Here is a 72089-nt window from a genome sequence, read left to right as displayed (position 1 = left end):
AATATGTTGCTTACTTTGATTGTAGCCTATCGCACAAACTACAAATCAAACATTACGATTTTATCTTTTTATGTGCTCTACCCTTGTTCGACGACATTGCCGAAGTCATAAATACGCTTGTTTCTTAGAAGATGCTGAAGCCCAAATTTAATTATTTTTGATTTGATTCTTTTTGATACATGTTGTATTCCCATAATCATAACAAAATTGCTCGATTATTTATTTCACAACGCCTTATCGTACCTTAGATTCTTGTAAGTATATTCACTTATATTTATCTCGTAGAGCGTCGATACAATATAATACAACACCTGTCATGCTACATACATAACGTGTTTTGTCAGCACCACGGTGTAATGAATTCTAGGTCATTGATTTTCGTTATGAGTTCATAGCGTCCCTACAATGAAGAATGAGAGGTACTTCAAGCGGTCCCATCATTGCTAAAAATCATTATACGTTTCACATATTTGTGTAATCGGTTGTAACCGTCAAATTATGCCAATTTACTGTCATTCAACCTATTTAGACAAATATAGATGAGTTTATATCGGACAGAAAACAAAGTATCCTGGTTCATTTTCATTTTTTTGCGCAAAACTTATAAACTTTACAGCTATTCTACGTCATTTTGATGTCTCATGGCACTTTGTTATTTATGAGATGAACAATACTTTGAATAAGACACAAAGCATTCCTGATTATTGCGGCAAACTCTTGAATTATGTAAAATCGTAATGATGAATTCCTCTAAAGGTGCGATATAGATTATCTGCAACACGTTGGCAGTATATTTAGCTCTGGGAGTACTATGAGCAACTGTCCAAATAAAACGACATCTACGATATGTTAGTATGCTAAAGACCAACGTTGCGTACAGGAGTAATGTAGAAATGCACATAATACCTTGGCGATATTACAAGTCAGGTTACATCATTAGGCTATATGAAAAAAATATGTTTTATGGTCCAATTAATTTGATATTGAAAAGGCCAGAAGTAAAGTACTAAACTTCGGAGCATAACCGTAGGATTTAGAGCAGGGGTGTCCAACCTTTTTGGCCAAAGGGCCACATGTAGTTTACGAATGGTTGCGCGGGCCACTTGAGTATTTACTGCTAATTTGTAATCTTAAAAATGACTGTCTGATAATTTCTAATTAAAACCCTCACACCTAAATTCTAATCTTAGAAATGTGTTTGTACATTTTATGGGTTATATAAGAAGAGTGAAGTTGGTTTTAAAGTGGTTTAAGGTTTTTAGTTGAAAGCAAGCCAGCATTAAAGCGTAAAAAATGTCAAATTGGCAATTGACCCTTCTGACGTTGCCGGAACAGCGGAGTTGCGCGTCCGTAATGTATTGTCCGGCTTTCCCTAGGTTCATCCACGAAAAACTTGCTCGCAAAAGTAAGGGCTGCCGAATAATGATGTCACGAAAACTGCCAATCTATGAATCTTCTGATCGTTTTCTTAAAAAACAATTTTTTTTTGTAAAATTCCAGCAATAGAAAGTTTTGAATTTCTCTCGCTAAACGCAAGAAATATTGCTGATTGGCTGACTCTTGAAGCACCAGTACTATTGTGTGGAAAAGGGTGGACGTAACAATGTGGAAAATGTGATGCGTAACAATGTGCATTGTGATACAATAAAATTAACTTGAACAGTTGCGCATCCCATGCACTAGGGATTATAGAGTACTGTAATAGAGAAAGAAAGCAAACAATAAATGCCAATTTATCGGAATGTGAGTTCGCCATAAATTACGTTGGCGATTGAGTTGATTATATAATATATGTCATTTCGAAACATATCACGTGGGCCACTCAGAACCTTCTCGCGGGCCACATGTGGCCCGCGGGCCACAGGTTGGACGCCCCTGATTTAGAGGAAATTCGGACTACGAATATCAAAGCTAACACATTAGCGAACATTTTTTTCAAACGTTTCGAAAACTGCTGTTTTCATCGTCAGTCAAAAGTAAGAATGAAGCTATGTTTTTACAATAGCAAAATCAAGCGAAAATTGCGATACAGTAGTTGAGTCACCTCGGCTATCAAAATCAGTCACTCAACAACGATTCAACATCTGCCAACGTTGCCTGACCAGGAAGAGGAGCGAATGTCGGTGGTTGTTGGCCAAAGAAGTAGAGTGAAAGTTGTTTGGAGTACCAAGCAACCATCAATAAGAGGAAGACAAAACTCTGCTAATGTGGTGCACAATTTACCAGGAGTAAAGCGCGATTATCAATATGCAACGACGTCGTATAATGCATGGCATTTCTTATTTACAGCAGAGTTGATCTACATCATTGTTTCAAGCACCAGCACATGTATACGAGAGAGGCTATCGCGAATATCGGAGGCTCAACGAACATCTTGGCATGCTTCACATGTTCAGCAAACTGATGCCACGGAACTAGAAGCATTCATTGGATTGTGGTATATTAGAGGACTACTCATTACTTAAGCGAACATTTCACCGAATTAACATTGCTTTTCCCATTTATATGGACATCCTATATTTAGTGCGACAATGTCGTTGAGCTGATTCAAATTTCTGTCTGCAAATATTCGTTTTGATGATAAAAGCACAAGGGCCAATCGCTGGCAAAGTGACCGATTTACAGCAATCAGAGAACTTTTCCAATATTTTACTGGAAAATGTGAAAAGATTTTAATACCAGAAGATTCCTTTCACTGGATGAGACTTTGTTTCCATCCCGCGTTGGTGTGTCCTTCAGGCAATAAGCTTCAGGCAAAAAATAAGCCTGCTAAATATGATTTGTTGCTAAGAAGCATAAATAGTGCGCGTATGTCATTCACCTATACCGCCATAGCTTATGCGAGTAAGCCAGTAGGTGTACCAGGACCACACTATCTGACTTCCACTATGGAATATGTGGAAACGTTGGTAAACAATTTGGACAGAGTTTCTTCGCTTCAAGGACGAAACATATCCCTTGATCGCTTTTACACTTCACTTGATTAGGCAGAATGGCTTTAGAACAAAAAATAACTTTAGTTGGTAAATGGCAAAGCAATAGAAAAGGGGTTAGCGAGTTAAAATCTCTCACTGATTGGGAAGCCTTCAGTACCAAAATTTACTAGGAGGAGTCGAGAAACCACATTACCGTTACGTCGTACGCAGAAAAACCAAAATCTACCGGTAAACGCAATGTTCTGGTCTTATCAATCATGCAGTCGATCCTTGGAGTAACCAAAGATGACGGAAAGAAAAAACCCTGCAATAATCAAGCTCTACGATTTTACCAAGGGTGGGACTGATGTCGTCGACCAGAAGATGGCATATTATAGCGTCAAGTCGAAGTCAGCAAAATGGACTGTGTCTGCATTTTCTTACATTTTAGAGTTAGACGTTGCGCGGGTCAATGCGATGATCATTAGTTACTTGAACCGCGAGTTGTCCTTTTCACAAGCCAAGGGAGACGAAAGTTTTGTGGAGGGGTGGCAGCTAGCCATGTCTTTAGTCAAACCACACATGTATAGACGATTGGATGATGTACCTATTCTAAGTGGGTCACTCCGCCATACAATGTCAACATTTTTGGGACGAAACCATAGATTAACAGCAAACTCAAATTTGCTATTACCAGTGGCTTTCATAATGAAATAGCGGGCTATCATAAGATTTGTTCTTATCATGTTATCGTTGATTATGGGAATAGATATTTTAATCACAGTATTTGGTCATCACCGTTTTATTCAAAAGCGTGGTATTTTTCTATCTATAAATTGATCGAAATATTACTTATAAAGCTGCGCGGTTCAATTTCATTACCATTATACTTGACGATGCTAATTTACTACACTTGCAATACGGTCTGTTTTGTACAATATTTCGCACAAGTCATATTTTTTTTGTGACTGGAATTTCTTGTCTTCGAAGAATTTGATAAGTCAGTTTTTCTCAATGCAATGACGAGCTGCATGTCTTCATTTTCAATAAACAGTGCCTGGATGACATTATGTGTTTCCATTTTCGCTGATAGACATTACTTTCACAGATCAATTGTTTGTACTGTTTCAACGTCTGACGACGGTGAACCGCTGTAAAGCGGCCAATATTTCCTGCGAAAGTTTTGCGTAACAAAAAAACATTCATTCAAGAGGAATGCAATTTGAAACAAACGCATGACTTTCTTAGGTTGTATCGCAACACCGCCGAACGTTGTATCGACATAAGCAAAGTATCTATAAGCTGTTAGCACTCGCAATGACACGATAGGACATATCAAGCTGTGCTTATTTCTCTACGATGAGAATTGGGTCAGGACAAGAGCGGTAAACCAGAGTTGACCTTTCGCTGCTTGATATTTGAGCAAACAAATTATATGGTAGATTATAAATATTAGTGCAGTTTCTTTGTAATGTAAAAACGCCCAAAAATGCCTTATATTTATGAGGAAAAGTAAATTTTTGTTTAGTTTAGCATTACTCCATGTTATAATCCAAAAATATGCGTTCGAACCGTCAATTTTGAAGCTATTTTCGGGAAATTAGAATAAAAACCGACTTTCTATCGTTTTTTCATCTCAAACACTTTATTTCAATAATTTTGTTGGGTAAAAATTTAATTTCTATACGCACAATACACATGGCTATTATCTTGCAAAATATTTTGGCTCTGTGATTTTCATAGCTCCCGTTATTAGCGATTAATTAGCACGGAGCTAAAATAGCCCGTGTCGAACTTTCCGCGTACGAAAACAGCTCGTATTAAGATAGGGTTTTAAAGCAATAAAATGTTTACAACAATTTTTTAAAATTTATCGGCGATAATCAAATATTGCCTTTGGCGATAACGATAAACGATAACTGAAAAAATAATTGAGCGATAACGATAGGCGATAAAAATTTATCGCCGATGATTATCGCCGGTAAATTATCGCCAATAATGCCCATCATTGCTTGCAGATTACAAATACGCACACCTTGTAATCACGTAAAACTCTTTGCCTCAAAAGAACTGAATTGTACATGCAGATTAACGTTATATTACGTTACGTTCTTTCAATTAGCTCGGTCATGAGCTCGAAGTTTTTTCGCAGTGTTTTCAGCTCTTTGACTGTGTTTCTGAATGATTCCTAGTTTTGTGTGGCTGAAGAATGGTCGATCAGCATCATTTTCTAGTTCAAGTTTGGTTCTAGTTTAGTTCTAGTTTAGTTCTAGTTTAGTTCCTAGTTTAGTTCCTAGTTTAGTTCCTAGTTTAGTTCCTAGTTTAGTTCCTAGTTTAGTTCCTAGTTTAGTTCCTAGTTTAGTTCCTAGTTTAGTTCCTAGTTTAGTTCCTAGTTTAGTTCCTAGTTTAGTTCCTAGTTTAGTTCCTAGTTTAGTTCCTAGTTTAGTTCCTAGTTTAGTTCCTAGTTTAGTTCCTAGTTTAGTTCCTAGCTTAATACGCCTCAAGAACGGTGTTCCCCAGGGATCTGTTCTGGCTCCACTTCTTTTTAATGTTTACATCCATGAACTTCCACCAACAACATCTAAGCTGTATGCCTATGCTGACGATCTGGCTATGGTGCATAACGCTTCGGAATGGTCTCCACTGAAAATGACCCTAACTCAAGATATGGCTAAGATGTCCGACTACCTCCACAAGTGAAGACTCAAGCTCAGTAAATCTAAAAGGGTGTCGACTGCTTTGCATCTAAACAATAAGGAAGCAAAGCGTGAGCTGACCATCAACATCGATGGAAACATTCTGCCCTTTAACCCCACACCAGTCTATCTTGGTGTTAGTTTGGACAGGACTCTCACGTACCGACACCACTTGGAATCACTTCACAAGAAAGTAACATCACGCGTTGCCCTTATTCGTCGACTGGCAGGTACGAGCTGGGGTGCGACACCAACAATTACTCTGCGCACCACTACCCTGGCTCTTGTCCATTCCACCGCGGAGTACTGCGCCCCTGTATGGTGTCGTAGTGCTCATACTCACTTGCTCGACATACCCATCAACGACGCCTTGCGTATTGTATCGGGATGCCTGAAACCTACACCTACTGATTTTTTACCAGTTCTTTCAGGCATCGCCCCTGCTGAGCTTCGCTGCAAAGCTGCCACACTCTCCCTGGCTCGCCGGTTACTGGAGCCACACCACGCGCTCCACAGCTACATCACCAGATCGGTAATAAAGAAACGCCTCAAATCGAGAAGCCCCTTTGTCGCTCAAGCACAACCCTTGCTGGAGCACAATCCTTGCTGGAGCACAACACCAGTGCCTCATCCTGGATCGCCAATACCTGGCAAGAGGAGTGGACAGACAACACCTCCAGACTCCACACCTTTGTTCCCGACGCTGGACCCATGCCACCAGGAAAGGAGCTCAGCCGACCTGCCTGGGTACGGTTGAATCGCCTCCGCACTAGTGTTTGGCGTTTCGATTCCTTGATGCACAAATGGGGCCTATCAACATCTGCGGCATGCAACTGTGGTGTAGAGGAACAGACAGCAGATCACATCCTCTACCACTGCCCGACTTTTACTCCTCCAAGGGCAGTTGGCCTGTCAACGCTGGAGGACTCTACAATCAAGTGGCTGCTCGAAGAATGCCCGTACATTTGATCCAATGAAATGTAGTCCAAAAAACAACCTCTCATACGAAAGAAGAAAAAGATTTCCTAGTTGCGTTCAGCCACAGACGGTCGTTAGACTCCTGCTCTGGCTTTTCTTATGAGAATGTTCGACCTTTCCTGTTTTGTTTGATGATGGAATAATTGCACCTTGGCAGTCCTAGCCCGGATGTCCTGCATTAGGTAGACCCAGCTATAGCATGTTGTGTTGCCTTTATTTTCTAAAACTTTACAGCCTTTTTCACCCTTTCTGGAGAATCATCAGAAGGTAGTTTAGAATGAAGTAACTATATTTGATATAATCTGTTCTGCTTGGCTTTTTTGCTTGGTATTGAACACTTTTGTAGCATTAATAACATTTATTGTTTATAGATTTTTATTTATTGCAATTCCTTCAAACCAAAACTTTTCGAAACAAAAATAAACTCTGCAAGATTTCTCTATTGTTAGTTTTAAATGTGTTTTATCCATATGACTTATCTTACTTTCATTCAAATCAAAATCGTTTTGAAATGTGCTAGGCTACCATAAACCAACAATTTCATGAAAGTATTGTCATCTAAACTTGACAAAACAGTTGCTGTTCAGCATTTTTAAAAATTTGTTTTTGTTTGCAAACTAATTTGAAAACTTTTGCACTTTATTTATTCACCTAAATTCTTCAAAATTATCTAAAAATCTAGGCTGCCACTAACAACTAGGTAACGTCACAGACACGATCATCATACAGTTCAAACAATTTATTTGATTTCATTTTTGAAATACCCTGACACAAGTTGAGATCTCAAAAGAAAAGATGTCAAGTAAACATTCCGTTGAATTATCTTTGCGTACCTTCTGATGTCTTTTTCTGCAAAATGAAACACAACCTAGCTTATAATTACAACTAATACTATTTTATTCTATCGATCAAAGAAAGACATAATTTATAATTATCTTTCCCATTGCATGTTCAAGTTAAACATTTCAATGGAATGAAACAATTCCCAGATTGTGGTGAGATTGCTTGTGGCTGCTTTTAAATAAATAGCCAAAGTTGTTTTTCAAACGTTGAGGTTATTCCAATACTTGTACATGGTAGATCTAAACTCAAAAGCTAAATGCTTAAAGGAATGATAAATTTGAATGTGCAATTGTGCATATTATAAACGATACTTACTAGTAGCAGTAGGTGAATTTGTAGCTGGAAGCACAGGGGGCTCTGTAGACCCAACTGTAAAAGCTGCCACAATAATACGCAGGAGCGCATGTGGCTTTCACTTTGCAAGTGTAACCACAAGCGAAGTTCTGGACAAGCTTGGGAATAAGAACATTCCAGTGGTTATCGAAGTCAGCCTCGTAGCTCTTGCATCGTCTAACAAGAAGGTCGACGTAGCAATTGGCCATGCGTGGGGCCCAGCTTCTATCAGTGGCGTATGTGCCGAAGTAAAACTCGAGCATTTTGTAGTATTGCTCGATATGGAAAAGTTTGGCCTAAAAAATAAAATCAGAAACGTAAATAACATGCATTCAAATACAAAAAGTAAATATATCTTGGTAGGCTAATGTTTTTAATCAATCTCACATTTTACAAAAGTGCCACAAAAGCACAACTTATTTGCTCATGCCATCATTATTTATGATTCCACATTTCAATTATAGTAAAGAATTTTTATTGGCAAATAATCAATAAAAAAATACTTACAGCAGTTACTTTTTTGACAAAGTAAGCTCGCTTCTGGGCAACAGAATCTCTGAGTTTCTTCTCATAATCAGCGATAGCAGCCTTTCTCTTGGCAATGCAAGCATCAAACATGGCTTGGATCGTGGCGATGTAAGCTTTGAATGCCTTTTCGTAAGCATCTTGTGACTTTTGGTGCTTCGTGTAACAATCGGAAATTCGTTGATTGAGTTGTTGCCAGTACTTTGAGCAAGCTTCCTCTCGAACTTGTTCAAGTTCTTTTTTCACTCTAGCAAGTTCAGCAATTTGATAAGCAGTAAGAGTGCTGGAGCTGAAACAAGCAACTTATGAAAAAGTGTTGGCAAGTAAATAAAATAATCATTTTAATTTTTATCGAAACGATAACAACATTTAATTCCGCATTTAATTTCCGGATATTTTCCATTTTCAATTGAATTATATTCCACAAGCAGAGAAACGCCCCAACTGGATTATGATTTGAATTAAAAGTAAAGTTGTGATTGTATTTAAAAAAAGAAAATTGCTGAAATCAAATAAAACACAAAAAAGCGTAGCCTAGGCTTACAATAAGATGAGACAAAATTTAATGGATCAAAAAGGAACTTTGAATATATTCCCGATAATGTACAGTGAATTAATGTTGTTCTTGCATTTCGATTAAATGTAAATAAAATTACGAAAAATAGCTTCTCTCAATTTTATGCTTTTCATTTTGTTGGCTTGGATGAAAAAATGTGATGCATGTTGTCACTTACCAGTAAAGGAATCGTCGCCTCAAACTTTCGAGGTAAGCGGCATGTCTATCCTTGACGCATTGTTCAAAAGCAAGCTTGTATTGAACGTGGTAATCGATCCACTTGTTCTTCCAGGTGTAAAACTGGGTGTTACGTTCCTTGAGAGCATCCTCCATCTTCTTAGTCAATTCAGCGATGAGTGGAGCAACACTTCCGGCGGCGGCATCTGGAAAGCAAAGTCTTTGTATTTTACAAAATGACAAGTTAAAGGCAATACTTCAGTTTTTAGATGATTTCTTTTTGTTGTAACAATTTCTTTTAGATCATTTTTGTAACCACAAATGAGTTGACTTAGCAATGTTCTCTACCAATGTCCTACTACGAGACATTTATTTAAAATGCCTGTTTAGTGTGGAAATTAATTTGATATTCGAAGCTATATCCTGAGTTTTATGACTTTTTTTCACTTCCTCTTTCTTTTATTCGAACTCGCACTCTCTTTCCTATATCTTATGTTTGGCACGGTCACAACAAAGTGTTACTATCGTGCCAAATCTTTGCATTCAGTAAATCATTCGGTTTTGAGCACGCTTTGAAATTGCTTTTACTGTCGTTATTTACTTTTTTCAGACCCCTGCTTTGTTACGACAAGTACGAATTTTTGCTTCGATGGTTGGAATAAAACATAATAGTGAAGTCGGATGAAAAATATTCTATTATTATAATTAAGTGATATCTTTCATGCTTAATCAATAAACTATGCAAGGGTATGACAACATTGTTATATTTTGTTGCAATCTTTGACACTTTTGTAACTTACTGACGTCACAAGTTTTCAAGTTCTTGTAAGTGACAAACTTGTACTTATAAACGAATGGAGCAAGATAGTATTGCTTGCAAGCATAAGTGCTCTTGTAAGTGTACCAGCATCCGAGAGATTTGCTAAAAAACAAGGAAATGGAGTGAAATAGATTTAACCGCTATTTGCTAAACTTTTTGCGTTTTTGGTTTTACATGAAGCATGTCATAATAAATGTATTTACAAGATAACTAATAACTTTGTAACAAGCTTGCTCACCAGCTACTGTAATAAGATTTTTTGTAGAATCTGAGACTAGCATTGGACATGTAACATCGGTATGCGCAGGTGTAGTAGTTGATGAGCTTGTTCTTGTATTCGTTAAGCTTGATTCTGTATGCACTGACAAAAGCTTGAACTTTCTTGTTTTCGAGATAGTGGTAATCGTTAACAGAATAGTAAGCTTTGGTCCCAAGCCACCAGTCGGCTTCGCCACCTGCAAAATAATCACATGTGAGATGTGCTTAACAAAGCCTACGATATTTGGGTAGCTGGTTGCATTTGCAATGATTTAGAGGTTTGTTTGCTATAAAATGATAAACCCAAATAAAGCTAAATGAAAAAACTTATAAACAAACCAGAAACACCATCTTTACTTTTAACAGTTTAGAATCAGAGCCAGAATAGTTTTTGTGGTGTACAGTATCGAAACAAAATTTTGAAGCATTATTCTTTGACACTGGGCTTGATTGAATAACGAGAGAAGCCTGCATGGGTGAAAATATGTTAGTTTGTTAGATTTTGATTGTGCTATTTTGTAAATATGAATTTTGCTACGTAATAAAATAATATATTACTGAAAAGAGAAGCCAAAAGCTTGCGAAGGCCTTCCTTGTTCTTGAGTAGGATTGAATAAAGGTAAGTGTCGTATTTTGAGACGTAATCGTTGATCTTCGTTTCAAGAGCCTTCTTGTATTCAGCGATCTTTGCAAGTCGAGTCTTCAAGCAATCTTCAGCGCTGCAATGTTTCGCTGTTAGAATCGATGTCATACCACAGTGCGCCTTACTTTTTACCAGCTTCTTAATAAGTTTAATAATATCGCCTCGTAGCCAAGCTACAGTAATATCATTATTGTTTTTATAATCAAACATTGCTCATTGTAATTATCACTGCATTCATCATTTCCTTGTAGTTTTTTAGCAATAGTCTACATATTATTCCACAATTAGGTTCAGAGTAGGCCTGAAGTGAAAACTTTTAAAGAAAATGTTACTCACGCCTTGACAATCTTAGCATGGTACTCGGTAAGAGTCTTAATCTTGGAAGCAATGAGAGAGTTGTAACTGGCAAAAATTGCAGCTCGTTTTTCATCAAGCTTCTTGTTGTAGGCAGCGATCTTGGCATCTCTATCATTGATGTAGATCAAACCACCACAACTGAAATAGAAAACGTCTGATTGGTGACAAAGTCTCTGTCTTAAGGTTATAGATTATGAGCAATGATGTGTAATCAACAAACTCACGTTCTGTAAGCGTAGTACATGGTCAAGTACTTCTTGTAGTATTCCTTGTATTCAGCATGGATAGCATCAATCTTCTTCATGAATTCGTCTCTCTTGGTGTACATAGCTGCACTCATTTTAGTGAGGGAGGTTGCCAAGCAGTTCCTGACTTCACTAGTGACGTCAGCAACGCTCTTTTCTGAAATGTCAAGAGCCAATGGTTTTGCTGTAGATATAGCGAGATCGACTTTATTTTGAATCAGAAATAGAAACTCATTTTGTCATAATATACGTAGGTCTATCTACTAAACGTCGATCACAAGAATGCTCAACAGTTTTACTTACCGGACCATCCAGCCTTTCCGCAATCTTCACCGGGGTAAACCTTCAAGATGGGGGAGTAGTAGCTTGCAGAGCACCAAGTGCTTGGGAAGTAGAAAGTGTATCTGTAACATGATGTTGTAGGATAGACGTAGAAATTGTGGCTACAGTAGTAGCTATAGGTGTAAGCTGCGTTTGAGGCCTGAAACATGTCAACATATTCTCAATGGTTAGCTGAAATTTTCACAATACGTTAACTTTTATATTCGATTGAATCAATAAATATTTGTGGTTAGATTTTAGTAGCTACGAAACATTTTCCAACGCAAATATTAAAATCAATTTTAAATGATCTCGTATAGCCTACAACAGGGGTCACCAACCTTTTTTGCATGCGGGCCACTTTGGCACTAAGGAGAGCTGTGGCGGGCCGCACTAATAAAATTTTAGGTAGGTTGACTCTTATGCTAGAAATGGACGCATTTCGTACCCAGTATCCAGCGTTACATGTTGTTACTATTTATCTTAGAATACCGCAGCAACCAAGCAAGAGTGATGTTGTCACTTTGCTTCGCAAAAGATATCTTGCAATTAACAGTTTCAGTAACCAAAGAAATGTTTGACACATCGCAATACAGGCAACAACAGTGACCTGCTATGCTGCTAACATATCAGCGAAAAATAGGCTCCAATAACAGGGAGAAACAAACTAGGCACCATGAAACAAACGCTTGTAGAAATCACCGAAAAAAACGTTTCTATCGTAACTCATGAAAGGTGTTCCTTCTAAAAAAAGCAATGAGTTGGTTTTTCATCTTTTTGTGAGAGTCTATAAAACCATATTTCTTGATTATTAGACAACTGTCACTTGCGGTGCTTATCAGCATGGCAAGAATTGTTGATTAACAACATTTTGCAGTACCAAACTAAATATTTTCATAATACAACCAGAAGTTGTCTCATGAAAATACAACCAGAAGTAATTCAACCAACACCTGTCAGAAGATATTTCATTTTCTTGATACAACCAGAAAAGTCTTTAAATTTATATATAATATTTTGCCAATTTATTATAAATTGAGTTGGCACACCGGCCTATTTTGCTAACAAAAACTTGCTTGAAGGGAACTCTGCTCGTGAAACACAATAACGGTGAAACGCACACTAGTGTTTACATGACACTTACAAACTTAAAATAAGCAACCCTATGCTCACAGACAATTTCGAAATTCGAAAACGGACGTTTTAGTCAACCACTGGGACAGTGTGGCTGGACATCGCATTGGAATAACGTTAAACGACCCCCACTTAGAACTATACAATCTGAATGGTCGGTCGGTGGAATCGTATGCAAAGCAAAAATATGCTTCTCGGAAAGTATTTTTGGTTACACTTGTACGCTGATACCTCCGCGGGCCGCAGCGATACAGCGTGACGGGCCGCATGCGGCCCGCGGGCCGCCATTTGGTGACCCCTGGCCTACAACATTCTAATGGATTACGAATATGCTATAAATTCAGACTTACGGCAATGCACGCCAAAAGAACCAACAAAAGTCTCATCTCGGTGTGTGTTCTTTGCTGTCGAAAAAACTCGATAATCTTTCGTTGAACGCTCACCTTTTTATAAGAAATTCGCTCCATGCAACACCACTCAAAACTCCATTAGCTCCAGGATGTATGTTTTGTTGAGCGAGCGCAAGCTAAGTTGAAGTATCATCATTGTGGAAGGGTTTGAGATAATGGCCTTAATTAACATATCCTAGAGATATCATGCAAACATACAATGTTGTGGAAAATGTTCTATAACCTGTTGCTATGAAGCTTTGGCTTGTGCACCTTCAGCAGATTAAGCTAATGATGATTGCGAAGGATATTCTAGTTTTATTTTCATTTGTTTCGACGTTCGAAAGACCGTCGTTCGATACAGCTCGAGAGTGTGTGACTATATGTCTTTGGCAAGACACTTAAAGGCATGCCGTCTATATTGCGGAGTGATGGCGCTCTTCGACTATAGTCCTTGATGTCTCATGTTAATGAGTAACACTACCGTATGCCGCTCTAGAAAGAAATGTTTACGGCTCTTCTTGGGGTTATGGGCTGCTGAACTGAACATACGTTGTATGAACTTTCCACCGTGAAAGCCTAGAAACAAGGAGGTAGACATTTTAATAGCCTTAGGACCGAAGGCTTAGATCGATGGTATTGGTCTAATATGGTAGGCTACATGTTTAGCAATGGTACCAATTTCATGGGTTCTGCCACCGATGCCACAAACGATCATTAATTGTTTATCGCTCGATTTTCTATCAATTTGTTTGAAACTCATTCAAACCAATGTTTCCTTTATGTTGTTGAAGAAACCAGAACCTTTGTCCACAGCTGAATAATAAAAAATCATCTTTAGTTTGTGACTTAATAATGCATCAGCAAAGAAGCCAATGTTTGTGTCGACCATCAAGCACGGTATCATCTGTCATGGTAACTGGACAACAGTCTCTTGCTCTTGGGCAGATATCAAACCGGCATTCATACTCGCTTTGTGTGAGCGATCTCAGATTAAGTTACGCAGCGTGAGATTTTTCAAAACAATGCTTCATATAGTAGCCTAGTTCGTCATAATCAAGTACAGTACTTGACCAATTTCACGACTATTCCGCATTGTCCTTTACTGCAATCATGAATCCATTGATGAACTTAACAAGTTACAAGAAGTTTACACAAAGCACCACATCTCCGCTTTATGTTTTTTTTTACCAGGTGCTTTGCAGTCAATAGCTTAGTTTTTGAAGGACTTCGATGCTTAACAGAAGGTTTAAGTGCAGTGCGAAATTGCCACAGAGAACTCGCAGCATCAGCTAAAACAGATCGTTAAAATCTGCTCTGTGAAGAACGCAAGTCACTTTATTTATCCGTAAGCTGCGAAAATTTATCTCTTCAACATGAAGAAAAGTTGAAATAATATGAGACAAGACAGAAATGGAATGGCAAATACAACGATATGTTTTCAACAGAGTTTACTGTTTTGTAACATTTTGATTTACTATTCCATCATTTTCCCTCTGCTTTACGTTTGTTTTCTTCCCCATAATTTATTTAATGCAGAGCAACAAGAGTATTTCCAAAAGTTTTACTTCAGTCGCATGTACTAACAGGCATTGAAGTAGGCCAATTTGAACTTGACAATTTGAATTGAATACCGGTAAACTTGAAAATTTTAATTTTTATGTTATACTACAGCCTCTTATTTGTTGCTTCTGAATGCCTACCTAGAGTATCTGGAGAAACATGAAGTAGCCTATTTTATTTTTTTATTTTAGAGTTTTCTTTAACAAATTATCAAGGGTTTCATTGCAATGTGAAATAACATGGTTTTCAAAAAAACCCCCTATTTGTTTAATCAAGAAATTTCAATGCAAAAAAAAAACACTTTAATAATGACAGTAATCATGGCTCAAGCCAACTCAGCCAAAAATGTAATGCCAAAACCAGGTCAAATGACAAAATACGCATCAATTTGCAAAATGCAACTGAGAGCACATATCACAAATCAATGTTCAAATAGTTCGAAATGTAATCGTAAAGACAGCTCACCAGTTCAATACACCCCTTCCAGCTTCTGTCTTAGGCCATGTAACCTATATGTTTACATTTTACCATTTCTTTACAGAGTGAACATCAAAAACAAATAACTACAGCTGCCTGCTGTAAAACGCATTATGTATTCTATGTAAGAATTGGAATGTTTTGCTTGAAGTCAAAACACAGACACTTCGTATCTATGTTTCCAGTGCATTTTTATCTTCTAGTGTAGCATAGAATAATTTGGCTTATCGTTTGTAGCCTAGCCTATATGTTGAGTTTGACTTTTATTGCTCTTTTAGCATTAGTGGTTTTTTGAGTATTTTTTCACGCACTGCGCATAGCCTATGTCTGTTCTTGATCTTCGAGACTACACTAAAAAACCAACATGGCAAACAGATATTAAAAGGTGATGACATCAAGTTGAAAATTGATGCTCAATTGCTCATACTATCAGTTTTCCGCACCGAGTGTATCACTATAGGGTGGTTACGGAAACGTAGAGTAGACGATATCTTGGATGTGATATCAATGTCCTCAGAATGTGTGCTTGGTTTCTTGAGAAGCATTATCCAGCACACCATGCGGAGTGTACAGCTGACAAAGCTCTGGAAACGTTAGATTTAGACTCAGGTAAGTTGGCCCAATGGGCAAGTTGGCCCACTCTAAATAATTTTTTAAGTACGGTACCATAGTTATTGTTGCGTATCATACGCATACTGAGAAAGTGCTGTTGAAACTACCTTATCACTAGGTTGGGAGGCTCTAGCAAGAAATATAAACATGCGAGCACAATTGTTGTATGAAAAATTATGATTTTTAAAATTTTTGGATTTTAGAATTTTTTTGATGTCGAGTGAGTTTTTTCTTACCATAGGCCTATAAGAAAGGTTATTATTTAGTGAGTGCAGCGCTAGGGTAGTTATTAAGGCTCACTTTGACGGTGAAACCGTTGTTAGAAGCTCGATAGTTTGACATAAATTTTAGTTTTTACAATATGGTAGCTATGCAGGAAAGTTGGCCCATTTCGTAGGTGGGTACGTTGGCCACCATGGCCAACTTGCCTTCATGAGGTATTAGGCTATATAGAATGATAATAATTGACTAATTAATACGATGACTTAATTTTTTCAAGATTGAAGTAGCCTATCATCAAGTAGTCTAAGTAAATCGGGGTTTTACATCGGCATTAAACGATCAATAACAACAATACACTTCCTAACATCGTTTTTATTCCACAGATTGCGACAACTTATTCCTAACCCATATGATAATAATAGAATAATGGTAAGCAATTAGATCAAGAAAACCAATCGCGGAAATGTGTCTCAGCAGGTTTATGAAGAGGGGGTAAAGATGTTGAAGAATGGTGTGAGTCAAAGAAAAACATGCAACCAGTTCTCAAGCGACGGTCTAAAACGTAGCCTACCTCGTTTCAGAGATACATTAAAAAATGTTCCGATTTTGGTACCCATACAAAAACGGGGTTTGTACTGCAAACAAGGTCCTACCTATCAGTATCGTTAAGGTGACCAGATCGTTAGGAATAAAGGCATGCCGTTCCAACTACATGACACTTGATACAGCCTTTGTTATTTTCGAAAGTTTATTTGGTGTACTCATGTAAAAAAAAGTTTACTGAGGTAAAATACAGCATTATAATAGTAGATTATATTACAAACCATACATGAATGCATACATAGAATAAATTATGTATATAGACTATGCCTCTATAAAACCCAGAAATAATTAAGCTTAGAAATAAAATAAAATTGAGGACAAAGAGAACTTTTCCACTGTTTAATATACCGTAGATAGACATGTTGGCCACGTGGTCAACTTACCTTCCATGGTGGGCCAAATTGCCCGCACGGGAAAGCAAGATGGTCCATTTTAATTCTTTCGGAAAACTTGAAAAATTATATACCTAAGAATGTTGGTTTGATGCAAGAATATGTCCACTTCTAGAGTGATAAATTCTCTACTCTTCAATAGCATTCACTCATATACTTTGTTATTAGATCACAAACTCAATTTTACATTTTGCTGGGCCAACTTACCTGAGTCTCCCCTACAGTCAAGGATCAAGCCTAAAAGAGAAGCCCTTTAGGAACAATAAGGAAATATGGAAGAAAACTTTCTACGCTGTCAAAAACATGAGTGAATAACGACTCTACAAGTGTGATGATGCTTTCCATACCATTTGCCAAAAAAGAGCAAAGAAAAAAAAACGTTTTAGTTCCAATTCCAAACCAAGGTTGCATTTCTTGGGAGGCTCGGCCCCTCAAAATAAAAATGAAATTTGATGAAGGGTGGGCTCTGGGGGAGCTCATTTAAGCTTTCATTTCTAGCTCTTCCGACTAAACAACAACTTCTCGATTGAACGGTAAAGAGCTTTCTCAGAACAGAATTATAAAACCTACAGAGATAAATTGGTGACAAGCGCTCCTTTCCACAGCTAACTCAATTATATCTGGCAGTCTACATAATCCTATAGTCACTACGGTATATGTAATGAATGCCATCTGCATGAAACACAGAAAAAAAAAATTACGTAAAATTGTAAAAACAATTGGTAAGAAAAACTTCATTTTCTCAAAACATGAATTTCCTCACGTTTGCTTTTTGCATGGAACGGCAGAAGCAGGGCTCTCACTTTTGAGGAAATTTCTTTAGGTTAAGTTCCTTAGTTTGAGAAAATTTAGTTCTATTTTAAATTTTTTTCAACAAAAGCAGATATAAACAGTCCATACTTGGATGACACTATCGAGCTTCAAGAAGGCGAGATGCTAAAAAGAAACTTCAACACAACAAATTTTCAGACGTTTTGGTGCCAACAAAGGGAAAGTTATCTTCTAATTACAAAAGTTGCCCTTGAAGTTCTCATGCCATTCGTAACCACTTATTTATGCGAGCATGCGTTTTCAACACAAGTCTCATTGATACAGTAATGTGTTACTAGTAAATGTAGTAGATTTTTAGTTTTGTGATTAAGCGAAAATTTGAGGTTCAACAAAAGCTTGCAGATTAGCGTAAAGGTTAAGAAACACTACAGTGTAGTGGTTAGAACAGAAAATTAAGCTTTTTACAAATAGGGATAAAAAGAGCATGACAGATTTTGTTTCTTTTGTCATGGTGGATGTCCGCAGTTCGAAAGTGACGTGGCTGTTCCATTAAATAAGTTTGTCCACTCACCTATGCCCTATGACAGGGCTACTCAACTGGCGGACCGCGGTCCGAATCCGGACCTTCTGGGTGTTGATGGTGGACCTTGAGCTTTTAGAAGAATAACCTCATTGCCACGTTTCAGGGCTTCTTTAAACAGATTTCTACTGGGAAGAAGCAATTTTTACTGTAATTATCCTAATTGCTGGGGGGCTTCGACTCCCAGACTCCACACTTTTTCGGAAATCCAATTCGAGTTACATTTTACCTAAAAAAGTGATTTGGTACAGATAGTTTAACTTTCGTGGTTGCGTGTGAAATAACTTATTCAACGGACCACTAAAAATATTCAACGTGTCAAACTGGACTTGTGTTGAGATTAGTTGAGTAACCCTGCCCTATGATTTTATAGCATTTTTTTATTTCTGCATAGGCTATTGCAAAAACTCACAGACCACAGAAGAATTAACTTAACCTTTGAAATAACTCGGATCGTTGTAAACCTAATGGCCAAGACTTGGCTTCTGTTTGTGAAGCAATTATGAAAGTATTGGAAGTGATTTCACTGAAGCTTGTTTGAAACAACATTTTGATTTCTTTCACATCTTATTTTGTGTCAGTAGAGCGGAGTATAGGGTCCGAAATAAACAAACTATTTCCGAACATAATTTTTTGGCATTGTTTGAACCACAGGTTAGGATTAACCGTATCTGATGCAATAAACTCTATATAGACGAATTGTATCACTCACAGTTTTTTTTTTGATAAAATTCACAGTTAGGCTTACTAGGTTAAGCTTTCATTTCTATCGTAATCCGCGTAGTTGAACTGGGAACTGGGCAGCATATTGCAACAGAATTCGATGTCGAGTAAAGGAAAAGTGCGTAATATTTTCAGTGTGCGATCGGTTGCGTCATCACATTGTGCTGTCACTGCTCTGTGGAAAGATTTCCCAGTAGGCCATTGTATAAACATTTACAGCATTCGCAGAAAGGAAAAATATTACGAAACAGCTCGTGCCATGTTCAAAGGCCTCTCCATCAAAATCACCACACAAAAATCGTAAAAGATCTGGTGCTTTTCAAAGATTGCCACCTGCAATTAGCGCTTTTGTCAGAAACTCTCTAGAACGGTAATATAGGCTAAACTTCGAAGTTGCAAATCGTCACCTTAAGCGGACTGTTAATTCTCTTTTTCAACTACAGAAGCTGTTCAATACGGAAAGTATTTGTTTGAGGAAGTCGTTAACTTGATTCTTGGAAATTAAGAAAACTGTTCCTTTAAAAGCATAGGCTACTGAGCTTGCAAATTGATGTACTAGAGTTATGGCTAGCTGCAATCGAAGTTCCATGATAAGAATAAGAACAGAGATTACGAGAAATGGAGAGATTTCATGTACTCGTTAATTGTACTGTCCGCTAGCCAATACTTTTCCATAACAACACATGCAGTTAGATAGAGCTCTCCCAAAAAAGATGCTAGGAAAACAACCCTGCTTCCAACCGAAGCTTTCGAACTGAACTTTGAATTAAAAGTCCACAACTTTGAAGTATTCTACATCCTGATGTTACCATTTCAGAAAGCCAAAAAAACAGAAGCGGTGAAGCACTACAGGGTAATAAAGCGAAAAATAAAATAGATATCATCAATCAAATAGGCAGGAAGTACATTGTACGAACCAACACAACACGCTGGCCTTTGGGAAAGCACACATTCTTTTCAAAAAACTTTTAGGGTATCAATATTTGAGCTTTGTAGCCTGCAATGTACAGCCAAGTGATTGGCACAAAACCTCCTATAACATTGCCGAATATGTTGCTATGTACGAAAATTTCTAAGATTGTTAATTGTTACAATCATAGCCGTGACAGACCTGTCATTTTCCCCATTTTCCCATTTCCAGAAGTATATAAAAAAAACAATTAGTGACAGCTGGACATATTTTTGGCGTGTTAAGCCGGAGATTAGGTATGTACGTTGAGCACAAATTTACACAATAATAATGTAATATAAGACTTTTCAACTCCATCGTAGAAGTAGTCTCATCATGCGGTCGTTAGGTTTTTGCCAATCTTTATATTTTACTTGCAATTTAAACTTGGTAAAAAACAAAACGAACTAAAATCTAAATTTACACATCAAATGTACAGTTTATAACATAGCCTACAATCCGACATTTTAAATTTATCATGCAATTGCACCAAAAGTGGTATACGAAATGATGAGATTAACTTTAGGGTTCAGTTGAAAAGTCTGAGATACTGCATTATTATTGTGTAAATTTTGCATAACATACAAACCTAATTTCTGTCTAAACACAGTAAAAATATGTCCAGTTGCAAATATTGATTTTTTTATACTGTGCATAATCTACTTCAGGAAATGCAAAAATGACAGGTTTGTCATGGCTATAATTGTAACAATTACGGCTTTTAGAAAATTTTCTACATAGCAACATATTGGGCAGTGTTATAGTAGGCCTTGTTCCAGGATTTTGTGTGCAGAAGATGGTGAAAGTACTTAGTTGTAGCTCCTCTTGTGCAAAAAGAATGTGGACCCTTAACTAGTAAAGCAGAACATGTTGGCCAAACAACAGAAAAAAAAAATAATTCCCTACTATAGAACAATGAGCAGTGCAGTAAAAACCGTTTTGTTCTATAGAACAAATCAACACGTTGCAAAATGCAAATGCTTTTGATTTCATTGAATTAATGCAGCTACAAATCTTTCATCACTATGCTGCATGTGGTTAATTAAGGAAAGATGGAAAATTATAAAGGTTAAAATTTACCTCTAAATGGTATTATGCAATATGCAATACAACGTTAAAGCATGAAAGATTGAAATCGTCCAATTCATCAATACGATATTTTATATTCCACACGGAATTTTCTTTCCTCTTAAAAGCATATCCTGTCAAAACAATTTTTCAATTTAATACGTTTTGCTTCGTTTTTCTTTTCAACTTAACAGTATGTCCAGATTGAGGTGAAACGTAACACTAGACAGCAAATCAAACTTCTTGCATTAATTTAAGTCAACACACCCGTCTAAACAGTCTACAAAAAGACTAATGTAGAGGGTGGGACAGTTAGGGAGCATTATAAGTTTACGGAATGTCTGATATCTTACATTCGCTTTAAATCTGAGAATAAACACATTACATTAGCAGCAGTTCCAGTTCGGATTGTATAACCCGTTTAGGCTATTAGGCTGTGTGTCTTGGGTAGGATAGAGTAGCCTGCCCTGAACATCACTGTAATTTCAAAATACAGATTATTGTGACCAAAGCCTAATGCACTGCGTCATGTATGATACGAACATCCTGCCTTCATTTAAATTATAAAAATGGAGAAAAATGCCATATGATTGAACGTAAATGCAAATGAAGTAGCATAGTAATAGCATGATTGATCAGTTGGCATTTCAGCTTCAAATCACGAATGCTGTGGTTGTTTAACCGTCGTTTGGCGGCATAATTTTACAATGTGAACAGGCGGGCATGTAGCCTATAGGTACATGTTGCATATGTTGCAGAAAATCAGCGTAGGTTGACCTTCTGTATTGTTTTTATTGTTCAAATCTTTCAATGCACTACTCAGACATATCCTATTATAATAATTTGTTGGCAGTTGCTGTGTCTGCCAGGACCAGAAGCGGAAACAAAGTAAAACTAAGAAAAGCTGTGTGGATTGCGTCCAATCTGGTTTGGTTTTAAATCTTTATCCTGGGACCGGCAAAGCCTTGATAGGTTATTCCTGGCAGTTTCGCATACTTGAGGAGGCTTTTGACATAGGACCGGGTACCGAGATTGGCAAAGTGAAGCTTCCGATTGTTGAACTGTTGTTGCCGGAGAATTATTCCATCCACTAGGTGCCGCTGAATGGAGAGCAGTCCTGAAATGCGTTGCTCAAGCGCACACTGCGAGAACCGAACCAGTGCCGCTTGATCTTGAGTCGGGCGCGTGACTAATGAGCTAACGGGGCGGACAAACATTCACATGCAAAGACAACGTGTGTTAGTTGTGAAAATGAACGAAAAATCTTCTTGCATTAATTTCACATAAAATATGCAAAGGTACAGTACTTACGCCGCCTGTTAAGGGTGTAAAAACAACCTGGCCACCTATCCGGAACCGTTCTGGACATTCTGCGAGCAGCCCTTTGACGGTAGCGCCTTCCAGTGTTGACAGACCAACTGTCCTTAGTGGAGTAAAAATCGGACAGTATTTAAGTATTGTCGGCAGACTGTTTCTTTGCACTACAGTTGTATGTCGCAGATGTTGATAGGCTCCACTTGTGCATCAAGGATACAAAGCGCCCAACGCCTATAGCCTAAGGAGGCGATTCAGCCGTACCGAGGCAGGTCAGCTAATCTTTTTTCTTAAAGACAGAGTTCCTGCGTCGGGGACAGAAGGGTGGGGTCTGGAGGTGTTATGTATTCATTTCTTTTTCCAAGTAGTGATCCAAGATGAAGCACTGGTGTTATGCTCCGGTAAGGATTGGGCTTGAGCAACAAAGGGGAAACTCAAAAATGTAAAGATCTAAGGAAATTTCAGGTCAATACGGCAAATTCCAATAAAAAAGTTATCACAATTTAAAACACAAAAGTTACATGTACCTATGCTGTCGGACGAACGTTAAAACGTCTTTTGCTACATTAGTAACTTTCAAAAATCTTTGCTGAACGACTCTCGACATAATCACTCTGTAAGATTGTCAGCTTGAAGTTATCTCTCTCTTTTCAAAATCATTTTACAACCATAAACCAGTAGGCCTTGTAAAGCCCATAATATCTTTTAATCTTTCATAGCTGATCGTATGAATCTATTCTGGAAAAAAAGATAGAGTCACGTTTTTTGGAAGATGAAGTCAATAAAAACTCTAAATAAGACGTTCTGTACATAAATTTTATGTACACACCAAATGGCAATTAATAAGAAACTTTAAAAATGTTGATTTTATCTTGCAGGCTTCAGCATTTTTAATTTGCTTCAAACAAATCGTGCTGCAGATCTGAGATATTAACAAAATATTTTAAACAATGATTTAAGAGATATTTACATTCCACACGATTCTATATCGTTGAAAGCCTGACGACGTTAAATCGATACAAAAAAGCGACTTTGGTTGGCTGGGCTATCTTCTGTTTTCTCTGCATGAAAGACAAATGTTTAACTGATTAAGTTTTTGGAATTCAAACAAATATATTTCGAAAATAAACTGGTGTTAATAATGTTATGAGTTTATTTATTGTCGCTCGGGTTGTCGCTCTACAACAGTTAAGGTCTTTTAGCGACAGTGCTTGTTTTTAGTTTCATGTCAGGTTTAGGCCTACATACGATATTATCACATTATTACCCAACTTATTCTCATTGCGTTATGCAAGCAAGAGTACAATCGGTGCCGCTTTTAAAGTTATTGGTTTGACCCGACCTGACCTGGAATCGATCTCAGATCTACCAACACTAGACGCGAAGACAAAACCATTCGGCCACTGAGATGGTTTTAAGTGGGTGTATATTTTGATGCAAAATTCTTTTTCCTTGACTTGGTTTCTGAGAAGAAAAAAACAAAACTCGTTTTCACAATTTGTTTGAAACACCGCTATGATTTACACAGATTTACATCAAACTTCAGTAAAGCTAATCAGCAATCAAACTTTCTTGGTTTCAATAAAATACCAAAACACTGCACTGATCGGCATAATGTTTTTGAAGTGGTGATTTTTAAGAGACATTCTTCATGCTGATTACATTATTATAAAGTTGATTTTTCCGTGAAGTCAAGATTTTTTAAAATTTACAAGTGATTTAGATTTTTTGTTTTACACCGCATTGTTTAATTTTTATTGCTGTTTGTTCTGGAACCTATTGTATGCATCATTGTTTTAGTTGTATTATTTTATTATGACATCCATATAGGTCAATTATGACATCACCAATGAGTTTTACTTTCAATGATTGTAATTTTTTCTTTTTGGATCTAGTTGTACAAATAGGCTAATGTTGTTGAAACTATTGTTTGAGTTTTGAAACTAATACACGTCATTTAAACAAAGGGGTTGCGAAAATGTCCCCAACATGTCTTGCAACATATGTGGAAATTATGTCTTTGTTTAGTTAAAACTTGGCACTAAACTTCATGAAACAAGTTAAAGACTAATCAAAAAATAAAAAGCCCCCTTACTTACATGACCTAATGGCTCCCCCTTACTTACGCCACTGTAGCCTATGTCAGAAAAAATAAGATCCTTTTTTTAAGCATACTTATAACATAAAAAAGCAAGATAACCATCGAAATGGCAAGTGCTCTCCCAAGCTGTGTTCACGAAATTAGCTAAATGTCACTGAACTAGCAACGTCGTTGAATACTTTAGCACAAATCAAACAAAATAAAACTGTTCCAAAGTGTTGACATATAAAAAGAAGAGTCCTCCATGCATAACAAATAATGAATGCGTTGGACCTGATCAGACCTTGAGTGTTTCTCATCATTCGAAGCATTCTCAAATCCAGAGGCCAGGCGCTTGATCACGTACCCCCAGTAGGGTTGACAATGGGATCCAGAGGGTACTTTAAACTCGGCTCCGAGATGATTTTAGGGTATCCCATGGCCACCTGGAGATGCGGCTTGATTTGTCACATTTTGCAGATTTTGATTACAGCTACTGCTAGTGCTTGACTGACATTTTTTGAGATGTTTTTACTTTTTGCGGTTTCCTAATGACATAAAACTTTTTTGTTGCCTAGGGGAAGCAGTAGCAAATGAGAAAAAGTAAGTTGAAAAACGCAAATTCAGACTGTTATTGAAAATTAACAGTCTGACTAAAATCTCCGAAATCAAATTTTGTTTGTTTTTCAACATGTGAGGATGTTAAAACCTATTGTGTCATCTGGGGAAACGAATAAAGAAAGCGTAAAAATCTAATTTTTAGAAAAATTTATTTAAACGTTCGCCCAAAGTTAGAAAAACCTGGAAGTTTCTGCAAAATGTGACAAATCAGGCCGTATCTTTAGGTGGCCATGGGTATCCTTTCCAAAGGGCACCGAAACTTGAAGAAACCATCGCGTATTTTGGATATAATGCATTTTCTTAGAAGTTTCTTGTTTGAAGGCCAGAGAATCTCATTGGTACAGGGCCCAATTATCCTCCCAATACGCATCACACCAAACCAAAAAAATACCTTTTCTTGGTTGCTTTGCTCGCTCGTTGACTTATTTGTATAAATAAAATAATTTGGGTGCTCATTTCACAAAGGCAGGTATTAACAGCAGTCAGTGTCAATTGTGAACGGAACAGAATGCAATACAAAGTAAGCTATACGTTCTCGGATTAAACATTTCTCAAGCTCTTTCTTCTGAAGATACTAAATGTGACAACTTTGAGATAAAGTTCTTTCCGTTTACAATTCGCAATGCCGTTGCTTTTATAAAAAAACTAAACAATAATCGGTTTGCTCATTTATCAATGTGAAATAATTTCTTAATCATTATCATTGGCACCAAGTAAACAACTAGACAAGTCTTGTATGACTAGTGACTGCATTAAGACAATCTAAAAATGTGTCGAAAAAGGTTTTAAAAAAGAAATACTTCGAATTGTTCACCATGGTGTTGCATCAACCGTAAACAAATAACACAAAACCTTTATTCTAACGAAAGCTTTTAATTGTAGGAGAAAACTGTATTCGTTTTTCAAAAAGTTTCTGTTACAAAAAAATGCACATTTGGGTAACCCAAATAGACTTGTTTTTACTTGAGTCAGCTTAATCATTCGAAAGGGCGCCGGTTCGATTCCTCCCGATAGCATAGGCGACGGCTGTGTTTTTGGCAGAAAGTAAGACATGCCTAAAAGTATACACGAAGATTGGCTGGCTTGCTTTCCCGTCCACTTAAACTAAATTTTAATCATAAAAATAATAAATTTGTAAAAGTAAGGCAAAAAGCTTAATCGCATTTGGCTGGAAACCAATTTTGATAAAAAAAACTATCTTACGGTTAAATTCATTTAAACCGAAAAAACGTTAGAAGGTATTGTGATCTGGAATTTATTAGATTACGTAATATTTGGGCCAGAGAGGTCAAAGAAGGGCGGTGAGGGCGACTTTCACCTTTTTGTCATATTTTGGTAATTTCTGGTAATCGTCAATTACCACGAAACAAGGGCTTTCAATGAAATTTCTTTTAGGGGGTGTATTTTTTTGCAACGTTTCCGGAGCAGCTGTCTGAAGTTCTCTTGAGAATCCTTTTTCGGAAAACATTTCAATGAAGATTTCTCATTTAATTAGCTTTTACTGACTCGAGTGAAAATGAGCCTCTAATTAAATGTGAGCTGGAAATTGTAGAAGCTGGCTCTTAACCAAAAATAGGCTACTGACAACATAGATTCATGAAACTAAAACAAAGTTGCTCTTTAAAGTTTTTAAAGCTTATTCAACTGAAAGCAAACAAAGGAAGAACAGAACGTGAGTGTTTGCAGCTATAACTCTGAAAAACGTGTTAAAAATTGTTGTAATGGAATGTGGAAACTTATTGTGGTAGGCCAATCCCAGATTTTTAGATATACCGGCAATCGTTTGACAACAAAGAATTGACACTGATTTTATCTCGTCGGTCACCGGGACTACTTCTTTCAATCTGGCGAAGGTGTTATACAAACATTTACTTTCCCTTGTCACGGCAGGTGAACGTCCAGGTGGTGGGGTAAAATTACGTTTTATTAATTCACACTAATTACGTTCTGTCCAGAGGAGTAGTACCCAAACACTGGGTAAAGACCTAGTACCCGGTCTCGAAAAGATACAGGGTCGCGAGAATATTCGATTAAAATGGCCGTCGAGAATGCTAGTGAATTGAAAGTAGGTCTTTTAGCCATAAAATAATTTGATTAGCCTGCAGTGAAAACATTTGCAATGATACACAAAATACGTATAAATCGTACATATAACTTGCTGTAGCTTAGATCTATCAAAGCAGTAGCAGATTTATGGAGGGGATACTTGGTCATGTGCCACCCAAAAAGAAGAAAAAAAAACACTAAAATTTTATGCATCTTTGCAAAATTTTCTCATGTTATTAACTTAACAGGTAGCATTGGCAAAGCAAGGCTTCAGCAATGGATTTAAAGAGTCGTAGCCTATCGATAAAAGCGGCCTAAAAGATAAAAGAGCCTCTCAAAAGCCAAGATAACAGTGGCGTAGGCAAGGGAAGGAGGTAGGCTATTCCTTTGTACCCTGCTCTTGTACTTCCGAATGGGAGGGGCAAAGCTTGTCTGGGAGCCCACTCATTTTAGTTTGTTTGATCTTTTTGGCTAGTTGAAATGAAAAAATGATGAAAACACTGTTACTTAAGCTCGATATTTAATTACATATTTACGCTTTTAATCTCCCCGGTTAAATGGCTCACCTCTGTTTAGGGGCACACCCATATATATATTCAGATGGTACAGCGTTTTTGACTATTTAATATAAAACTGTGACGATATTGCTACAAAAGCATTGTTGATCATCTTATTCTTCGTGTGAGCCTCTGGGACCGAGGGTCTATCCTTCTACCACCCCGGATTCACGATGTGCCCGGACTACACTGGAAGGCTACTGGAGAGCAGCCAGTCTTTCGTTTCAGAATCCATGACGCGTAGACCTTCCACTCGGTTAGGAGGCTTGATTGTTGATCATCATTTTGAACAACTATTTGAAATCAGCAAAGTCACTAAATTTATGGTATTGAGAGGTTACACTCAGTGGTTCCCAACCTTTTTGTCTTGGTGACCCCCTTTAAAATTTTTTGTAGATACCGAGACTGCCCACCTATATTTTTTCCTAAATGCAAGTATACTATTAACAAATAATACAACAAAAGGCAGCACTAAAAATGTTTTTCTTGCATTTATTGACAAATCAATGCGATGGTTGACCTTGCAGGTCTGCAGCTAACCGTGAAATTCGAGGTTGCGTGCTAGACAGAGCCAGTCTCATGTCGTCTTCCACATCCATTCTATTTCTTTCCTTCGTTTTCATATGCAGAAGAGCTGAAAAAACACTTTCACATAGATACGTCGTAGCGAAGGGCAGTAATACTTCAAAAGCCAACTTAGAAATCTGTGGGTAGGCTATGACCTTTCACACCAAAATTGATAGAGTGACTTTGTATTGCTGGTTCGCAATTGCTAATTGCTCACTTAAATTAAACAACCAGCATTCCAGTCCCAGATGAAAATATCTATCATTATGATTTCAAAAACACAAAGGTATTGCACTGATGTAATGTTCAAGTTCTCTCTTCCTCCTACACTACAAATAAATACTTAAATAGACCACAAACTACTAGTACTAGGGCTCCTTCTCTCGTGTTGTCGCTATATGTCAGGGCATCCGTTGGTTAGCCACTGCCTGGTGTCGTCATCCATAGAAACTAGGCCTTCCATACCATGGGGTGGTCTGTATAGCCTGCAATCCTTGATAATGTGGGCTGCCGTCTGCATTTCACCACACTCACAAGCAGCACTCTCTGCCAAGCCCCAGCTCAACATGTCTGCACCATAGCGTCCAACACCAGTGAGCAAACGGTTACGCCTTGATGAGGCAAGTCTAGAGAGGTCGTGGCCTAGCTGGTTCTCGGGCGGGGATCTGAATACTTAGCGAAGTGGGGATGTGCTGCTTGACCATTTTTCACACTACGCCGCGTGGCACTACTGTTTGCTAGGGGTTCCACCAGACGCTGCCGGAAGGTCTTGTGCAGCGCGTGCAAATGGCACTACGGCTAATCTGGTTGCTAGGATCTCATTGCGATGTGTTTACATCACCCGCAACTTCATAATCTCGTTTCACAATGAGAGTTTCATAATGTATTCTGGCCAGCGCGACTCATCCGAATTACCCGCTTTCGCGTTGGTTGGAATGGCTACCTGGAATACAAGCGGAAGAACTTCGCCAAATGGTGATCACTCATATCGTGAGCAGCATCGAGAACGAGGGATCAGAGAGAGAAAGCGAAAAATCAATGAATGTCATTGCAGAGGTTGAAGAAACTTTATTTCAAGAGCTCTATGCCCTGAAAAGAGCGATGTTGGTGCAGTGGACATCGTTAAAATAAGATTTATAGCCTATATGCTAAGCCATCACAGCACGCTTGGAACAGTGATAGCCTACCTTTCCGAGTAAACGTTGTCAAGACTTGTTTTTAAAATACAACACACCAATACCATTCAGCTCTGCTGTGGAACGCATGTTTTCGCTTGGAAAGGACATTCCCAAACGCAGCAGACTTCAGAAAAACGTTTTAAAATGCTTGTGTTTCTACAAACAAATAACTAATAAGCTAAAAGCAGCTTATACAATACAGTCTCAAAACATAAAACCTGCTCTTTATTTATAGCTATTGTTAGCCTACACTTGGTTGAAATACTTCCGTTTTGTGAGACCCTGGCTAAACTAGCGCTGACGCCGTCAATTTCTTTAAGAGCTGACGCAGTACTTTACGTCGTAAAGTTTTCAGGCAACTCGCGCTGACGCTGACGCCGTCAATTGATTTCATTGACGCGTACAACACTGGATGAAATCCAAACCGCCACGAATCTCATTTCGGTCATCGCATGCAAACAGACTACGAGTCTGGCAGACAAACCGAAACGGAAAATTTTCATTTCGGGCGCAATGAAACGTCATGAAAACGTAGCCTGGCACATACTACTAGCGGACCGGTACCTCGTCCTACTTACATTCACATTTGTTGTTGCATGAGCAACATCTTCGCGACTCCCTATAAAATGCTTTGCGACCCCCAGGTTGGGAACCACTGGGTTACAGAAAAATGCTTTAGGCCTACTGTCTCGCTTTCTTGGAAAATCGGTTGATCGCATAAGATTTGTCCAACCTTAAATGCTTGTGATACGGCAAAGATGTTCGATATTGGCAGCCAAAAATGTTACAGAGAAAATCCAAGATATACTTTTGCATCCGAGATCATTTGATAGATTCAAAAACTTTTAAAGAAGAGCTTGCATTCAGAAGGAAACTCCACAATACCAATTTTTTTACCTACCTTCAGCACCTTGCTATGTTGAAGTTGTATATTTTGCATTGAACTCAGCGTCTTTTTTTTTCAAGAAAAGTAGCCTACTAGCCTACATCATTCTTTTTTCTCCTGTTTTTAGGTTTTGCGTTGCAAGATTGATACAATTGCAAGTTTAGCAAAGTTTTTTTTTTTCGTTGGCACCAGGTTACTTGTCGGCAAATAAACAAACACTGTTGTATACCTGATTTCGTTGAAGGCAATACGGTAGGCCTACCACATACAAAAACTGTAAGCGTGCAGCAGCCTATTGATGAGATAAAAGGTCAGTTATGAACTTACGTAGTTTTTTTTGTCGCAATAGAGCGCTGGTCTACAAAACAAGAGTTTTTTTCTGCTGTTTGGATTTTGAAAACTGATTTAAGGTAATTTTGAGGTGCTGAATCCAAATCTGAACTCAGGTTTTTACTATCAGATTTTTGAGATATGATATCAGAAATATTTTATTTTTCCAAAAGTGGAAGACTTGGCGTTGCGTTTACCACCAATATAAGCAGTGACATATCGAAAAGTTAGTGTTAAGACAGGCTAAAATAGCTTTAATAAGGTGAGGCTACTGGACAAGCCTTGCCATAAGCATGCTTAAATCATTACACTGGTCTACAAATTTCAACTTTTTTTTTCAGGTTTGGGTTTTGACAACTGATTTTGGCTAACTTTGGGGCGCTGAATCCGAAAATGAACTCAGATTTTCTCTATCACATCAAGTTTTCTTTCTATCGTTGCCATTATTAATGAAATTGACCAATTTTTACCCTTTTTAGTGCAGTAAAATGTCAAATATAATTATTTTCTGACAGCTATAAACTTTCAAACATAGAGATATTTTTACACTAAATTCATAAATTGGTTCAGATTTCCTTTAAAATAAAAAAAATTCCAGTTATGATAATAATCGTAATAGGACATAGTGGAGACTGGAGATTGGTAGCGTTGAGTTTTTCCATGCTGGCTTGAACTCCCTGTCTTGGCTTTTCAGGCGTTATCTGTGGGTCAGCTGCTATCTCTGTGCAGCAGGGTTACCAGATGTAAATTTGGCAAGGAGCCAACTGCACGTTCAAAAAAGGCCAAAAAAGAGCCAACTTTTTAAACAAGGGGCCAATTTCGTTTATCGCAACAATATAGAAGGGCTTCTTCTAGAAATGGGATTACCACAGTATGATGCAGACTAATGGAGACTTTTCATTGATAGCTCCAAACAAAGTTTGAAGTGTGTTCTACTTCACAATGGTAACGTGTACGGTTCTATTCCAATAGGACATTCGGTGACAATGAAAGAAGAGTATCAGAACATCAAAACCGTTCTTGAAAAGTTAAAGTACCATGAGCATGGTTGGCTCATCTGTGTAGATTTAAAAATGGTGAACTTTTTGCTGGGGCAACAAAGTGGCTACACCAAATACCCATGTTTCCTATGCTACTGGGACAGCAGGGCCAAGGATCAGCACTGGAACAAAGAAGAGTGGCCTCCAAGGCTCACCTTGACACCTGGAGACAAAAATACCATACGTGATCAGTTAGTTGATATCAAAAAGATCCTCTTGCCTCCTCTTCACATCAAATTTGGTCTCATGAAACAATATGTAAAAGCTTTGGATCATGAAGGAGAGTGTTTTAAGTATATATGTTATGCTTTTCCTGGTCTCAGTGAAGAGAAAAAAAGAGCTGGGATTTTCAATGGACCACAAATCAGGCAATTGTTAAAAGATAAAATTTTTGTAAAATCAATGTTGCCATTCGAGGCTAGAGCTTGGAATGCTTTCGGTGCTGTTGTGAGAAATTTTTTGGGAAACAGAAAAGCAGAAAATTATAAAAATCTCTTAAGGGAGCTACTGCTTAGCTTTGAAAATTTGGGATGCAGGATGAGCATCAAAGTTCACTATTTGAAAAGCCATGCGGATGAGTTTCCAGAAAACCTTGAGAAAGTTAGTGAAGAACAGGGTGAACGTTTCCACCAGGATATTAAAATTATGCAGGAACGTTATCAAGGTTGGTGGGATTGTCATGATGGCCGACTATTGTTGTAGTTTTAAAAGAGAAATTCCAGATGCTGCTCATAAAAGAAAGTCCCTCAAAAGAGCCTTTTTAAGCTTATAAGTGAAGAGTTCATATTTATGAAAGCTCTTTTTTTGACTGTTTCTGAACTCGCCCTGCCCAAGTCCCTTTGAGTCAATCTTTATTTTGGCACTTTGCTATTTTTGTGTGTGTCTTCAGAATTTCTGCACTCCATTGGAATGTCTATGTGCATAATGTGTGAACTGTAGGCTATAATTCAGAAAATACCTTGTCACTGTCCTATCGACATGTTCGTCAGCATAATGTAGCGTTTGATGTTATTATGGTTGCTCTTTTGCATGCCTATTTTTTATTCCAAGGCATGAAATTTTAATAAAGACGACGCAAATTTGTGTGAATATAATATAGAATGCTTGTTTGTTAATTAAAGCTAGATTATTGCAGGTAAAACAGTGTTTATTGCATCAGAATTCCTTGTTTTGACAACAGAGGGGGGGCAAAAATTGATTTTTTTCAAAAATTAGGGATATTTCATATCTCAAAAACGTGATGTGATAGAGAAAATCTAAGTTCATTTTCGGATTCAGCGCCCCAAAATTAGCTAAAATGGGTTGTCAAAACCCAAACCTGAAATTTTGTGTAGACCAGTGTTATGATTTCATGCAAAACATTGACGGGAAAGGGGATCAGTTATTTTTTTAGCTTGTTATTACTGCCTTGTAAATTGGCCTAATGTTGCTTCGAAAACAAATTAGTATCAAAATTGTAGTTTGTGAGTGCATCACATGGCCTGGATTTCTGAATATAGCACAATGCCTATGTGTTATAAACGCAATGTTAAATCTTCCGCTTTTGACAAAAGTAGGCTAACAATTTGTTGTTATCATATCTCACAAACCTGAGGTCAGATTCAGCACCCCAAAGTCATTCTAAATCAATTTTCAAAGTTCATACAGCAAAATCGTGTAGACCAGTAGTGATCTATCATCACGAGTTATTTTTTTCAATTCAAAGATAAGCTCACTTCATGAACCAACCGTTCAGTTTTTGTTTTATACTATTCTGACAAAAATTTGAAAATCATGCACCCATAACACATGATTCTATCAATATCAGAATTTGGCATGGAGCATCCGAATATTAAATTTGAGTTCTGTAAACTCCCAAACCAGTGATGACGATTTTTTCATGTCCTTGAAATGACGTCAAAGGTATTCGTGACGATAACTTAATCGTGCGATTTCAGAAAAATTTACCAGAGTATTGTAACTAGCTTGTCTCATTGACAGTTCCCTATCATGATCCGAATTAACTGCGATGATCTAATTTTTTGTGGAAGTGTAATTAAAATGATATTTAAAGATAAGCCACCTTTTCTTTGAGCTGGGGTGTGCAAGTCACGACTTGGTACACTTTCCTCCAGGCTATAGAATATCGACAAACGTATTCGCAACAGGCCCAAGCAAAACTTACGCGGCTGAATTGGCTTTTCAACGAAACGCGTGACATAGCCTTGGTAACAACCAGGCGAGATTGAACAGAAATTTTCTTGTTCTACCAATGAAGCGAAGGAGTTTTTGATGTATTAGAAAGAAAATCCTTGAAATAATCTTCAAGCCTGCGAGAAGATTTTTAAACTTGTTCTACTTACAAAATTGATTTTATACACTCAAGATTGGTGTAGGTCTACATTAAACCTACTGCCCAGAATAGATGATCTCTGTGGCTAGACCTCATTAAAAGCAGATAAAACTGAAAAACAACACAAAGATAAGATTACATTTACTCTAAGATAGAAATAAAAAACAATTGCAACTTTTCCTGTTTCCATGCATCTCTCGCCATGTGATGTTGATTTATTTTAAAGTGAAAGTGGTTTAAAATTTACTTTTGTGTTTAAAAAAATATTACTGTAAATCTTGTGTCCCGCTATTTCTTTCTTTTCATGTGTTTTTGATATAACAAAGGTAAACTAGGAGAAAATCTCTCTGCCGAAGTTTTATCGCAAGTGTGACCGAAAGCTTTCAAGACGTTCGTACGCCTTTTGGTTGACATTTATTTTGTTAGGAAAATTGAAATATAAACATGATTCACAAAGACAAACCAAAAAAATCAGTCCTCCCACCATTGATGCAGCGTTTCCAGACGTTGAATCAATGTAAAAAGGACTGATTGTTTCAAGCAAGCATCACCAGAATTGAAATAAATGTTCAAGACCGACATTTAAATGTCGTTAAAATATTGTCAACTCATTCAGTGGGGCATCTTTACAAGAATCATTATTTCAAAATTGAAGGTGTACTCATACTTTTGAGTAAGCACAGCAAGAAAACTGTACATTTAACGTGATTCCAATATTACCTTTCCCTTGCAACAGCATGGGACGGGTTAACGGCACAAATTGACAAAAAGGTCCTAAGCCCAAAAAAATTCGACCGAAATAGAAAGTTCTAAAAAAGCAGAGCCATCGTGACAGACACAGCGGAAATTGAATACAAGGAGCATCCGTTGCCTGCTGAACAAGCACTGAAACGATTTTGTAAATTAATCGTGAAGTTAAAAGCTGTTAGTAGAAAGCAGGCACGAGAAAGAATGACGTGTATATAGTGAAGCAAGTTAAGTATAATCTCAGTCAGCAAATCCCGTCATTTTTACATTGATCCAACGTCTGCAGACCCTGGAGCAATGTAAAATTGACAATTTTGCTGACTGGGTTATAAGCGTTTTCCTTTTTTGGGAACGTTCAAATATTACGTAACGCCTTTTTTCCAAATTTTTGACCCCCCCCTCCCCCATGTAACGCCAACGTAACGCTTTTTTCAATCCCCCCCTCCCCCATGTAACGCTTTTTCACTACGAATTCAGCACAAAAAACTACCATTCCGTACTCGAAAGCGTTACGTAACGTTTTGCTTGAACCCCCTCCCCCCCGATGTGACGCTAACGTAACGCTTTGCATAAACCCCCCCCCCTCCCCCTCGAAGGCGTTACGTAATATCTGAACGTTCCCTTTGCTGATGCTCTGTGCCCTAATATTCAATGCTCGCTTTGAGAAGAACGTGTTGGGAAACTTTGAAAGACCAATAAAATTAAATTTATGAACGACATATTCTTGTTTATCCAAGACGAGCCAATGAGCGAAATGATTCAGGAAAGGACGCATACAAAGCGTTTTTATTTCGATATAAACAAGTGCTCGAAAATTGTGTCCAAATTTTGCGTTTCAAAAGTCAATGTTTTGCTCTAAAACTGTCTTTCCATGATAAATAAATACTGCTTATAAATCCAACAGTGTGAAATTAATCAATCTGACACTGCATGGGGAAGCATTGGGATTTATATTTAGCAAAATCTTGGTAACGTTTTTCATTCGATTTTATTTTTAAAGTCTTGGCAAAATGATTTGGGCTTTATCAAACTGTCTACACGCAAGGCGCTGGGATACTGTCCATTTCTGAAAACTTTTGGTTGCAAAGAAAAAAAAAAGTTTTATGAAAATTTTACCAAATATGGATATAGACTGCCAATCCTCGCGCATAACTAATGACCAATGTTCAAAGGCACTTGAACATTTGAGGAAAACAGACGAAAGAATCTCGATAAAAAACAGAATTTAAGTATTTGTAAAGCATGTTTAGTCTTGAACTGAATTGACGAATGTCTTAAATGTATTTCCAAGTGAAAATACAAAGCAAAACGCACTGTAAGAAAAACACGTGTTAAGCAAATCGTACAGTTAAATCAACACGCCGAAAACAAACAAGTATAATACTCAATTTATAGAATATACAGAAAAATTGTGCACCATGTTATAAGGTAAATGCTTTAAATATAAAACAATAATATGGTAGACTATTTACATAGAACATTGTAACAACCAATGTACGGAAATATGCGTTGCGAGACCAGCAACCGTGTTGTTAGGGTAATAGGCAAAGAACTCAATGCCCAAACCGAAAATAACCGAAACGTTATTTTTATTGCAAAACCATAGTCTTGGAAATTAACAAGTAATACTTATCAACTAGACGTTTCTCGCTTAGTAGCAGAAATACATTTTACATCAGATAATGTTTTCTTCGCGTTGGCTTTTTAACATGAAAAATCCTGGTATGTGTAAAAAAAACAGGTGTTTCTTTAACTGCATCGAGGTTACGAAAAGTAGCAAACTCACATTATCAAATCCAATTTTTGCTTGGCAACTTAACTAGCCAGCAAATTAGTTCTTTTCACATCGATTTGACGTCTGCCGACGTTGAATTAGTGTAAGAAAAGACTGATCTGCTTGCTGGGTAAGCCCATGCAAAGCTAATATTTTACTAAAAAACGCAAACGATGATTTTGAAAGCCATGAAGAATACAATAAAATAACTTTTATTGAAGTGCAAAAGGTACTGTGTTTCATGAGCAGAGCTGTTCACGCTATTTTAACACATCAAGAACTGATGTACCATATCGGTTGAAAGCAGTGGTTTCAGACTACAACACAACAAAATATGGCATGATGGACGACAATGTATTTTCGCTTACGTCAGAGAAGGGTGAACGTCACTAATTCAACAACCAATCAGTTTTTCTGGAACTTCAGTGAATTTTCTGAGCCACATCAAGTTAGGTTTGCTCTTTATTTCGCTAATTCAAAGTAGTGAAATGAATTTAATGCGACATCAAATTCCCCGACGCAGTGCGAAGGCTCATTTTATTACAATTTCAATTTTACATATTTCACTACTCCATCTAAATTTGTCTCGCTGACAAATGGCGCCCAAAATTCACCACAGCATGAAATAAACAAACGTGAAAGTAATGACGTCAGCACTATGCCAGCTGAAAACGTGCTTCGATGACGTCAATGAGAGCGATGCGCTTTGTTGCGCGCAACAGACCAGCAAAGCCCTTGGCAATTCACATTGTTTTTATGCTTATTTAAGGTTGAAAAAATGTCCATGAGAGAAGAAAGAACAACATAGCTTGCGTGTTTTGAAAAGGAACTTGTAAAAAGTGTAAAGTTTTTTGGGTTGAAAACAGGTAGAATAACGCTGGATTATTTGTGCTTCGCCACATTCAGTATTCAATATGTTATACGGTATTTGAATCATGTAAAAAAGCACTGGTTTGTTGGCTGGAATGTGATAACCTCATCTCAACATCTCATCCAGTGTAGTAAATCTGGGGTGGTAAAAGGATAGACCTTCGGCTCCAGGGGCTCACACGACGACGACGAACATCGCAATGTCTATGTCACTATCTTCAAAAAGCCTGATCAACTGATTGGCTAGAAAATGTTTGATCAGTCACACGAATTGGCTTAAAAAATAGTTTTGTAGTAAAGAGCACGAATCGATCAACATTGTTAATTTCATTTCTCGACGAACCAGTAACTAGACACACGTAAGCCATAGCCTCAGGCTTCATCCAAGGCATTGCTTGAGTGATTTGGCCACTCAGCTTGGACGAGTGACCTGTAACACAACAGCAACGCTCCAAGACTTAATTAATACCCAGAAAGCGGCAAAAAACAAAAATCATTGTAGCACGGTTTTGTATTCTGTGATATGGGATAATGGAAGGCAAGTAGGCACAATCTCATAAGGATCTTTAAAGAAGTCAGTCGTGTCTGATGGACGAAACGTCAGAATTAATGTGATATAGTGGTTTAGTTATGCCACCCGGAAAAACGTAACCCGCTTTAAACACCTCAAGAAATGTTAAACACCAAAATAAAATAGAAATACCACACGTACATGGCTAACGTTTAACGTGACCAAAGGAACAAAAAGCAAATGCCCGTTAAAGTAACAACACAGACCCGAACACAAAACAAGCATGATTCAAGAACTGCATGATGTACCAGAATATATTGTATCGCCCATGAGTGGCTGATTAAGTCAATACAGTCTATCACAACGCATGGAGATTGTAGAATCAGAAAGAGTAATAATTCCCCACAAAGACACGCAATTTGAATTTCGTTTAAAATAAGGTACTTTTTACAATGCTACATCATATGTTTAATTTACTTATAAGTAAAACCGTGCGTTAGAAGGATTCCTATTTTAACTCATCTAATCAGACACTTTTATTATGGTGTTTGTAGAGAACTCCATTCGTGGAATAATATTATTTTCAACTTTAAAACACGCACAAGGAAATTTATCGCTAACCTTGCATTTATGTAGATACATTGGACCTTGTTTACCACTTTTGTGTGGACAAAGGAAGATTTAAGTGTTGATAAATTTGATAAACAAAACTATGTTAAAAAAAAGAAAAAATTAAATCGTGTTAATTTCTGGAGGCAAATTACAGGTTCCAGCAAACTGCCATTATGAGTAACATCCCGTATTGGCAATTGAAACACCCATCATTACTCTAGCAAGAAAAGTCGTGACTTCCAAAGTAAAAACGCAAGTTAAAGAGAGGAAAGGTATGTTTTTGCCAAACTCAGAACAAGATTATCTAATTGAACTATCCTCACACGATACAGAAGAGCCTGAGGGCAACACGAGCCAAAAAACGTGACATGCTAAAGACAGGCTTGACTGTGGATGCGCCAACACGTAATACCACGTTTAAGCAAGGAGTTAATGGAAAAAACTAAAAACTTGTTTTTATGTGCTGTATAAACTATCCGCAAAACTAACCACCAAGACATCAAGAAAACAACCCATTCTCCCAAACCACATTCCTGCGTGGAAGCTTTCATAAGCAAACTCAAAGACACCATCCATAAACAGTCACGAAGTCATTTTACAATGCAAAGAAACTGGACAAAACAAGCTCAAAACGTGATGGGTTAGGTGTATGGCGATTTGGATATCTAATTAGCCATAACCATCATCACTCTTTGCAAAACTTACACTTTTCGTATACGTTTGGTCAGGGGATTACGAATGGCTTGTGGTCTATTCGTGGTGAAAATAAAACTGCTTTCTGTCATTTAAGACGCTACTAAATAAGAAATTACATTGAATTTGGTGAAAAGTATTCTGCCAGAAATCAAAATCATTTAAGAGAATAACCAGGGTTTTAAACACGGGCGGACATGAGTTTTTTGATATGCTGTAGCAAATCGATTTATCAGCCTACGTTAAGTAAATCAAGTCGTTCACCACTGCTTTTCAAGATTAATTTTACATGATCAGCTCAGTAGAAACATCAGTAACTATACTTGCTTGGGTCGGGCAGCTACATAAAATGCAGCCTTGTTTTGCTTGGACTAACAAGCAACTAACTGATAGAAAAAAAACATACAACACTTCATTTATCGTACCCTTAAAAAAAGAACAAGCACCCTTCATGTCACTGATTATTACATTCTTAATTCCAAAAAAGCTTTGCAGTCTTTGCGAATGTCTACACACGAAAGGTAAACTTGTGCATCGTCCAAAAGAGCCAACATTCTCAGACAGCAAAACCCATCATTTTTCCATTGATTCAACATCTGCAGACGTTGATAACGGATGTTGTTGTCTGAATTGGTGCACCTAATCGCTTTCACGCAAGCATAGCTTGATGACTTCTTTGGGTTCGCATAAGTTCGGGTTGGATGACATGACCTTAGTCACAACGCTAGGATCCAGTAACCCGCATAAGTTTTGATACAAATGATGTCGCGGGTGTTCTGGACTGCTCAACGGTGGACCCCGGTTGGGATTGTGCCGGTTGAGAATACTTTGAGCTTGTGGTGGCAGTCTTCGTCCATTCGGAGAATAATTAGCGTTAGGGAGAGAAGGAGAATGGAACTGTTGCTGGATATTCAACGGGACTTGGTGGCCGGGTGAAGAATTGATACGGCGAGTCATGTTACGTTGCGGGTAGGTTTTAGACGTGGAGCTGTTTGACGAGCTCATGTTTGAATGAAGGGGCGTAGACATTTGACCGTCCGGTAAAAAATGGTATGATAACGATAAGGAACCATCAGAGCCAGTTGAAGGGCTCAAAGATGGTGCGTAGTATGGTGTCTGAATCATGCTTTGGTGTACACGGGGAGCTGAGTGTGTGTTATTCGACATAGCGTAAGAGTAGACCAGTTGCTGCGGCACAGACTGATACTGTGCGTCGTTGTAACTGGGATGGTATGCTGGTCGCGCGGACATGTTGTAAGAATTGTTTGAGGCCGGAACACGTTGATAAGGTGTGGCCATGTTCATGTGCTGTGGTTGAATGCCTGCCTCTCCATTGCGTCCATCGAACACCTGGATGTTGCCATGTGAATTGCGCTGATAATGCTGAACGTTTCGCTGATTAACGATAGGATTTTCCACATTCGAATGGTTATCCGAGTGAAAATCTACCATGCCGACTTCCGAATACATGACCTGTTGCGGGGGTACCTTCGAAGCGGGGAAGGAGTTTTGCGGACGAGATGGATCAGTCATCACAGAATATGCTTGTCCTTGCGCGTCATAACACACCTGATGTCCGTTGGGAACGGAGTGATTGGGTGTAGCGAGTTGAGAATGAAGACCGTGCATTTGACCAGATATCGTGAGTTTTTGAGCTAAAGAATCAGCTAAATGGTTAGGTGAGGCTTGATACTTGGAGTAAGAGCTGGCAGCAACCGCTTCGTGAGAACACTGACCGTACGGTGGGTTTCTATTAGCTTGGCCAGGAAATGGAACAGACTGCATGTTCTCAATGGATCCACAACCATTACATTGGCAGTGACGACGACAGCAGCTTTGTTCGGGTAGTGGAAGGTTGTCGACGCGCCCTTTAGTCAACCTCGGGTTATCCAGTTTCATTCCACTCGAAGACGACGTCGGCCTTTCATTATTCTGCTGGACTTGTTCACGACATTCATTTACAGACTGAGAAGAATTCTGGGTGCTCTGAAATAAAGACCACAATGTAAAAAACAAAGATCGTCACGCAAAGTACAAAATTCACCAAATTTATAGCGAGAGAAGAAACTCAATACATTGTGATTTCTTTTAAACTCCTGCGGAGATGAGAAGCTCTTGGATCCATCACGTTTTGACACAGCTACTTTACATGTATTCTAATTGCACAAGCAAACTTCTAAGTAAAATTGTTTGATTTTTCCAACGGTGGTTATAATTTAAAAAGGACAAGCACGGTATCTGGTTTATATAATCTGAACAAAATTTGATTGACCAGTGCGTCATACCCACCAGCTTGGCAGATTGAACTGTGCTTTGCTGTCGTGAGTTTGACGAAATTGGTGTGTCATGAGTCATTAGTTCGCTTGCTAGCTGCTCAGCCAAATTTGAAGCCTTCATTCTCTTGCTTGACTGTTCTTTCAAGCTGTCCGTGATCGATCGAGAGGACTCAGGATGAAAATACTTGCATTTTTTCCCGTACGTGCACTTTTTACCTGATTCAATATGGAAATTAGTTTCCATACGGTACTGGGAAGCTGCAGTTGGAAATCAAACAATGTGCGACTTAGCAGTTGAACAAGGCAAAGTGTTCGAGAGTTATGCAAATTTCGAAGAAAATCCTATTTTTGTATGTAAAAGAGATACTTTTTGAAACTTGCAGGTAAGTTTGAAAATTTAAATCTTATTAGACAAGGTTCGCCTCAAAATGTAGATTTTTGAAACATCTATTCAATATTCATAATCGGTTGCATGTTGTTGCCGGAGCATTTGCTGCCGCATCACCTTTACTTTTGCAATCGATGAAAATTCGCCCTGAAAAGTCAGTGAATACGAGAGATCACAGATGAATGAATTTAAAATTATCTCAACAACAAAGGTTCAATGCAAAACAAGTCCTACAGCTGAAAATGACACTCCAAGGACAGCTAACTAATGCAACAAAGCTTTGTGACTAAAAAAACGTTTGCATATTTAAGATCAAAAGCAAATGCTCTCGCATTAATTCGTTCCTTAATACTTCATGAAGTCATGAACTAAAGCATGTATCACAGCTGCAATATTTACCATAAGGACACTGGGGTTTTCTTTGTTCTTCAGAGGCTGGTCTTTTGCGCAAAAAGTTGTCGATTATTGGCCCATTCCTGCCCAATGGATCGTCTGGGGGCATGAACCTAAAAAGTACAAGCATTGTCATGAAGTGTGACCTTCAAAACTAAACTCATAAGACCTTCAGAAGGCTAACAGGTTTTGGCTCGAATCTTTTTTTTTGCAAAAGCGCAAAAATTGCCCGTGACGCATGTACGTTGCTGCTTTGAGTTTAGTATGTTTGCATTTTGTAACACCATGCAAAAGTCAACCAATACTAAAGCTGTGAGATACATCATAACATAATTTTTTTAAAATTGCAATGAAGTACCGTACTGAAAGCTTGAAGTTTTAAAGCAGTGTCTCCCAATATGGAGAGTGGAGACCACACATACATTGATTTTAAGAAAAATTACTAACATTCATATATATTACATTGCATATATATAAGAGTTTAAAAACATTTACTCAGAGCCACGTTTAGAAGTTTAAAAGTTAGCAAGCTTGACAATTCCTTGAAAGGGGTTCGTTACTACAAAAACGTTGGAATCAATCGTCTACTAAAACAATATAAAAGTTGCTTTATAATGCGAAAACTTTGGCCATTGGCCTCTTACCTATCACTCACAAAAGAGTACATCAGTACTCGTTTTTCAATCAATTCTTTCCATTCTGGCTTTTCGCTTTTCAAATCACGGAAGTTGTCGTTGCTGACAATAATTCCATCAGTGTCCTGTGCCAGTTTCAATATGAATCTGTCGTCATAACACGTCACGCGCTTCCCGTCAATGCACCTGGAAGGCGTGTACACCAAGATGTGGTCTTCCTCCAGCTTTGTAAGTATTTCACGATCTGTAGAAAACACGTAATAATTACGTCAAGCAGACTTTAAAATGATCACTTAGAATTAATACAAACAAATTTATTTTCACACGAATCAGTTCAATCATACACAGCTAAAATCGATTTCGCTCAGCTAGAGCAGCTACATCATCTTCAGTTAAACTTATTCAAATAGAATTAGAATTAAACAGCTTTCAAACTAAGGACAAGTTTTTAACATAGAGAAACTTACAGGAAAAGTTGCGGCCTGAAATTAAATCAAAAGTTTTGTTTTTAGCAATTCATTTTACATTGTATCATACAAAGCATTATTTAATGTCCATAATTCTTTTTTGGAAAGCGCTCGCAGAATTTCAGTTAGTTGTCATCCAAACGTATTTTCTCAACCACAAAACTCGTTTAATCTTTAGAGTAATTGGTATGATATAACATTGACGGGTGGCACACCAAAAGCAGATATAACAACAGTAACCATAGGCTACAGCATTGGTAAAAACATAAAATTACGTTATCACTTTCTTTCAATTGAAACAACCCCATGAAGTGAAGTTATAGCTGCATGAATTAAATTTATATATATATATTTTCTTCTATTAATATTCTTCTCACATGTTAGCTCCAGACAAGTAAAAAAACGTTTTGAAAAGATTGTCATGAATTGTCAAATATCATTATGAACCACTTGAAAACTTTTTTTTAATTCACGATACTTGACACGCAAGAAAAGGGGGCGGTTCACTAATGAATATGGTTTAACAGGAAAAAGAATTTTCACAATTGGTACCAATTTGAATATATATCTATTATCTGAGACACTTTCGTTTCAGTCTGTTACAACGGTATAAGATAAATTAAAACTGAAAACATATGTTTTCTACCATTCACCCAAATTTACCACTCTAAATTTTGTGTATATCGCAGAAAGATAGCTTGCTTAAGTTACCATAATATAATTGCATATGACTGGAGACAAAATTCCAAACACAGTTTGTTCAATTGAAAAACATTGTCACATCATGTTGGGCGACAAGCATTTATTTACGAAAAAATATATATATATATATTTTCCATGAGTAGTAATTATGTAACATGTCTTATAAACATCAATTCCATAGGCCAGCGTTTCTTAACCTTTTCGGACTCTAGCACCCATGTAAACAGGCCTGACCAGTCTAGCACCCCCTAACTATTGTTGACATACGACTACTACAGTGCCGACCAAAAGTTTAGTAGAGGCCGAAATTTTGACATGCCTTCAGATCGCTGACGATATATTCTGTAATGAAGTCTATTGTTGTTTAACAAACTGTGCTGTTGTTTTAACGAAGTTGATTCAGGATTTGGTATTTGACTTTCATTCACCAACAGAAATTCAATTATAATCATATGTAAGTGAATCTACTCTCTTAAAACAACAGCACAGTTTATTAGGCGACAAAAAATACAAAATATACCGTCAGCGATCAAAAAGCATGTCAAAATTTCGACGCCGCCATTTCGCTGCCAAACTTTGGCCTGCACTATTGAAAAGAAAGCGATGTACAAATTGATCATTTTGTTTATTCTTCAATACTACTATCGTCATTAGTGATAAAAGAAATAGGAAAACCCGAGAATAGTGAAAGAACATGGACAAACTTAAGCATACTTAAGTTATCCAGCTGGGTAACTATAGTTACACATGTATCAATGGGATTTCTGTTGTTGCTTATGTGTGACCAATTTCTCTATTCGAGGTTTCGTGTTGGTCAAAGCCACTCTCATATCGTGGAGCAACCCATGTGGAAGGCGATTCCTTTGTTTTTATTTGGAGCATAGTGGAAAACGCCTTTTCACACAAGTAGGTAGTCGGAAATGGAACAATCAATTTTAGTGTTGCTCGTGCCAATGCAGGATATGCTGTCAACTGATCACACCAGAAATCAGGAAGCGGAAGGACGAAATTTTGTCCAACAACTCTGATTCACCTGCATGTCAATCAGTTTTAGTCTATTATCATCACTCATGTCTGCCAAGAAGGGCTGCTGTATCCACTCTGGATACGGGTGATTTGTGGGAATGTATTTTTCCATGATGGTTTCTAGAAGCGAGAGGTGAGCAACAATATTACAACAAAGCACCCACCAGGTAAGTTCGAACAATCTACTCAGGATCAATTTGCGTACTTGACTGGGAGATGACTACAATAACAGCAAATCATGTTGGCTACTTCGAAACAGAAATCATTGATATGACAACTGCTGATACTGGCAGAAAGATCAAAAAATGCAGAAAAGTAAAATGGCATTTTTTTGTATTATACTGCATGCATTTAGCACCCCCTACAGTCTATTCCAGCACCCCCAAGGGGTGCTAGCACCCCCGGTTAAGAAACGCTGCCATAGGCTATTGTTCAAAATCAACTCCTCACATGAAAGTTTTAAAGGGCTTAAAGCAGTGGTTCTCAACCGGGGGTCCGCGGACCCCAAGGGGTCCGTGAAGCGATTTCAGGGGGTCCGCGAAAGTTTCCGAGTTTTAGTCATGATTGATAAATTATGAAATTTAAAAATTGTTTGTGGTTTGTTTATGTACTAGCCTACAGTGATTCTCAAATTGTAAGTCGCAACGCATTGGTGCGTCGTTTGAAATTGCAAAGGACATGGCACAAAGGTTTGGTTTGGTTATAACTAAAAATATCATTTAACTGACTTAAACCTTTTTAATAAGGCTATGTTGGCTATGTGCAACTTAATTCTTTTGAGACAGCAGATTGTTGATATGCTTAACTTAGACTGCTGACTAACGTTTGCATTTCCATCACCACTCACAGCTAGTCAGCAGTCAATAACCACTCACAGTTTTGCAATGACTGCGATTATAACGAATTAATATTGATTACAAATGAAAAAAGGGAAAAATTCTTTGCAACGGTCGCAAGTAGCCTATTCTATTAACTTTTGATAAAATTTATAGAAAAAACATTTAAATCAGTATACAGATTACTGATGTTTGATCCTGTGTGTCAACATATAGCCTAGCTCATAACATAAGTCCATCTCATCAATCGTCAAAAGCGTTGCGAATTTAGCAAATTCTTCTAAGTAGGCTATGTTTTTTGTTTATTTGTCATATCTTTATCCTGCATTGCGGGAAAGCGGACTTGAGCGCTATGCATCGGTGTACGCCTTCCGACGTACACCTGACCCACGCTGCAGCCGACGGCAATGTCTGTTTCCGGTTGTCTACTCTATTTATGACTTAAATTTGGTACTACCCATTACTTGAAATCGATCACTGGGTAGAGGCAATTATCGTAAGGTTTCTTGCCCAGAGAAATAACAGCAAGTGCGGGTGGCTGGAGTCGAACATGCAGGCTCTCGACTGCGATCCCAACGCGCTAACCACTCGGCCACTGCTTATGTAGTAACATAATATTATGATTCCATAAGGAGACGCAATATACCAAAATTTCAAGTAGAATTTTTAGGGGTCCGCGATCGCTTCGAAGGCACCAAAAGGGGTCCACCAAGACAAAAAGGTTGAGAACCACTGGCTTAAAGGTTTATACCGTATGATCTACATTGGAAGCTACCTAACCAAAGTCTATCAATAGCCTAATAGCCAGCAATTGTGTAAAACAATTTCCAATTACAAAGCACTAAATCGGATACTTATAAATGAAATTATGCATCAACAACTGGCCATAAAACACTCAACAAAAAATTATCCACTAAACACTTTTATTTACTGTAACTCAATGCCATATTACAAGTCAGTACACAAGTACGAAACATTAGTTGATGAAAATTGATATAAATGAGCCAGCAAAAAATTACTAAATAATTTTTTTTTTTCAAAAATGTTTCAAAGGATGACATTTTCAACTCGTCTGATTGAGTTGGAGGTTCGACATAGCTTTTTGTGACGGTAGCAATATAGCGTCGAACGTTTCTTTATGCACCAAGGAAGGTAATTGAACCTCGCAATTTCAAAACCATTTTTTTCCATGAGAAAGTCACTTTGTAGAATATAATACACTCAGGTACGTGAATTTGATGTTCGTTTGCCTTAGAACTTATGTGATGAGCGCAAAAGAGAAATGTTTCGCTTGAATGAAGACGGCATAAGCAAGCCGTTCGATGAAAACAAGTTTACAGTAAGCAAGCTGTATGGAGAAAAGCGTTTATCTGAAACGTCACAACTGCTCAATGTGAGAATGTTTATTTCATTCTGAGAAAACATCCACGTTGATTGAATTAAGAAAAGAAAAAAAAAGACTTTTCTGGCAGCGGCTCCCAGCTAGAAAATTAATCTTTTGATATTAATCTAACGTCTTTAGGAATTGAATCAATGTGAAAGAAACGGATTTTAACACAGGAATTATTAAATCCGTTAAGTCATTATCTGAGTTTGCAGCAGTTGGTGCTTGACTACTGACTAGGCCTACTTCTACTTGTGTAACAAACTCACTCAACAACAAAATTTTAATCCCACATCTTTCTAGTCAGCAAACCTTGTATTATATGTTTTAGATCGTTTTAAGATAATTAGTCGGGGAAACGATGTAAAAAAGGCAACTTAGGTCTCGGTTGGTCATTGTGGAATACTTGGCCAATAATTTCAGAACAAAGCAGGACAACTTTATTTCAGCAATAGCTGTTTGTAAGAAAATTACAAAGGCTGCCAAGGAAGGTCCTTTGGCAAACAAAAGTATCTCGTTTGCCTTTTTTACATTGACGGCCATGCACGGTTGAATACCAGAAGTTCATTGTGCTGCATAGCTACAAGAACAGAAAAAGCCATCTCACACAAAAGTTGAGTAAAGTTTGCAAAAATACTTTGATACCATGGCTATTTGCTATGTTTGATACACAAGTCAATCACAGGCAAACGTAGTTGCGGTTGGTGGAAGACATAGAAATTACGTTTCAAAAAAATTAACCATCATTCATCACTAAACAAAAGAAAATTAACTTTGCAAATATATTTCAATTATCGATTTTTGGTAACATGCACTAGGTTACTAAATGAATGTGAGTCTTGTTTGAAATAAGGTCAAAAAAAAAAAAAAAAAATTGAAACTGGACTATGATGGTCAAAAACTGTACGAAGCTAAATAGTAGTCTTAGTTCTTAAATAAAAGACTTAACTCAAACCAATGCTGAATTATGTTATATTATTGTGCACCAGTGCACTAGTGCAGCCTGTTGAAAATACGGGAACTTATTTGGGAACAATTGTTGGACAGAATGGCCCGTTTCGGTGAGTCCGATTTGGTGAGTTCCCTATTCGGTGAAAGCCTTTTTTGGAGAGTTCCCTATCCGGTGATTTTTTTGAAATTATTGGGTACCGTAGCCTAATTATCATTGCCATTTCAGGGTTAGGGTCTTATTTCAACGTTTAGCAACGTTAAACTTGAAACGATGTAAAAGTCGCAATGATAATTAGGCTACGGTTCCAGATAATTTTCAAATTTTTTTTAAAAAATCACCAAATAGGGAACTCTCCAAAAAAGGCTCTCACCGAAAAGGCTCTCACCGAATAGTAGCAGACCCATAGGGAACAATTTCGAACTGACAACTTAACAATAGGTTCGATGACTGATGAAAGTAGGTTTCTGTAGGACGTTCGAATAAAATTAATGAACCCGTCAGTCGGGGTTTTTTTGGGCAAATGCGGTAGCCTACCGGTTCTATATTAAACGCAAAGTATAAAAATAATGGTGCTTAAACCTGGATAACCCCAACAACCGGCAAGCATAGCAAAAAGGCTGCAAATACTGGTGTACCAATGCTAGCGGAGACAAACACTGGGTCTCATCTACTAAAAAAGGGACAAACGGATGAGGATGATCAATGGTATTAGCCCAAAACATTTATGCAGCTTGCCAAAGGGTAAGAAAATTAGCTCCCACTTTTGTGCGTATACATTGATTTGATTTTTAGTCAAACAACATATATTATATATACCTAATACTTGTTTGCAGTAGTGCAATGTAAAAATGCATAGAATTACCTCGAATGGGAGCATCTGGTCTTCGTGACTCTTTCCGGTAAGTAGGAACAAAGACAGTGATATCACTATGATTTCGTTTCCGAAAAAAATCAACAGCCAAAAGAATTCCTTTGCAGGAAAAAAACTGCTTGTTTCCATGGCTACAAAACACATCATTTAGTTGGTTATGTTAATTTACGACAATTGATACGAAGTGATCTAGTGATTTTAAAATTTTTTTGCCAATTTAGACTTATTTGAGCTTTGATGAATGCGTCAACGAACTCTAATAAAATTGGAATGTTACTGTACATAAAAGAAAATAAGATGAAAAAATTAAAACACTTCTTCAAATTCAGCTAACACGAGTTTACAATTTACATATATGAGCAGACTAACAGTTTACATATATGAGCAGACCGCCATTATGCAAATGTGACAATCACAAACTACAATATGAGCATAACATGATGAAAAAACAAAAAAGTTCATCTGGCACAAGGTAACGACATATTATGATACAATATGAACACTGTGGTGTTGTCAACTCACTGTGACATAAAAAATAAATCTTTAACAGATTCCTTTTTACAAGTATTATAATATATACCATATATTATAATGGTAATAAGCTACAATGTGAGAATCTGATTTACCTCATTGCAACATTACTTCCATCAATAACAATTGGACGTAGATTTTTATAATCGTCCTCAGGTATAGCTTCTTCTTCTTTATGTCCATTCTCAAAAAGTAAAGGGCCACGTGCTTGCAGACCATTGTCAGCCAAAGAATCTATTCCTTTGGCAGCTAATGGATGGTCACCCTAAAACAACAATTATATATATATTATTATTATATAAAACAATGAAAACTATTAATACTACAAAAAGTGCTCAATGCTAAGCAAAAAGGTAAAGCAGAGCAAATTAAATCAAATATAGTTATTCCTATCTGAAGCCTTAACAGCCTGTTTCACCTAACGGATCATCAGAAGGTCTTATTCAAATAGAATCTATATATTACTGAAAACATTAACAGAATTGGTATATGGGCAATTGGGCATAGTATCACAACATGACACTACAGATTCTGTAAAGACTTCTGTAGTACAGAAGCCTTAACTATTTTTTTAAATGACAAGTCTATGCAAAAATAACATGCACTTAAAGCTAGTTACTATACAAATTCATCAAAATTTACACTATTTTGCTTAAGTGAAAAACTACCGTACTGTACTTTAAAAGTACATACTGTAGCACAATAAATGTTGAAAAAACTTAAATACAGTTTCAGCAAATTGGGCACATTACCGGGTACCGTAGGCTACAGTGTATGATCAAAATTCAAGAAAGAAAAATAACGACACAACCGAATACAAGCATTTATGCTTTGGTAAGCTTACCTCAAAACAATGGCTCCCGAATGCATCATTATAATCAGAATGGCTCAAAGGAATTCCAGAAGAATTATGTAGCACTGGAGCACTTTGCAAAGAAGATAGTTCAGCAAGAATATCGTTTTTACTTGCTTTCCAACTAAGTTTCGAAATAGCAGCTCGAATCTGCCAAAGATTTAATAAATGTTGTGATCAAACACTAGACTATAAAAAACAATCCAGTTAACTACATCAGTACATCATCCATTGAAGCTTGTTGGGCATTTGATTTAATAAGGTTATGTAATTACATGTCTATTAACAAGTGATTGTTAATGGTGTAAGATTTGCAATTCTTCTGCAACTATGGTTGTGTTGATGAGGTTCTTGCTGGATACCATGCTTTTAATATCCCTTTACTACAGGAATTGGTGCATGCCAGACAATTTTAATTGAAAATCATCATATGACAGCACAATCAGTTTTACAAATAGAATTGAACAAGCTAACATAATTAGCTAAAACATTACAGCACATGCTTAGACAAATGTTCATTGTTTCTCTTTTGTTATCAAGAATTCAACAAAATGATTCAAACATGTCATGGATTGTGTGCAGTAGGTCTACAGATTTTGTGCAGCTTTTTGTTTGAACATTTTGTTACTTCATATTATGTTATAAGAACTTTGTGTATATACTTTCTAAGTGTTGTTAATTTCAGTTTAAAACTTATATAAATGTAGTATATATATAAATACAGAACGAAGGCTTACCTGAGTTGGTGTATAACCAAACATCAGACAAAACTCTATTTTAATGGCAAGATCTTGCCAATCAGCTTTAAGCTCAGGATTTGACTGGTTGTTGGCAATAACACGAGGCTTTAAAACATCATAAGTTGATGTTGCTTTCGTAAATGCATACTGATGATCTTGATGTGAAGTGTCATGTCCATTTGTATACAAAGCTTTTGACAATGCACTTGTGTAACAAGAATCGGGTGTATGAGGTGATGACAGAGGAAGTTTAATTAACGAAGAATGGATTTGCGGCTTTTCATGTTGGTACAGAAGATGGGCAGTGCTATTTACAGGACTGGCATAAACACTACCCATTGAGTCACAAAAACTTGGATTTTCTGTAGCTCTTCTTGGAGATCCATTACATGTTTCTTTTGACAAACACTCATGGCTATGACAAGTCATAGGACTTGTTATACTAACTGGTGGAATGCTTTTACAATGTTTAGTGCCATGTTCAACAGTTTGCATTGGTATGGCATCATTACTAGTTGAAACTGTGGCTTTGCTTTCAGAAACCCTGTCAGAGCAAACAATATTCCCTGAACTGTGATATCCACTGTCAACAATACAATTAGAGGCAGAATTTATCTTATCAAATGTTGATTGTTCTTGTTTTACTGCATCAGAGTAAGCAATTGAAGTTTCAGTGCTACAAGAGGTAGCATTGGTATATTGTTCCATACTTCTGTCAACGTTTACAAATCATATATCATTACCATTTAAATATTGTACTTTACAACAACAATTTTGTTGCTTACACATATACCTAGGTAGATATTTGTTACAACCTAGAGATTTCTTCCTATTAAACCAAATATAAAAAATGCACTTAGTGTGAAGTAGAAAACGGCAACTAATGCGAGTTTCATAGAATGTAAGGGTCACCACAGATCTGCTCAGCGATACCTGATTAAAGGAAGGCAGTGGCTATTTTTTCACAGTTGTACCGTATTGCAACATAAAGAATTATATATAATTAAAAAAAGTGTTAAGCGCTTGAAAAACTTGTGATTTGGGAAATTGTGAAGTCCTGGGCAGTGAAAAATCCTAATCTTAACCCAAACATTAATCATAATTCTGACAACACAAGCCACGAGACAATGCTTTTTTATCGCAACTATGAAAACTAGCATGGTAAAATAACGTAGCCACTTCTTTGAAAAAGAAATATATATTAAAAACAGAATTAAATTGAGAAATTTGTTAATTGTGTCAGATTACTTAAAAGCAACAAATTGAAAAAAAATATGTTGTTGTATATAAACGTAACACAAAAAGCAAAGAAATATAATTATATATAATATATACATTACACCATGATTTCACAAGAAATACAAAAATCCTAGTCATAAAACTACAACAATCCAGTGCATACATACATCATGTATTGTATAATGCATTGAAGAAGCACCTAAGCAGACTATGCCTACTTTGAAACAAGAACTGAGAGCCTAGCAATGATAGAACAAACAAAAAAAACTTTTAAGAAAGTATACGGTACAATCCATTTTAGACATGATGTACGTTATTATAATACATGCACAGTTGCACACATATATACAGTATTAATATTGCATTGCTTTTCTCTCTCTGTAGGTATCATAGGCTAGCTGATACAGCCCTCGATGTACAATGATGTTCCAGTTTGATCGATCTTGTGCGTCTTGCCAAATTTTAGTAGGGTTTTTGAAATGTGGTTGATAATTGTGCATTGCTTTTAACTTACTGAAAACATTAACAGAATTGGTTGACAACAGCATAATATGTTTTAGTTATATATAATAACTTATCTAGGCTACTTCTTTTCACAATCACTTAAACTCTGTTTACCCCTCTTCATCATTACGGTATGTTAGTTAGCCTATAATATTAATGAATGTTATGGGCTATCCACGGTTCGTCTACCGCCTTAAGCTGGTTGCTGAAAAACACCATTCACCTCTACCAGACTATAAAAAATTGAGTGAGCGGCAAAGAGCAAAGAACTGACCACCTTACTCTTGTTAGTGTCAAAGGCTTAGAAGAATGAAAATTTTATCTTCTCTTCTCCTGATGATTGGATTTAAGTTCAGGACCCACCTTTACAGACAGATAGGATAAGCTAGAGACTAAATGACAGGATAACGCAAAATCACACACAGTACCGTACATACGGTACCTAGGCTAAAATATAAGATGTTGCAGTAGGTTGGTGTTTCAAGTTAATTATGTGGTAATAGGTTGCATTACTTTTTTTATTAGAGGTAGGGTCAATAATATTGAAAACTTAATAGCAATTAAATTCATACAGTTGAAAGATCAGGAAAATGATGGATTTTTCAAAACATTCAGCTTACAAAACGACTACGGTATGTAATACAATACACTATGTAGGCCTCCATCCATTAACTGCTTTAGTTCACAGCTAGCAAACATCAACTTTCTAAGTTGCTGGTGACGGCTATGACTAAGATTTAGCCTGGCTATTTTTTTTCTGCTAGTGTCATGCTAGGTTGCTACTATAGCCTACTGCTCACAGTGCTCAGCTAAGCAAGGAGCAAGCCAACATTCAACAATCAGGAATCGAAACTAGGTTTTTTTTTACTTTCAGGTTCAGCTGATTCTGAAGTGCTTTACCCACCTTTTTGAGTATTTTAAAGCGCGGGGACATTGTATTTTTCTGTAAAATATATATTTGTTTTTGTACCTGACATGACAAAATTATCATTTCTGTAGGGTGGCAATTAACTATGGTCGTTGTCTCCCTGTCTGTATGGGAACTTGTGCCACTTTTGAGTGTATAGGCTATAGAGCTTACATATTTCGACCATGTACTGTTCCTGGCAGACAAACCATTGATTGAACCAATACCAGATCACAACAAACTAATCAGATCACTCCCGTCACCCGTTCACCAGTTCGCATTGAAGAAAATGAAGATAACAAAAAAGAAATTTACTTTTTCTGGAAAGAGAGCTTTGGGCCTACTTGTGGTCAAAAATTGATTTACCATTTCTGATACAATATAAAATTCTAATCAATTTTTGTTTGTGCTTGCGCGTATTCCAGACATATATTGTATCGATGAGGAGTCTTTGAATCTAAAACTGTCTTTGAAATGTATCGCTAAAGCGCACATGCCAAAAGTAATAATAATAATGCTATGATTTTATTTGTTGTCGCTCTACAACAGCTTATGTCTTTTTGCGTAGGGTTCAATTTCAGTTTTGCATCAAGTTTACAATGTCATCACTCAGTCACATTATTACCTGACTTATTGTCACTGCGTCATGCGTTTATGATGCCGCTTTTTTGAAGCCTTCGGTATGACCCAACCTGAAATCGACCTCAGATGAGTCAGATCTACCAGCACCAGAGCCAAAGGCAAAACCACTCGGTCACTGAGCAGGTTACTGGTTAGCCTACATCCCAGGAGTTGAAGCAGCGTTGCTTGATTGCTGCTTATTCGCTTGTAGCTTCTTAGGTTATTCTTACACTTACACTTAGGTTATTCTTCACGTCACTTTCTGTGTTTATTGGCGTTGTGGAACTCGGAATACAACCAATCAATCAGTCACATTTTTTTGCCGCTGGAGCATCGGCATCCGCACGTAGGCTAGTCTAGCCTACGTCCCGTTTACTCACGGTTGTGTAACCTACCGTATCTCACCATTCAACCGCTGTTGTGCCTGAAATGTCTTAAGTAATGCGCTTGTAATCAAGATTACGGTTGCCTTCTAGGGTTCTCCTAAGCCGTTGTATCCTACCGTATCTATACAGTTCTGGTTTGCGTTCAGTTGAAGACGGTTTCCAGTCAAATTTTAATGTAGCCTAAGTATGAGTAGGTCGATCTTTGCCTTTCATCTGGTGATGTTTTGACGATGATAATATTTCTGTGAGTCAGCCTAAGTTGTTTTTGTTGAAGTTGTGCTAATTAAGTCTCACCAGGGTCATGTTAAACAGCTCCCGTATCCCGGCCGGGGGACCCACAGCTGATTAGGGGCCCACTCGGCACTCATTTTAGTTTGGTTAATGTGTTTTGACTGTTTAAAAAATAAAAGTCAGCTATAGAAGCTCGATATTCAATAGCTTTAGGAATTTAATCAACGAAATTGACAGTAACATAAATACATGATAATGTTCAATGGGATAGGTGAGCTTGGCGACTTTTACAAAGTTTTGAAATGTTTGGCGACATCTTCGTAACATAGAGTCGAAGATCATGCCGTTTATGAACTAGCAAGCGTTTCTTTGCTTTGAAAATATCAATGCCACAGCCGAAAACCCCTTTTCAACCATATAGCCTATGAAGTAGAAAACGACAAAATCCACATTCTAGCTTTTTTCCAGAGAAGCTCATATTTGCCAGCAACCTGGCACCAAAATAAATCGTATCGATCATTTCTGAATTTCACTTGACTCATCATCTGTTTGCATATCAATGAACTGCTCTTGAAGTTCCACTTCTTCTACATGTAGGTTCGGTAGAAAATGGTTGTAACACCCAGTTTGGAACATGGAAGTCCACGAGATCTGGAAAGCGAAGTTTCATGTCTTTATTAAACATGTCTAAATGTGAGCAGTATTTTTGCCGTTGTTCTTCTGTAATAACATTCTCGCTCAAATTGGGAAACTGAGTTAAGACATTTTGACTTGCACTTATCTTGTTGTTGACGTATTTTATCACAATATTCAGTGATTCATGCAGTTCAGGACTGAGATTAGGCTACGGGCAACCAAATGCTGACGGTGAATTACACAATGTATTGCAAGTCCAGGAATTGCTCTTTTCATCAGTGCAATGAACCCTCGATGCTTTCCAACCATTGCCGGAGCACCATCAGTTGCGCATTGTAGAATATTCTTCAGTGGAATCCCCTTCTCTTCGTAGAAGTTTTTCACTGCATTTAAGATGCTTGATGCCCGAATATCTGTAGGAAGACTGAGCGCAAAAATCATTTCTTCTTGTTCTCATATTATGAACAAAACGCACATATCCAAGCAGCAGCGATACATTGTCGGTCAAGGTGGAATCATCTATTTGCAGTAAATGGTTTGCGCGTTGGACTGTTGCTAGCGCGTTGGACTGTTATTGGTGGTTTGATAAATTCGCCCCCTTCGAGTGTTTTCGCCCCCGATCGCCCCCTTTGATTTTTTCGCCCCCCTGGCGCTCAAAATCGCCCTCAGGGGGGCGATTTCGCCCACTTTGAGAAACGCTGGCCTACATCGTTGTTAAGCTATCAGTTAAAAAACATGTTTAAACAAGCTATTTTGGTAATAGCTTGCATTAGTAAATTACCACAAACAAGGTAATATGTGTTCTGAATACTGCCGTCTTGGTTTTGCCAAAATTTCGTCAACCCATTGAGTGTGTACAAGAATGACCAGTTCCGGTATACTAACATCGTAGGCTAACTTCCATAAAAGGAAAAAGAGATTAACTCATCTACATTATGTCATGTATCAAATTGCATTAATTCAATGTTTGTCAGGTCTACTGCCACAAACATGCCTGAGAATGAAAAAGAAAGCGAAACAACGTAGGACTATGCAAAAAACATATGCTGCTGCCAAGCACAAACACTTAGTAATTTCAGCACAACCATGAACCCATTTTTACTAGTTTAATGTTTTTCAAGAGCACTATAATGAAACTAAGCTGCAAATTGTAAAAAATTTGCAACTTTTCCAGAAAAATATGAAAAAAAAACAAAAAACGAGTGTTTTTTTGGCCCAAGTTTTTTTTGAAAAAAAAACATGTTTTTTAAAAAAAAACGGTTCGTTTTTTTTGCATTTACATCTCTACATAAGAGCCCACTAGTGGATTTCGGGTTGGAGAGGCGAGGTGGTACTCACATAGCCCAGAGTTTCACCTTTTCCCTTGGACTTGAAACAAACTCGCCTATGAAGAATTGCGGACTCTGTGCTCGGATCATTCCCACCACTACAGTGCTCGGGATGTCGTCGTTATAGGCTAGCTTACTGACGGCTAGTTGAATCAAAACTTCTCTCCAAAATCAAGCGTAGCAATTACGCAATTGAAAATTAAATTGCCAATTAAACAGTTTGTGGGCATTTTTCTACACAACTAAACTTTATGCATGTGTTTTAATTTAGAAATAAAAAAAATAATACAAACAAGACGCTTTTGCACTGAGCGGAACCGCACCCAAGCCATATTTAAATACAAATAGATTAGCCTAGCCTTTTCAAGTCAAGTTTCAACATCATGGCAAAAATCTTTAAAGATCGAAAGCTCTCCAAAACCTTAAAAATTCGTTTGTTAAAATGCTTTATTTGGTCAATTTTGATGTACGGATGTGAAACCTAACGGCAAATACCCGAAAAAAGCTTGAAGCTGCAGAAATGTGGTTTTACCGAAGAATTCTTAAAATTCCATGGACAGCTTTTCGAACCAACAGAGTTCTCCAACATATGGGCCGGGAGCAGCAGATAATGAGATCTATAGAAATGCGGCAGCTGAAGTTCTTGGGTCACATCATAAGGAAAGGCGAACTTGAAGATTTAACATTAAGTGGAATAATACTAGGAAAACGGTCAAGAGGAGCTCAAAGATTCACATTTTTGCACAATTTTCAACCACACATCGAAAACCCTACTAAAATTTGGCAAGACGCACGAGATTGATCAAATTGGAACATCATTGTACATCGAGGGCTGTATCAGCCATGATACCTACAAAGAGAGAGGGCCTAGCCTATACTCAAAATTTTGCTGAAAAAAAGTAAATAGGCTTCCCAACAAAAATGGTCATGCTACGCCACTGCCAGCAAACTAGGCCAATAGTTGCAAAACTTTGCTGAATTTGATTTTTTTGAGAGTAGCCTATAACCTAAGTTTTAACTCCTGTAAGTTCCCTGTAGCCTATGTCATTTTTGCGTTTCTGTAAGTTGCTTCATATGTTTATTGCGGTTGTAGAAACTGCGTAGACCCCCTCCCTGGTAGGTTCTCTGTAAGTTATTTTTTGCGTTTCCTTATGACATATTCTATGTTTACTGCCATTTTAAAACTTGGAATGCTATTGAGTAATTATCCCATTCTTGCCGCCGGAACATTGTTGTCAAAACGCAGTTTTGCATCACGTTTGCGTTGCGCATCTACTACATTGCACCAATATGTGTTGTGATTATAGAATGCTTTGAGCGGCACATCTGCTGTAATCAGCAGACTTGGACAGCTAGATAATTCTAGTTCTCTAATTCGATAAATTAGAGCAAAATGTCGGTAATTCTAATCTAATTCAGTAAAAACTTGTTTGCTCTAGTTGTAGCTCTTATCCAATCTCCAGTTTTTCTAAAAATTTTAGTTTGTTCAACAGTATTTTTTGGCAAATGGAAGGATATTGCGCTCTTATCAACGTTATACACGTTATCAACTTACCGTCTAATCTCACTGCTCTGCATCCCCTTCAAGATCCTCGAGAGACTCATCAACATAATCTTGGACAGGTCTCTCACGTAAAGCCGGCACTTGGAGTCACTGCGCAAAAAACTATCTACAAGCGTCGCACTTTTGAGGCGATTGGCGGGTTCCGGCTGGGGAGCTGGTGCTAAAACTCTTCATACAGCTACCCTAGCCTTTGTTCATTCCACCGCTGAGTACTGCGCACCAGTCTGATGTCGTAGTTCTCACACCCACCAGATTGATACCGCCATCAACGACGCACTGCGTACTGTGACTGGATGCCTGCGTCCCACTCCGACGGACTGCCTACACATCCTAGCAGGCATCCAACCCGATGAGCTACGCCGTAAAGGAGCCACGATTTCTCTCGCTTGCCGCGCTCTGGACCCCGACCATCTCCTCCATGCAACATTCAAGCGACCACCACCTATAAAACAGCGGCTGAAATCAAGACGCCCCTTTGTGGCTGCCGCACAACAACTACTTAAAGGCATACTAAATGAAAATTTCAAACCGGAATTAAGCATTAAAATGAGTAAACTGAACACTCAAGAATACATTTCAAAAACAATTACCCAAAAAAAAATGTTTTCAATGGCGCTGGCAAGGCCCAAAGTCCAGTGTTTCATTTATTTTCATTTTTTTCAAAATGATCAAAACGTGCAAACACTGCTCGAGAATACGTAATAAAAGACAGCAATAACAAAAGCCACGTTACCACATCTGATGTTTTGAGCAAACTGTCTGCTGTTTTGATGTTGAGATGCGCTGTTTTGATGTACATACATACATACATAGCCTACAGTCAAATCGCCAGCAGTAACAATTATTGCGTGATCGGTTGATTGCTAGTCTTTTGTTACGTAGACTGTACAGTCGCACGCTTCGTTGCTCAGGCCCAATCTCATTTTGAAAGCTCTGACAAAAGCACGCGCACAATGGTGGTCAGACCGCAATGGAGCAAAATTTTATTGAAAGTTGTTTTATGGTAGCATGTTAAACACAAAGAACGTGAAAAATCGCCAAGTCAGGTTTTTCCTTTAGTACCCCTTTAAGAACGCAGAAGAACTTGGTTTAAGTGCGGCACACTGGACGAACCACATGTGAAACACGGAGTGGCAAAACCACACCTCCACGCTCCGTGACTTCATACCCGACGCCGATCCCCGTCTACCGGGGATGTCCCTCGCAAGGCTTGCGTGGGTCAGGCTTAACCGCCTGCTAACTGGCGTCGGCCGCTTTCGTTCGGACATGCACAAGTGAAGCCTGGCTCCTTCATGAGAATGCGAGTGTGGTTCCACGGAACAGACCGCAGACCATGTCATCCACCACTGCCTAACCCACCGGCCTCCACACGGTGCGCATGGTCTGAGGGTCCTGGACGCTGAGACTGCTGAGTGGCTGATGATTTCCTGCCTTCCAATCTAGCCTGGAAAGATCTGCTCATACGCCGATGAACGTTATACAAAAAAAAATGCAATAAAACGATCAAGATCAAAGTGTCATTCCATCCTTTGATCAGCAAAGTCATGAAAATTTCGATTAGTTCATCGATTCACTGACGTTACAATGTAGATTATGAGGTAGCTAAGTGACGTATTAATCAATGGTGCTGTCCAGTGGCATAGCAAAAGGATAAGATCATGTTTTCTTTGGCATTTTTCGGATTACTACATTTTACTGTATTACTGCATTTTCTGAGAAAATTGCGGGCCCCCTAATTTGCGAGCCCTGTGCGATCGCACGGTTTGCACACCCCAAAGACCGGCACTGGCTGTAAGCTACCTTACGTTTGACGGTAATTTTGTGTTGTTCAACTTCATGCTGCAAAACTTGCAATACTAGATTTTGTAATAACGGTCTATGTTAAATTATAATCTTAATTTCAACTGTTCTCTTTGTTATTCAATTTGTGTGGGAGAGAATGTGCTGTAGGCTACTGTAATTGAACACGTGCCTGAATGCCTGAAGCCGACGTGTCGATTCCATTGTTCGCTGATGGTAAAACTACGCTTCTGTTTGCAGTTTCAGTTTGTGCAGTTTATAGTGAAGATGTTGGTTTAGCTGGTTTGGTCTTGACTTTGAATTGTCTTGTAGTGTGGTTGTTTATTTGTTTGCAGATTTGAGTAGCCTATTAAGTTTAATAAAGCAAAATTATGGTTACAACAAGATACAATCACTCGAGAGTAATGCGATTACATCACAAAACATAGTTTGGCCTGAGACTTCTCCCCAATAGTCAAGACAAGAAGATAGAACAATAGACTCAAAATAAAATGGAACAAAGGCATAATTGTGCTTTGGCATGGGGTTCCCCCCACAGCCCAGCGAGCAATAATGAAACGAAAAATACTGTAAATGACCAAATTATATACGCACAATAAGGGAAGTTGCGAAGAATTAATTACTCACTAAACGGATTAAAATTGCAGCATAAACTTCAACCACAAAAGTTAGCCAATATATTTTCAAAATTTTGAAAAATAAGTCATGGCCCGATGCTTCCACTGGGTATGCCACTCGGTAGGCTATCGGTAACAACACGATTACTATTTCAAACACCCCGTGTATGACATGCGACAACGCTACACAATTTAACAATTGAGAAAGCTAAATAACAATCAAGAGGAACAAAGTGTCGCAATGATTTCAGCAAAGAGTTCAGAATTTTCCTTCAAATACATTTTAGCTGTCCACATTAAATCAAGGAGCTTTTTGTCGCTTACTTCATCCAGAGGAACATCCTCTTTCATGGCTGGATTTAACCTAAAATAACTGGTTTCCATCATTTCACACCTGAATAAAAGAAAACACTTAGAATGATTTTCATTTTTCTGTCTTGCTCTAGTAAGTAAAAAGACAATGGCGTGGTTAAGATACAGTAGTCAATCGAATACTGCACGGTTCGTAAAACAATCGAAATCAAATATTGTAATTTTTTTTCTTCTCCAGCAGACAAACAAGTAGTTATTGTATATAATAGGCTATGATGAAAGTTGATTGCCCACAACTTATTGCGGTACACGACTTAATGCCGTGGATCAAATTCTGTGAACACGAATGACGCGATTTCTAGGCCGCAAGGCTCGAATGACGCAAGACATGAATGACGCAAGACATGAATGACGCAAGACATGAATGATGTATGACCTGAATGCCGCAAGACCCTAATGCTGCAATGCATGAATGATGCGAGATTTGATTATTTCGTACTACAAGTAATTGTTCTTTTGAATAGCCTACAGTAGTAATTTCATTTGTCACCATAGCAATTTCAATTTTCATTTTTTATACAAATAAAAATATAAAATTTATTTTTAGCATTAAACAAAATAAAAATTGGACAATGGACATGGTGTCACGATTTCTTTCTATCTCTTACCAGGAAAATAACTTGGAAAGGTTCAATGACGTAGTTTAATGAGTTATAACCGAAAAGTAGTCAATTAAATGTCGAATAGTTCTACTAGTGAAATGATATGCATGAAAACGCTTGAAGGACTCCAACGAATGGTTCACCACTTCCAGCAATTAATCAAAGTAACAGTAAACAGCAATAGATTCTAACGCTTGCGGCTTTTGATTGAGTTTAACGTGATCCACTCACAGCTTCTCATACGATTCTAATTTCAATCAGAAATTATATTCGCATCAACTTTGCTTTACTCGTATTCAATACTTCAACTCTCGATCAACAATAATCTTTGCGTCTATTAACGACTGCTACTACTACAACAATGATCTCTCATCACCAACTCATCATAATAATCGACTCCCATAATAATCATTACGCAAGTTACACCACTATTTATAGAAGGTTTTTCGGTATAGTAACTTCGAGAAGGTTACGTAATGTTACATCATAGGACTCATGGTTCTGTCAAGTCGCACTAAATCGTAAACAAGCCGAAGTTTCTAGATTGTCACGTAGGGAAAATGATTCTAGAAAACGCATTGCATAATAATGATTTCGCAATCAGAGATCCATTGGTAAACATCCTTGTGACATCTTGACAAACGATATTTGGTGATTGAGAAAACAACAGAATGTACGAGGTTCGCATCTTACAGAATGGTCCAGAACTACGTTACATAACAAAGATTCGCAATCAAAGGTTACTTCAGGTCATAACCGATAATAACACATCGCACCAGAATTTTACAATCAAAACAACACGCTCGTTGAAGACACAAGCAGTCCATCGCGAGGCCTTGCACATTGATTGTGACACATGGTTATTTTTCACTAAAACTAACATTTTTCATTCTTTTTTATTTCTTTATTTTTGCTGCCTAGGAGTTGCGTCATTTGTGTTCGAGTTATTCAGACCACGGCATGACCTCGTGTATCCAACTTTATTACCCTTATTGAAATAGAATCAAATTAAGTCTCTATGATCTTAAAACACAATTAAACGGAACACAAATAAACGAACTTCAAATATGATAAAAAAAATTCTAACTAAGCAATTTTAAGTCGTCGAACACATAATAAAAAAAATAATAGTTTTAAAAACATTTTTCTATTGTAGCATGTGTTGTTAGACGAAAAGGACTGGTGGGATTTGAAACATACTTTTGTGCTACTATGGTCGCCTCAAGCTAATGTAAAAAAGTTACAGTACAAACAACAAGTAACAATAAATAATTTTGTTTTTCTCTACTCCACCAACGTATGCTCAGATCGTTTCACTTTGGACCAACTAAATCACCAATATAATCATGCAAGGGATAGAGCTATTTAACCCCGTGTGTTAGGCCATAGATTAGGAAAAACAAATAGCCTAATGTAGGCCTAATGCACATGAAAGTAAATCAATCACCATGCCCTTGCTCTTTCAACAACATGTCCGTTGCTTTCAGAAGTAACTTCAATAATCATTTGGCTGAGTTCAATACCAGCTTTTACAGCTTCCATAACCTCCTTCACATTCTTTGGCCGATGGATATCCACCGATCTAAAACAGATTAGTTTGATATATAGGTAAGCAGATGCCTTTTCTTGAAATATTGCCAAATACAGGGACAGATCCAGTAAATAACCTCAAGGGATGGGGGCGATTTCAACAAAACACAATGTTGTGTACATTGTGTAGGTCTACGTTAATCCAACCTTGCAAATAAAAGAAGTTGCTTTTTCGTGTTTTAGGTAAGCGATTGCTACAATCGCCTATTTCTGGATCCGCCACTGGATAAATAAGAGGCTAGTATAGCCTATAGCCAAAATTTCACTTGCTAAGCAAATTATATGTTGAAACATTTTACTTCCAATTAATCCAGTTCAGCTGGCATAGCATCCGCATTTTAACAGTATCAGAGAAGGAAACTTACGTCTTCGTTTACAAAACATTTAAAGAATCGGAATTGTAACGATTAAAAAGGAAGAAAAGCAAGGCTAAAACAAGGAGACACTATATAAAAACCTGCTTAAAAATAGTTTCATCAGGATAAACAGCATATATTTATGTAGGCTAAGTATCAGCCTACCCAGCAGGTTTCTTCTTCATGTATCCGGTCCCAATAGAAAGAACAACATCAATTTTCTTTCTTTGATCTTCAGAAGATGCTTTATTGTATCGTTGAATTTCACTCATAGTATCAAGAGTGGGGTTGTTGGCTAGCAAACCACCATCAACAAATCCTTCTTTAGGCCTGAAATACGTTGGGGCAGCTACACTACAACAAGCAGCCTTCCATAAAGGCATTTCAATACATGGAAGCTTTTTCAACAACAAGTCGTAATCTTCTTTGCTTACGTCATCAGAAATCTCGTCTTTTTCTGTGGAGTTAAAATTAGTTGTGTCATAATTTTTAAAAAAGTGCAACTGAACTGGTTTTCGATCTGCTTTGACTGAGGCTATCAAAATTTTTGGACCGTTGCTTAAACTTTCCATTGTATCTTCAATTCCAAACTCGTCAATCAAAAATCCATTTATGTCATAAGGTCTTGTCCCAACAAAAAGTTCACTTTTCAAACGGAAATACAGTCTCTGAACATAACTTGCACTTTTACCTTGTGCTAAGCATAATGCCATGACACCTCCAGCACTTGTACCTGCTATCCAATCAAATATATCTTTTGCTTTCTCGCCACAACATTTTTCTATTTCAATTAATATTTGAGCGATAATCAGGGCTCTGATTCCTCCACCATCCAAACACAAAACTTTGAATCCTTTTTTTGATGCAGCAGGCTTGTGCTTTTTGTCACGACAAATCTCATTCACTTTAGATGTGAAGCAGGTTTGACTTTCTGAATCTAAAAGTTCTAAAATCACTTTCTTGTTTGTCATGCTACTTTTTTTAGCCAGAGATATGGGAGTGTCTCCATTGTTGTTCTTAACTGAATGTTCAGCTCCAAACAACAAAAGCATTTTAACAAGAATGGCTTGGTCATGCATGACTGAAAGATGTAGCGGGGTGTTCCCATTATGGTCTGTGTCATTTAAAGGAGCATTTTCAATAACCCTTGTGACGACTTCATCAATTCGACCACTTGATATCAAACACTGAATGGATGCATCTGAATCCTTCTTTGTGTCTTTCTCATTAAGTTGATGAAACAATTTTTTAACCTTATCCCTTTTTTTTCCTACATTTATAGGAATATTGGAGTCCAGTAGACCAGAAGGATGTGGAACCGATCTTAACAATGCATCTGCTGCCTTGTGTGCTTTATGTTTCAATGCATAATGGATCGGTAGTAGAATGCTAACGGAATAGAACGGATCAGCACCTTTTTTGACAAGAATTTTGCACATCTGAGGTAGATTGCATCTGCAGGCTACATGTAACGCTGTTTCTCCTTTATTGTTTTCCATATTTAAAACCCTCTCATCTGCAGCCGAAGAAATCGTTTCTACTACATTATTTGACACATATTCCACTGCGAGATGTAATGGAGTGTTTCCACAACTGTCACGTTTGCTCAGATCTGCACCACCTGCAACGAGGGATGCAGCTATTTCTTGCATTTTGTATCGACTCGCCACATGGAGTGGCGTATAAAAATCTTCACACTGCTGACTGTTAATCAATTCAGACAAAGGACCATCTCTGCTGTAGATGTTTTTGATTCCTGCTGCCACTGCAATGTGCGCTGGAGACCAGTTTTTCTTAGTTCTTATCAAATCACACAAAGTTTGTAAATTAACACTATTGAAATAGTCCGAGCTGCTTGCACAAAAAAGCACAGAAAGTTTATCAGAGAGTTCTGTGAATAATCCTTTAGCCTCACTTCCTTTGGTTGCAGGAAGATGAAATATTCTGAAGAGTTTATGCTGGAGCAGTGAATTTGTAAAGATGACGTCATACCAACCGTTGATGAAGTAAAGAGACAACATCTCAGATGACGATATCAAGCATTGTTCAGGATAAAAGGCATCAACTAACTCTAACACGTCATACTCACTGCCGTTTTCAAATCCCATGTTGACTATGTTTAAATACTTATTTTTGTTCCTGCATAAAAAATTATGGTTAAACTTACGTGTACTTTTGCAGTTGAAGCCATATTTTTTGTGTCGTATAAACTGAAAGCAATAGTTGCTATCAAAGTGTTTACAACTGTCCTCGCGGTTGGTTATGCTTGGTTTGGTAATACAAATTTCTCAAAAAATTAAGTGACTTGCGTTCTTCTGGTAACTATAGGCTACTAGGTTTCCTCTTTTTGTTAAGGGTGATACCTAGCTTTTAGCCTATAACCGACGTTTTGTCAGTCAGCACAACTGACTTCAACAATGGGGCTGCAACAAGCAAACACAACCTGTTCAGCAACAAATGGCACAACACAAAAACATACTGACAAAATGAATTGTTTGATTTTTTTTTTGTTTTTTTTCATATCTTTATCCTGCATTACGGGAAAGCGGACTTGAGCGCTATGTACCGGTGTACGCCTTATGACGTACACCTGACCCACGCTGCAGCTGACTGCAATGTCTGTTTCCGGTTATCTACTCTACTTATGACTTAAATTTGGTACTACCTATTACTCGAAATCGATTACTGTGGGTAGAAGCAATTATCGTAAAGTTTCTTGCCCAGATAAACAACAGCAAGTGCGGGTGGCTGGAGTCGAACGTGCAGGCTCTCGACTGCGAACCCAACGCGCTAACCACTCGACCACTGCTGCCGAAAAGTAGAAAATAAATGAAATGAACAAAATGAATGAATTAACATGAACAGCTTCACTCTGTTTTTATAAATTGCTTGCTCAGTTAATTTTAGTTATAATTTTGTTTGGTAAAACGAAGAAACCGTCAGATCAAACGATAGGCTACGTAGGCTATTATGATGGAATAATTCACAAGCAACAATAAGTGGAAACTTCTCTCTGTCAGCTTTGGTAATAGTGCAATCCCAGCAGTTTAAAGCCTTTGCAAATGCAAAACTCTTGGGATTACGGTCAGAATAAGAATTCTGAAAATTAAAATAGTCAATAAAGTCAGTTTATTATTACCATTAACTTAAATTGTTTAAAAACCAGATTCTACTTGCGATTTCACGCCGAATCAATCAAGCGCAAACTTATTCAAATAGATCAGAAATTGTCTTTAAAAACACCCTGCCCTCTATTTCGTAGCCTACCTACCAAAATAATCATAAAGCGTTCCCTTGGATAAATAAATTAGTTTACACAATATTGTTGCTTGGGCTGTCTGAGAAGTTTTTGATCGCAATGAAAGTCTTAAGCAGAGTTTAAATAACATAAAAATGCTTTAAAAAATATTTTTTTGTCATCAAAATCTTTGTCAAATCTTCTTTACAATTTTTCATAATTATTCAAAACTCGATCAAAACCTGGCATTTGCAACAGAGAAATTCGAAAACCAAAGAACCGTTAACACTTTCGTACCGGTAACCTTAACCTTTACAAGGTTGGGCTCCTGGAGTCTTGCTCAGTTTGGGGGGGGGGCTGTCGATTCTTCTTATGCTTTAGGGGTGATATCTCTGTTATTTTTTAAGGCACGGTTTCAAAATTTGGGATTCACTTTGTAAAATTATTCACGCTGAGCATATCTGAAAATTAAAACTATGTGAATTTTAAAACTGCTCATATAGGCTACGTTGAAATGTTGAGGTGACTTATGACTGTAATTGTAGCGTGAGTTTACACATTATTTTTTAAGAGAGTAATGATAACATGCATTGCAATTTGCAATGTTGTGATTAAAACTTTTTTACATAATTTTACATAGGCTACAGCCAATTCTCTTCACGCTGTGAAACAGTTAGGATTAACGAGACATGGGCCAAATTAATTGCTTTCATCCAGCTGGTGGGAAAATGTTTAACAATAGAATATGAAATATTTCAGAGGATGTGCTGAGAAATGCCTTATATCTCTCAATATATAACCTTCATTTGCTCAAAATTTCAGCTCAATAGAGGAGTATAAAAGTTAGGAAAAGTCAAGAAATCTCGTAGTCGCAGCCTCAGTGGTTTTAGAGATACAACTGTTGATACAAAAAAGTTGAATTAACAGCCCCCCCCCAACCATCAAAGGGATAATTTTTAATACTTCAGAGGCATAGCTTGAAATAACTGTCAAGGTCAAATTTTATCAAAGGCTTTTATATTTATGGTATTCTTCTTTGAAATTAGTAGGCTTAATGCTGTTTTTCTATGGATATCAATCATCATAAAAAATACCAACTTTTAACCTTGTAGTTTGCTTACTCTCTGTCCTGTGGTATTTTTACTAATACTGGGTCCACTTATGCATTTCTACTAACCATTCATTCTAAAAAATAGTTTTGTTGACGAATAGGCCTAATGCTAACAGCACGTAGATTAATGTAGTTAGTCTAATTAACATGACATCAAACGGTGCTGGATAACCTATACAGAAAGCTTGCAAAAATTAACCTTTCATTTAAAAGACCATAATGTAAGTTTGTTTGGGGTTAAGAAGGTTAACCAATCATTACCAATGATCTGCTCCGTGACAAGAGACACGACATTGCCTATAGCCTACGTCACAACGGTACCGCCATAACAGGAAGCAATGTAGCCTTAAAGTTTGAACAGACCATGAGATAAAACTTTCCAATTAACTGCCATCATATAGCCAGAAATAAAACCACGTTTAGGCCTATTTGAAACTGTTTCTACAATTTATTTGATGAAAGCAATGGTTCAAACATTGTTGCCCTGCCTTTCAATTACACTTTGCAATTGGTTTTGTACCGTAGGCTACATTTCAAAGATAATAAGAAAAACAGTTTTTTATAGATATGCCTGTCGAGTTGTTTTTCCCTTCAAAATTCAATGATTTTATCTGAAATAGTTTAAAAGTAAACGTATTAATCTGCATGTTCATGCAAATGTTCTCTGTAAAATAAAGTTATGAACACGGTCAGATAATCAAAGAATGTTTACTGGAAGCATTCAATTCAATTTGTTTTTCTTTGTCAGAATGCAAAAGAAATGAAATTGTAAAAAAAGAAATAAACACAGTAATAAAACCAGCAAAAGGAAAAGGTGGCAAAACCATAATGGTTTAAGACGTGCATGAAAAGATCTAATTCTACGGTATATGCATCAATAAATATATTTGGCAACTCTGATGTAGTTATTTCTTGAATTTACAACACTGACGGTTGGTTTGTGGCTAAAAACACTAACACTGCATTTTTTGTTAATGTCACTGTTGACCAGCACCTTACAGGTTTCGTAGCAACTAGTGCGAGAAACGATAATTGTCCTGATGAACACCCAAACTTTTCAGTATTCACCTTACAGGTTGGTTACCGCAACGCAGTATTATTTTTGAGCTGTCACACCTGGTTTCTGGTACGACAGTCTCTTCCATACTTTCATGTACCTTGTGAACAACAAAAGAATCAGTTAACCATCGTCTATTTATTGCAAAAATGCTTAAAGGGCTCATATTCTTCGTTCCTCCATTTCTTGACACCTAGCATAAACGCAACATGGCAGTCGCTGTGATCTGCAACTTGCAAAACATAAACTCCACAATTATATCTGTATATCTCGTATGACAACGCAATGATACGGTGGATCTGCAACCTCATACCACAAGAGAACCAGTACACCAGCTCAGACGCACTACTCGTTAGGCTGGGCTTGGAAAGATTGAAGATGTCCTTCGATTCAACCGTCTCTGCTGGTTTGGACATGTTGAAAGGAGCAGCGGATGGATAAATCAATGCCGAGATGTGCCAGTTGCTAGTACAAAGAAGCCTGGACGTTAGGGTGCCACAGGCGCCCATCAAAAATTAAAATTGCCTCCGATACACCTGAACTTTTTTTTATATGTGACACTTAGTAAAAAAAGCATATGTGAGAAATTTCAATAAGTTTTGATAAAATTTGGACGTCCAGATTAAGTTTAAAGTTGTTAAAGGTAAATTTTTACAATTTTAATAGTAAAACCCTTTCTAGATCATCAAAACTCAGACATTTCTTCTCAGTTACGGAGTATTTGAACTTCGAACACTTTCTGGTGAACTTACTTACTAATTTACAATCGTACAGACCATGTGTCAATTGTATATGTTCAACAATTTATGAAAAATGCCTAAAAATATGAGGTTTCATGCATTATAAAAAAGGATCCATGTAAAGAAAATGCCTATTGAGATGAAATTACTACAGCATTTGAAGAATCAAAAGTACATTCATTAACTAATCGTTTTTGTTTATTGAAAACTTTTTGGCCTTTGAAGATCAAAATCTCAGCTATGTTTGTACGGAACTTGGACTCAAAAACAAAAATTTGGATCTTTACACACTAAACATAGTCAATAAAAACGTAACACAGAAAGATAAACACAAAGCACAATGCTTAGAGTCCAGACATCCACTACTTAACAACAAAATCACAATAGCGTAAAATCTATGGAGGCCTACATTTATTTTAACGCTTGCAATTATAGTGAAATGGTAAGGTAAAATGGCAATTAATAACACACAACTATCTAGTATCTAATTACAAAGTAAAATGCAGCATAATAGGCTACTGGTAGCCTATGCTATGACAGGCTGCAAATAATGCTGATTGCAACGTTGTGTAAGCTGACAACACTTTATGGAGTTATACAGTCAGTACTTTGACAATTACATGGTTAAAAACCATGTGCCCTCAGACTGTAGTTGTCGAGTACGTTGATTAGGTAATACCTTCCTCGCATTTTCGACTACTTGGAGAATGCTTTGGTAGCGTTCTTCAAGGTTTGAAGTTTACAAGAAGTCATGGGCCAACTTGACGCCTCGCTCAGCGGCATCATTAACGACTCTGAAAGCATCAACTTTCTTTTTCGCCTCAACATATGTAAACCACCATGATACATAGAAATAAGCTGTAAATTGTAGAAACCTCTTTAACTTTTCGAGTTGAGATGCTTTCATGATGGCATTTTTTTGGGGCAATTTATGAATTTCGTCTTGTAAGAGCACAATTTTCAGTGAATATATGAGTTTGCTCATCCACCTGGCTCTGTGTAATGCACCAGGTCTTTGGAGAGACATATCCTTACTGGTAGATGGCTCAATGTTCAAGTACAATTGATACAAATTCAAAAGTTCTAATTAGTCGCTTCTTAAAAATTTGGATGATTCTGGATGGAGCTTCATCTGATTTATCAGCTCAGACAATTCTTCCCGCTTGCTGGCAAGCAGATCAATTTCCTCGTGCGATTTTGATGTATGAAAACAACCTGATGCGCTATCAGAAAAAGTTTGAAAATTGCTTTTAAAGCGTTGAAATATGGAAATGTTGGGTCCACTGCTGCTTTCTATTTTGAGTTCTTCCCAAACATGCGTCAGTATTATCTCCCCAATATGATGCCTGTATGCTGCCCAAAGTAGGCCTTTTCCAAGATAATTTTGTATTTGGATACAGGCATTGCTGTATTTGAGGGTATACGGCGGTATTCGCAGTATACTCTCTGTTTTTTCGAGCAATTATGGTATACCCTCTGGTTTTCCAAAGAGAGTGCTTATGCTATCCTTACTGATTCTTGACAACTACTAACTAACTACTTAACCATTTGAGGACCAATGGTACCTGGGTGTACCATGAACTTAATTCCGTACTCGTATAATTTTGATGTTGATAATTCATTTTATGGTAGAATAAAGACTATTTTGTAAGTTGTGTATTATTTATCATTTTGGAAAATCTGACAGTATACCCTGTGCTTTTTTTACAAATACAGCACTGGATACAGGCCGCAGTTTTGTGGCCCGTATTGCTACTTGTGGTGTCAAACACCCTTGCAGCAAGACATGCAGTAGGCTACAGTTCCAATTGTTTAACAATTCTATGCT

At 37.5% G+C, this 72089-nt stretch overlaps 3 protein-coding genes across 3 annotated transcripts; all 3 read right to left on the bottom strand.

The window, feature by feature from the left end:
- Positions 1-7313: 7313 nt before the first annotated feature.
- LOC145767489 (uncharacterized) lies at positions 7314-13207 on the bottom strand. Its single transcript, XM_082579322.1, has 11 exons — positions 13152-13207; positions 11650-11827; positions 11326-11503; positions 11081-11239; positions 10660-10820; positions 10082-10298; positions 9824-9945; positions 9025-9229; positions 8273-8579; positions 7748-8061; positions 7314-7438 (listed from the first exon to the last, which is right to left on the bottom strand). Coding segments are annotated over exons 1-11 (1878 nt in total). The 5' UTR covers positions 13188-13207; the 3' UTR covers positions 7314-7437.
- A 22899-nt stretch (positions 13208-36106) lies between these two features.
- On the bottom strand, positions 36107-52070 carry LOC145766727 (uncharacterized). The gene is made up of 8 exons (XM_082578433.1): positions 51360-52070; positions 50614-50772; positions 49865-50034; positions 49230-49369; positions 43010-43244; positions 42372-42478; positions 41598-41800; positions 36107-41294 (listed from the first exon to the last, which is right to left on the bottom strand). The coding sequence occupies exons 1-8, from the start codon at positions 52068-52070 to the stop codon at positions 39948-39950; spliced, it is 3072 nt and encodes a 1023-aa protein (XP_082434559.1). The 3' UTR covers positions 36107-39947.
- Positions 52071-60700: 8630 nt separating this feature from the next.
- LOC145767497 (85/88 kDa calcium-independent phospholipase A2-like) lies at positions 60701-65091 on the bottom strand. Its single transcript, XM_082579331.1, has 3 exons — positions 64281-65091; positions 63617-63751; positions 60701-61589 (listed from the first exon to the last, which is right to left on the bottom strand). Exons 1-3 carry the CDS (start codon positions 65084-65086, stop codon positions 61415-61417), a joined length of 1116 nt encoding a protein of 371 aa, XP_082435457.1. The 5' UTR covers positions 65087-65091; the 3' UTR covers positions 60701-61414.
- Between the last annotated feature and the right edge of the window lie 6998 nt (positions 65092-72089).

Source organism: Aplidium turbinatum, chromosome 3 (genome assembly GCF_918807975.1).
Source record: "Aplidium turbinatum chromosome 3, kaAplTurb1.1, whole genome shotgun sequence".
Classification (NCBI taxonomy): domain Eukaryota; kingdom Metazoa; phylum Chordata; class Ascidiacea; order Aplousobranchia; family Polyclinidae; genus Aplidium; species Aplidium turbinatum.
The sequence above is the reverse complement of the archived record's forward strand: the minus strand, read 5'-3'. Positions and strand labels throughout refer to the sequence as shown.

Coding starts and splice junctions, on each gene's coding strand:
- LOC145767489 (XM_082579322.1), bottom strand. CDS start 13,187: ATGAGACTTTTGTTGGTTCTTTTGGCGTGCATTGCC. Junction 11,504..11,649: donor CGGAAAGGCTGGATGGTCCG/GTAAGTAAAACT, acceptor TTGACATTTCAG/AAAAGAGCGTTGCTGACGTC. Junction 11,240..11,325: donor ATGTACTACGCTTACAGAAC/GTGAGTTTGTTG, acceptor TTTCTATTTCAG/TTGTGGTGGTTTGATCTACA.
- LOC145766727 (XM_082578433.1), bottom strand. CDS start 52,070: ATGGAACAATATACCAATGCTACCTCTTGTAGCACTGAAACTTCAATT. Junction 42,479..43,009: donor TACTCTTTTGTGAGTGATAG/GTAAGAGGCCAA, acceptor TGTACTTTTTAG/GTTCATGCCCCCAGACGATC. Junction 41,801..42,371: donor AAAACCCCAGTGTCCTTATG/GTAAATATTGCA, acceptor ATATTGAATCAG/GTAAAAAGTGCACGTACGGG.
- LOC145767497 (XM_082579331.1), bottom strand. CDS start 65,086: ATGACAAACAAGAAAGTGATTTTAGAACTTTTAGATTCAGAAAGTCAA. Junction 63,752..64,280: donor ATGAAGAAGAAACCTGCTGG/GTAGGCTGATAC, acceptor AATCTGTTTTAG/ATCGGTGGATATCCATCGGC. Junction 61,590..63,616: donor GTTGAAAGAGCAAGGGCATG/GTGATTGATTTA, acceptor TCTTTTATTCAG/GTGTGAAATGATGGAAACCA.